Source organism: Oncorhynchus clarkii, chromosome 23, assembly GCF_045791955.1.
Source record: "Oncorhynchus clarkii lewisi isolate Uvic-CL-2024 chromosome 23, UVic_Ocla_1.0, whole genome shotgun sequence".
Taxonomy (NCBI): domain Eukaryota; kingdom Metazoa; phylum Chordata; class Actinopteri; order Salmoniformes; family Salmonidae; genus Oncorhynchus; species Oncorhynchus clarkii.
This window is the reverse complement of record NC_092169.1, coordinates 54,355,942-54,428,030: the sequence shown is the minus strand read 5'-3', so window position 1 is coordinate 54,428,030 and position 72,089 is coordinate 54,355,942. Positions and strand designations below refer to the sequence as shown.

At 44.4% G+C, this 72,089-nt stretch overlaps 2 protein-coding genes and 2 pseudogenes across 3 annotated transcripts; 1 reads left to right on the top strand and 3 right to left on the bottom strand.

Annotated features, from left to right (window-relative positions):
* Window positions 1-6,598: 6,598 nt before the first annotated feature.
* On the bottom strand, window positions 6,599-28,892 carry LOC139382061 (protein transport protein Sec31A-like). Its single transcript, XM_071126026.1, has 26 exons — window positions 28,791-28,892; window positions 27,497-27,612; window positions 27,010-27,133; window positions 26,676-26,871; window positions 26,350-26,445; window positions 25,489-25,629; window positions 23,791-23,933; window positions 23,285-23,384; window positions 22,946-23,107; window positions 22,294-22,446; window positions 21,689-21,922; window positions 20,939-21,106; window positions 20,585-20,723; window positions 20,171-20,349; window positions 19,254-19,380; window positions 18,623-18,768; window positions 18,259-18,432; window positions 17,460-17,633; window positions 16,924-17,167; window positions 16,152-16,559; window positions 15,070-15,114; window positions 12,413-12,468; window positions 11,906-12,067; window positions 11,468-11,587; window positions 11,237-11,308; window positions 6,599-8,135 (listed from the first exon to the last, which is right to left on the bottom strand). The coding sequence occupies exons 2-26, from the start codon at window positions 27,573-27,575 to the stop codon at window positions 7,956-7,958; spliced, it is 3,822 nt and encodes a 1,273-aa protein (XP_070982127.1). The 5' UTR covers window positions 27,576-27,612; window positions 28,791-28,892; the 3' UTR covers window positions 6,599-7,955.
* Window positions 28,893-37,721: 8,829 nt separating this feature from the next.
* LOC139382060 (NADH dehydrogenase [ubiquinone] 1 beta subcomplex subunit 8, mitochondrial-like) lies at window positions 37,722-42,245 on the bottom strand (annotated as a pseudogene).
* Window positions 42,246-43,273: 1,028 nt separating this feature from the next.
* LOC139382059 (glutathione peroxidase 1-like) lies at window positions 43,274-45,243 on the bottom strand (annotated as a pseudogene).
* Window positions 45,244-46,045: 802 nt separating this feature from the next.
* LOC139382057 (F-box/LRR-repeat protein 15) lies at window positions 46,046-51,456 on the top strand. Of its 2 annotated transcripts, none has more exons than XM_071126025.1 (6): window positions 46,046-46,300; window positions 46,594-46,753; window positions 46,876-47,378; window positions 48,754-48,901; window positions 49,173-49,257; window positions 50,590-51,456. In XM_071126025.1, the coding sequence occupies exons 1-5, from the start codon at window positions 46,275-46,277 to the stop codon at window positions 49,212-49,214; spliced, it is 879 nt and encodes a 292-aa protein (XP_070982126.1). In that variant the 5' UTR covers window positions 46,046-46,274; the 3' UTR covers window positions 49,215-49,257; window positions 50,590-51,456. The 2 variants fall into 2 exon arrangements, with proteins under 2 accessions (XP_070982126.1, XP_070982125.1); XM_071126024.1 differs by having other exon boundaries at window positions 46,136-46,300; window positions 50,467-51,456.
* The last annotated feature ends 20,633 nt before the right edge of the window (window positions 51,457-72,089 follow it).

The following is a 72,089-nucleotide window of genomic DNA, read 5'->3' as shown; positions in this document are numbered from 1 at the left end:
GTCCGAAACGGATTTGGCCACGCTGTTTGGACAAGTCAGTAGTCCGAAACGGATTTGGCCATGCTGTTTGGACAAGTCAGTAGTCCGAAACGGATTTGGCCATGCTGTTTGGACAGTCAGTAGTCCGAAACGGATTTGGCCACGCTGTTTGGACAGTCAGTAGTCCGAAACGGATTTGGCCACGCTGATTGGACAGTCAGTAGTCCGAAACGGATTTGGCCACGCTGTTTGGACAGTCAGTAGTCCAAAACGGATTTGGCCATGCTGTTTGGACAAGTCAGTAGTCCAAAACGGATTTGGCCACTCTGTTTGGACAGTCAGTAGTCCGAAACGGATTTGGCCACGCTGTTTGGACAGTCAGTAGTCCAAAACGGATTTGGCCGCGCTGTTTGGACAGTCAGTAGTCCGAAACGGATTTGGCCACGCTGTTTGGACAGTCAGTAGTCCGAAACGGATTTGGCCACGCTGTTTGGACAGTCAGTAGTCCGAAACGGATTTGGCCACGCTGTTTGGACAGTCAGTAGTCCGAAACGGATTTGGCCACGCTGTTTGGACAGTCAGTAGTCCGAAACGGATTTGAAAAACAAAACTGATTTGAGCATTAAGGCTTTAGATACCTTGCTTTGAAGTATCCTACCTTATCCATCTGATCAATGTATCCATCTGATCAATATATCCATCTGCAATATTTTATATGAAGGGTGGCAACCATCCTCCAGGATAGCAGTGGTGAAAAAAGTACTAAATTCTCAAACTGGAGTAAAAGTAAAGATACCTTAATAGAAAATGACTCAAGTAAAAGTGAAAGTCACCCAGTAAAACACTACTTGAGTAAAAGTCTAAAAGTATTTTTAAATATACTTAAGTATCAAAAGTAAATGTAATTGCTAAAATATACTTAAGTGTCAAAAGTAAAAGTACCAATAATACAAAATTCCTTATATAAATTCCTTATATACAGCCAGGGTCACACGCCAACACTCAGACATAATTTAAAACAAAGCATTTGTGTTTAGTGAGTCCTCCAGATCAGAGGCAGTAGGGATGACCAGGGATGTTCTCTGTTTAGTGAGTCCACCAGATCAGAGGCAGTAGGGATGACCAGGGAGGTTCTCTGTTTAGTGAGTCCTCCAGATCAGAGGCAGTAGGGATGACCAGGGAGGTTCTCTGTTTAGTGAGTCCTCCAGATCAGAGGCAGTAGGGATGACCAGGGAAGTTCTCTGTTTAGTGAGTCCACCAGATCAGAGACAGTAGAGACGACCAGGGAGGTTCTCTGTTTAGTGAGTCCTCCAGATCAGAGGCAGTAGGGATGAACAGGGATGTTCTCTGTTTAGTGAGTCCTCCAGATCAGATTCAGTAGGGATGACCAGGGATGTTCTCTGTTTAGTGAGTCCACCAGATCAGAGGCAGTAGGGATGACCAGGGAAGTTCTCTGTTTAGTGAGTCCTCCAGATCAGAGGCAGTAGGGATGACCAGGGATGTTCTCTGTTTAGTGAGTCCACCAGATCAGAGGCAGTAGAGATGACCAGGGATGTTCTCTTGATAAGTGAATTGGATAATTTTCCTGTCCTGCTAAGCATTTAAAATGTAACAAGTACTTTTGGGTGTCAGGGAATATGTATGGAGTAAAAAGTACATACTTTTCTTTAGGAATGTAGTGAAGTAAAAGTAAAAGTTGTTAAAAATATAAATGATAAAGTACCCCAATAAACAACTGAAGTAGTACTTCAAAGTATTTTTTACTTAAGTACTTTGCACCACTGCAGGAGAGCTACTGGGTGTGCAGACTTTTGTTCAAGCCCTGCTCTAACCACATTGTAGCCTAAACATCAGCTGCTCAACAGGACCTCGATAAGCAGACTTGGGTGTTTCAGGGATAGATCAAAAGTCAAGCCTGAACACCCAGAAGCTCTCCAGATGGAGGGTTGACCACGTGTTGACAACATGCGACTAAGAGTGCAGGTCTACTTTGTGGAGGTTAAGTGCCTTGATCAATGGCACAACGGCCTACAGGGGATCAGACACCGTGTCAAACACCGTGACATCAGCTCAGGGATTCGATACAGCAACCTTTTGGTTACTAACACAATGCTCTAACCACTGGGCTAGTTGCTAAGGGCTTGTAAGTAAGCATTTCACGGTAAGGTCTACCTACACCTGTTGTATTCAGCATTTCACGGTAAGGTCTACTACACCTGTTGTATTCAGCATTTCACGGTAAGGTCTACCTACACCTGTTGTGTTCAGCATTTCACGGTAAGGTCTACCTACACCTGTTGTATTCAGCATTTCACGGTAAGGTCTACCTACACCTGTTGTATTCGGCATTTCACGGTAAGGTCTACCGACACCTGTTGTATTCGGCATTTCACGGTAAGGTCTACCTACACCTGTTGTATTCAGCATTTCACTGTAAGGTCTACCTACACCTGTTGTATTCAGCATTTCACTGTAAGGTCTACCTACACCTGTTGTATTCAGCATTTCACTGTAAGGTCTACCTACACCTGTTGTATTCAGCATTTCACTGTAAGGTCTACCTACACCTGTTGTATTCAGCATTTCACTGTAAGGTCTACTACACCTGTTGTATTCAGTATTTCACGGTAAGGTCTACTACACCTGTTGTATTCAGCATTTCACTGTAAGGTCTTCCTACACCTGTTGTATTCAGCATTTCACTGTAAGGTCTACTACACCTGTTGTATTCAGCATTTCACGGTAAGGTCTACCTACACCTGTTGTATTCAGCATTTCACGGTAAGGTCTACCTACACCTGTTGTATTCGGCATTTCACGGTAAGGTCTACCTACACCTGTTGTATTCAGCATTTCACGGTAAGGTCTACATACACCTGTTGTATTCAGCATTTCACGGTAAGGTCTACCTACACCTGTTGTATTCAGCATTTCACGGTAAGGTCTACCTACACCTGTTGTATTCAGCATTTCACGGTAAGGTCTACTACACCTGTTGTATTCAGCATTTCACGGTAAAGTCTACTACACCTGTTGTATTCAGCATTTCACGGTAAGGTCTACTACACCTGTTGTATTCAGCATTTCACTGTAAGGTCTACTATACCTGTTGTATTCAGCATTTCACTGTAAGGTCTACCTACACCTGTTGTATTCAGCATTTCACGGTAAGGTCTACTACACCTGTTGTATTCGGCATTTCACGGTAAGGTCTACTACACCTGTTGTATTCGGCATTTCACTGTAAGGTCTACTACACCTGTTGTATTCAGCATTTCACTGTAAGGTCTACTACACCTGTTGTATTCAGCATTTCACTGTAAGGTCTACCTACACCTGTTGTATTCAGCATTTCACTGTAAGGTCTACCTACACCTGTTGTATTCTGCATTTCACTGTAAGGTCTACCTACACCTGTTGTATTCAGCATTTCACTGTAAGGTCTACTACACCTGTTGTATTCAGCATTTCACTGTAAGGTCTACCTACACCTGTTGTATTCAGCATTTCACTGTAAGGTCTACCTACACCTGTTGTATTCAGCATTTCACGGTAAGGTCTGCAGTACAGCGCCCTTAACCACCGCGCCACCCGGGAGGCCCTGCAAATACATTTTTATATGATTTACTTAACAGATCCATGGCTGTGCTATCGTTGTCTTTGAGGCCTAAGCTCTCAGTAATTTGCAAGTGAAGGGTTCCCTAAAATTCAAAGCTGGCTAGAGCTCTAGGAATCATGTCTGGGTAGGACTATGAATGTAGATATTATCTGCTCCCCAAATGGCACTCTATTGCCGATATAGTGTTTAACTTGACCAGGGCCCTCTTTTCAAAAGTAGTGCACTATATAGGGAATATGGAGCCATTTGGGATATATCCCATATGACTCTGACACACCCCGCCAACACAATAAGACTGTGTTCATTTCCCATTGGTGAATGTAGGATAATTACATATGCATTGTGTTTGATGGAGGTTATGGTTACATCACCTTGTCAAGTAGAGGTTACTTTAGGTCATAATGGCACTAGGGCGGTTCACCTGGTAAAATCACCCGCACAACAGCTTACGTCGTCTGATTCAACACAACCAATCAGCAGCAGTTCTTCAACATGTGTTCCCCTCTGACCAATCCTACGACATGCCTGCAAAGTGAGTGAAAACCTTAGCAAGGCATCACGTCTGAAGTAAATTTAAAAAAAAGAATCCAACCTATAAATTACGGTCATTCCTATATGAGCTCATTGGGACGTTCCTACCCTAAACCCGAACCTTACCTATAATTTACATTCCCCTTAGATGATAGTGGCACAGATGGAACAATGAGCCAGATCTTTCACTGGCTGTATAAATGTGAAGAAACCGGTTGGCGTTTCCACTCACTACCAAATATGGTGATAAGAGGAACCCCAATAGCCGGCTGTGGGAGAAGATGGAGACAGATGGATTTTGGCCTACAATCTGCAAAATTTTCTCATCGATGAAACATTTGATCTCCATACGGTTTTCTGTTTCCAAAACTAGAGTCTGTAACAAACATAGTAGATGTTTTGTAGATTTTACGCTTTGCCAAATGTTTAAAAAAAAATGCGTTGTTTAGGAGTGCAAGAGCGAATTTGGTTATTGTACACGTACTCTTCAGAGTAGGCGTTCCCTTAACAGAAATATGCAAATAAACTCTAGAACACGCCAATAGGATCTCACTAGCTCGTGCTTGGCTCTGCCCACCTCCTTCCTTGTTCTGCCCACTATGATTCATTTGCTCTCATTGGAAAGGACAGGCTCTGGTATATCTTGGGTTAGTTATAGAAATCTTTGATAGTGGGGTGACGTGTTCCCACCTTAAAACCTCCAGCTTTGAAGTATGGCTATAGCTGAGTTTTGGCGCCACCTACCTGGCAAGACAACATGACAAGGCAGAACATTCGTAGTATCACGGTCTCGTAATTGGGTGATTCTGCAACTACGGGCATTTCCATGTCAGGTCAATTTTGGGGATTTTATATATATAAAAAAAGAAGAAGAATATATATATTATATTTTAAGTTGACACTACAAGCGGTTCCATACTAGTTGGTTCCATGCTGTTGGTCCGCTCCATACTCACCACTCAGTTCAGCCTGACCTGCTGTTATTAAGTCTCTCGCGCCATTCATTCATTCATTCGCCTTCTCTCCTGTAGACCCACATGTACATCAGCCTACTCTGCTGAGGAATCAACCTTACACAATCATAAATCCCTTGATACACTTTCTGCACTAAACATGGACACTTCCTTATTTATACAAGTCTGAATTATTATTTTATTTCAAAACAAAAATATATACAGCAAAGGATGGCAAAGTAAGCATCAATGGATTGGATACATATTTTAGTGCAACAAATAATGAGCACTGGGTGAGGTGCTTCAATGCCTTCTGTTGCCACATGATGTTCTCTGTTTGCTCTCTCTGGCCAACCTGTTTAACTGACTGACATCTCTTCAACCAACCTATAGTACAGAACTAAAGTAATACACAACAGGGTGTAACATAGCACATCAGATAGTCAATTACATGACCAAAAGTATGTGGACACCCGCTTGTTGAACATCTCATTCCAAAATAATGGGCATTAATATGGAGTTGGTCCCTCCTTTGCTGCTATAACAGCCTCCACTCTTCTGGGAAGGCTTATCCACTAGATGTTGGAATATCAATACGGGGACATGCTTCCATTCAGCCACAAAAGCATTAGTGAGGTCGGGTACTGATGTTGGGCGATTAGGCCTGGCTCCCAGTCGGCGTTCCAATTTTTCTCAAAGGTGTTTGATGGAGTTGAGGTCAGGGCTCTGTGCAGGCCAGTGAAGTTCTTCCACACCGATCTCGACAAACCATTTCTGTATGGACCTCGCTTTGTGCACAGGGGCATTGTTATCATACTGAAACAGGAAAGGGCCTTCCCCAAACTGCTGCCACAAAGTTGGAAGCACAGAATTGTCTAGAATGTATGCTGTAGCATTAAGATTTCCCTTCACTGGAACTAAGGGGCCTTGCCCGAACCATGAAAAACAGCCCCAGACCATTATACCTCCTCCACCAAACTTTACAGTTGGCACTATGCAGTAGGACAGGTAGCGTTCTCCTGGCATCCACCAAACTCAGATGCGTTCGTCGGACTGCCAGATGGTGAAGCGTGATTCATCACTCTAGAGAACGCATTTCCACTGCTCCAGCTCTCAAACATTTGATTTAGCACATTAGATCTCGACTAATATTAAGTACACACGTAAGCATAGGCCACTCCCAATGAGAACAAAACACTAGAATGGATCAGCTTTGGTGTGATAATTTTTTGTGCACAAACCCCCTCCTGAAAATGAACAAGGTGACGTGGGAAGGTCGTTTCTATGGCTACGCACAATTAGAAACTAAATATAGGATGCAACAGGTCACATAAGAAATGTCTAATTCCTTATTAAAACAGGGGTAATTGTTAATTCCTTATTCAACACAGGGAATTACTAATTCATGATTAAAAATGGGGAAATACTAATTAATTATTAAAAACAGGGAAATGGTCAACAACGACCCCAAAAAAATAGGGGGAGTGTAGCTTACGCACCACTTACAATTCACAAAAATATTTCAAGATATTTATTCATGGGTTTCTTTGCCATAATTCATATTTCAGTCGATAACCGCCACGTTCTTCAATCAGCATGAAATGTCAAGTATAACCACGCCAAAGCTGTTTACACTGGTGTGCTCATTACAGTTTATACACAACAGAAGCCAGCACACTATAAACAGGGGGCAAAGCCAACAACCAGGACACACACTGTTCTCATACAGTATCTCAATCACACAAGCTAGCTGACAGCAGTGGGCCGCTCTATAGTGACTAACGCGGACTGACTATAAAACACATCCAGCAACTCCACAAGAATCATTAAATTACATTCTGTTGTTGCATAGCTCTGGACCAGGGCGTAATGTGCAGGCTCTGACACAGCTCTGAGTCAACAAGCTGCACGTAACACCCTGGATCAGAGCTAGTCGTTGCAGTGCTTTGGCCTGAAAAACGGAACAAAGTAAGAGGTGGCACACTGGTCTGTAGAGCACACTGGTCTGTAGAGCCTACTGGTCTGTCAGTGAAAAGTAAAAATTTCAGCGCTGTGGTACAGTATGCATTACAAAAGTGTATATAACTCATTCACTCTTCCTAACTATTGTAAAAATCGGCTGGACGTTGTGTGGTTTGTTAAGGAAAGATGAGGTAGGAAGGTGGACGAAAACAACCTCGCTCTCCAAAGTCTTCCCTTAGTTGGATGTGTTACCATGTTAAGAACTACTGACAGCCAGAGAATCCAAGCCCACATTGTTCAGAGACATTTGCGTATCTTTCTCCACTCTCAAACATATGACATTAAAATCCTCAGCAATCTACAATCCTCCCACATCAGTAAACCCCCACCTCTTTAATATTTAACATCAGGTATCTTCCCATCGAAAAGCTAAAAGGACTCAACTTCTTTAGTACTATTGGGTGTTTTGCTGTTGATAACCACCACAGTGACTCGTCTTCTCAGAGAGAAGAACACCTCTCGTCATCAGCCAAGTCTGAAACCTTTTCAATGAGTCGGCTTTAGTCAAGCGAAAACCACACATCTGCAATCATGTTCTCTTTATCAAAGCACATTTCAACAGCTGAAAAAGAAATAAATATCTAATCTATAACATTGTGATCCATCCATATGATAACACTGAAGGCTGTTTTTATCTTGGTGTGTTTTTGAGTGTTCCAAATGGCACTCTACTCCCTATTTAGGGCACTACTTTTGACAAAAACCCTCGGGGGCCCTCATAGACCCCTCGGGGCCCTCATAAATCATAGGGCCCACGGGGCCCGTAAAGAGCCCATAGGGTCTGGTCAAAAGTAGAGCATTATAGGAAATAAGGTTTATTCTAGAAGCCTGCCTTGGTGTGGGATCAGTGGTCAGACGCCCAGCTTGTTGGCGATGGTCATGACCACTTTGAGGATGGGCATGAAGGCTTGGATCTCGCTGAAGTTGCTGCTGGTGACCACAGCAGTGTGGACCTCCAGGCCACGCTGGTAGTTCTGGCCCGCCACACAGCGGCTGATCTCATGTAAACCCCCCAGGATGTTGTTAGACAGCTACAGGATGAGGGGAGAATTTAAAGTTACTATAGGCATGTACAGATTTCCTTTGGGTCTGTTATGTAGTGGAGCACCATGACTGGGTCTGTTATGGAGTGGAGCACCATGACTGGGTCTGTTATGGAGTGGAGCACCATGACTGGGTCTGTTATGGAGTGGAGCACCATGACTGGGTCTGTTATGGAGTGGAGCACCATGACTGGGTCTGTTATGGAGTGGAGCACCATGACTGGGTCTGTTATGGAGTGGAGCACCATGACTGGGTCTGTTATGGAGTGGAGCACCATGACTGGGTCTGTTATGGAGTGGAGCACCATGACTGGGTCTGTTATGGAGTGGAGCACCATGACTGGGTCTGATATGTAGTGGAGCACCATGACTGGGTCTGTTATGGAGTGGAGCACCATGACTGGGTCTGTTATGTAGTGGAGCACCATGACTGGGTCTGTTATGGAGTGGAGCACCATGACTGGGTCTGTCATGGAGTGGAGCACCATGACTGGGTCTGTCATGGAGTGGAGCACCATGACTGGGTCTGTCATGGAGTGGAGCACCATGACTGGGTCTGTCATGGAGTGGAGCAACATGACTGGGTCTGATATGTAGTGGAGCACCATGACTGGGTCTGATATGTAGTGGAGCACCATGACTGGGTCTGATATGTAGTGGAGCACCATGACTGGGTCTGATATGTAGTGGAGCACCATGACTGGGTCTGATATGTAGTGGAGCACCATGACTGGGTCTGATATGTAGTGGAGCAACATGACTGGGTCTGTTATGGAGTGGAGCACCATGACTGGGTCTGTTATGGAGTGGAGCACCATGACTGGGTCTGTTATGGAGTGGAGCACCATGACTGGGTCTGTTATGGAGTGGAGCACCATGACTGGGTCTGTTATGGAGTGGAGCACCATGACTGGGTCTGTTATGGAGTGGAGCACCATGACTGGGTCTGTTATGGAGTGGAGCACCATGACTGGGTCTGTTATGGAGTGGAGCACCATGACTGGGTCTGATATGGAGTGGAGCACCATGACTGGGTCTGATATGGAGTGGAGCACCATGACTGGGTCTGATATGGAGTGGAGCACCATGACTGGGTCTGTTATGGAGTGGAGCACCATGACTGGGTCTGTTATGTAGTGGAGCACCATGCCTGGGTCTGTAATGTAGTGGAGCACCATGACTGGGTCTGTTATGGAGTGGAGCACCATGACTGGGTCTGATATGGAGTGGAGCACCATGACTGGGTCTGTTATGGAGTGGAGCACCATGACTGGGTCTGTTATGGAGTGGAGCACCATGACTGGGTCTGATATGGAGTGGAGCACCATGACTGGGTCTGATATGGGGTGGAGCACCATGACTGGGTCTGATATGGAGTGGAGCACCATGACTGGGTCTGTTATGGAGTGGAGCACCATGACTGGGTCTGTTATGGAGTGGAGCACCATGACTGGGTCTGTTATGGAGTGGAGCACCATGACTGGGTCTGTTATGGAGTGGAGCACCATGACTGGGTCTGTTATGGAGTGGAGCACCATGACTGGGTCTGTTATGGAGTGGAGCACCATGACTGGGTCTGTTATGGAGTGGAACACCATGACTGGGTCTGTTATGGAGTGGAGCACCATGACTGGGTCTGTTATGGAGTGGAGCACCATGACTGGGTCTGTTATGGAGTGGAGCACCATGACTGGGTCTGTTATGGAGTGGAGCACCATGACTGGGTCTGTTATGTAGTGGAGCACCATGACTGGGTCTGTTATGGAGTGGAGCACCATGACTGGGCCTGTTATGGAGTGGAGCACCATGACTGGGTCTGTTATGGAGTGGAGCACCATGACTGGGTCTGTTATGGAGTGGAGCACCATGACTGGGTCTGTTTTGGAGTGGAGCACCATGACTGGGTCTGTTATGGAGTGGAGCACCATGACTGGGTCTGATATGGAGTGGAGCACCATGACTGGGTCTGATATGGAGTGGAGCACCATGACTGGGTCTGATATGGAGTGGAGCACCATGACTGGGTCTGATATGGAGTGGAGCACCATGACTGGGTCTGTTATGGAGTGGAGCACCATGACTGGGTCTGTTATGTAGTGGAGCACCATGCCTGGGTCTGTAATGTAGTGGAGCACCATGACTGGGTCTGTTATGGAGTGGAGCACCATGACTGGGTCTGATATGGAGTGGAGCACCATGACTGGGTCTGTTATGGAGTGGAGCACCATGACTGGGTCTGATATGGAGTGGAGCACCATGACTGGGTCTGATATGGAGTGGAGCACCATGACTGGGTCTGATATGGTCCACTCCATATCAGACCCAGTCATGGTGCTCCACTCCATGGTCCACTCCATATCAGACCCAGATGAGAACTAACTGACATCATGGTACAGGAGTTGCGTTAATACAGAATTGTGTGATTTTCACGCAGAAAAAAAAAAAAGATAAAACGAGTAAGAAATATCTTGCTGTGTTTTGTACAGCAAAACTAAAATGCTTCTTATTGTAATTTCTGCTCTGCATCAGACTAATTTTGTGCTTCAGTTGCACTTCTCCACTCGGATGAGACTTCAGGAACGGCATTCTATCAGCAGATAGCGCTCTGACTGATGTGTAGCTACTTTTCCGCGTAGCCAACTTTTCTCTGGTAAAATACAAGATTAACTTCAAGCAAAACATTGGGAAATGTAGCTGGCTACATTGTCTCTATGCTAAACAGAAATATGATGGCCATGCATCGTTTTTGCAAAAAAAAAAAAAGACAGTGCTTTTTAATTGTAAACTCATTTACTTGTGTGGCTGCCAGCCAAATGGCGTTCCACTTCTGTTGTCATCTGATGAAAACGAAGCTATTTTCTGCCAGAATGTGTTGCACTAATGTATTTTCTGTGAAGGAAAACTATAGCTACATGTCCCTGATCACTCTATTGAAGCAAAAAATCTAAAAACAGCCGACTTTCAATATAAAAACACAGGTTTTAAAAAACACAGATTATTTTTTTTGAAGGTGTGTGTGTTTTTAAACAGCAGATTTGTGAACTCTAAGGCTGGGGCCCTGTGGTAGAGTATCTGCTCTGTGTTCTCACCGAATGCTCTCTCAGCTTGTCATACAGGTACCCAAGGCGTTTCGATGCATCGTCAAGTTTCCTCTTTGTCTGCTGAGGAAAATAAATAAATAAATATATTGAATATTAGGATGTCAGACTCGAACAGCAGCACCTTCAGAATGGCTCTGTGTGTCTTATGCAGATAGACGGGTAGAAATTCTGTCTTTTGAATCACTAGAGCCGAAACTACCGTCTTGTGTAAAGACTTACTGGGTCTTGTGCGGCTAGCTGGCAGCGTTGAACCAGGCTGTCGAAGGTCTGCTTGAGGACCATGTGCTCTGCAGGGATCTCTCTCTGCTCCACCCTCTCAGCCGGCAGCGCCTGGAGGAGCTGAAGGGACACACAGGGGTTAGAGATCTGCCTACCTATAAGTAACTGGTATCCTGACTTTAGGGGTTAGAGATCTGCCTACCTATAAGTAAGTGGTAGCCTGACTTTAGGGGTTAGAGGTCAGGCTGCCAGGCCTTTAATAAGAAAGTAAATGGTAGCCTGACTTTAGGGGTTAGAGGTCGGCCTGGCAGGCCTTTAATTCGAAAGTAAATGGTACTGGGTTAGGTTGGCACTAGTCTCATGCTACCAGAAATCCCACTGTATTCTGGCTCCAGAACTGGCATGGAGAAACACAGAAGAGACGAGATTGTCACTGACCTGTACGCTGGGCTCCTGAGGGGCCCCTGGGGGGAACTGCTGCGTGCGGCTGGGGTCGTGGCCCTGCTGTCCTTGGGGCTGATGATGATGGCCCTCCATGGGGAAACCCCCCATAACAGGGGCGGTGATGGGAGCCGGAGGGGTGTAGTTGTCTGGGACAACCTGAGACACGGACAGAACACAGATTCACACACTGGCAGGTTTATTATTACAGACATAAAAGCTTCACCTTATACTGGTTAACATACAGCTAAGATCTTACTGCATGTTTAAACACGTGAAAGTACTGAAATAGCAAAGACCCGTCTACAACATCTGGAGAACATGGATTCACTGAATACTGGTTTACATACAACTAAGATTGTAGCTATTAACATTTCCAAGATGGTCAACTGGTCCTGGATTGGACAAATTGGAACTGGTCCACATTTATCCAGTCTGAGCTAGTCCATGTTATCAGAGAGGATGGGGAATCCGGTATGAAGGTCATTTATCCAGAGGAGATACCTTTTTCTTCCTAGAACCCCCTCGTACTGCTGGTGGGTCATTCCAGCCATCTTGTCCTATAGATAGTGAAAGATGAATAGTCAGCCACAAGACACCTGACGCTTTTTAAGAATCCAGACAGCAGCCAAAGCCAAGAAGCCTAGAGACCTGGAGATCCATGGAAAGTTCTGGGACATTAAGTTGAGCAGGGTAATTTCTCAATCTCTTAGGAGGATAAATTAAGTCTTAAAAATCACTTTCAACTCTGAAAAACAAAAAAAGGTATTTCCACTCGAGTAGCAACAAACAGGCCACTTCAACAGACAGCAGGCCACGGCCAGGCAGCAGGTCACTTCAGACAGCAGGCCAGGCAGCAGGTCACTTCAGACAGCAGGCCAGGCAGTAGGTCACTTCAGCAGACAGCGGGCCACGGCCAGGCAGCATCACAGTGCAGTTAGATTGGACACACTGACTGACAATAATAACACATTGTTGTTGCATTATCTTCACTACATGGCATAGCCTAATACTGTGGTAAATTTACATTTTTTAGTACTCAAATATCATAAACTTAAAACAGATATTTCGGTATTAAATTAGTAAAATGTAAATCACCAACAACAGTGATTTAGCATGGATTATTTCACTACATCGTTACATTGTTTGTTATAAATCAAAGACCGGCTCAACGCGTTCCTGTAAAATCATGTGACGGCACAAGCAAACACCTTTCTACATGTCTGCATTAACACAGTCTTATCCCTCCAAACCTATCCCTGTCTGCATTAACACAGTCTTATCCCTCCATATATAAACCTATCCCTGTCTGCATTAACACAGTCTTATCCCTCCATATCTAAACCTATCTCTGTCTGCATTAACACAGTCGTATCCCACCATATCTAAACCTATCCCTGTCTGCATTAACAGAGTCTTATCCCACCATATCTAAACCTATCCCTGTCTGCATTAACACAGTCTTATCCCACCACATCCAAACCTATACCTGTCTGCATTAACACAGTCGTATCCCACCATATCTAAACCTATCCCTGTCTGCATTAACACAGTCTTATCCCACCACATCCAAACCTATACCTGTCTGCATTAACACAGTCTTATCCCACCACATCTAAACCTATTCCTGTCTGCATTAACACAGTCGTATCCCACCATATCTAAACCTAGCCCTGTCTTATCCCACCAAACCTATCCCTGTCTGCATTAACACAGTCTTATCCCACCATATCTAAACCTAGCCCTGTCTTATCCCACCATATCTAAACCTAGCCCCGTCTTATCCAACCATATCTAAACCTAGCCCTATCTGCATTAACACAGTCTTATCCCACCATATCCAAACCTAGCCCTGTGTACATTAAGTCTTATCCCACCATATCTAAACCTAGCCCTGTCTTATCCCACCATATCTAAACCTAGCCCTGTCTTATCCCACCATATCTAAACCTAGCCCTGTCTTATCCCACCATATCTAAACCTAGCCCTGTCTTATCCCACCATATCTAAACCTAGCCCTGTCTTATCCCACCATATCTAAACCTAGCCCTGTCTTATCCCACCATATTCAAACCTAGCCCTGTCTGCATTAACAGTCTTCTCCCACAATATCCCTCTCTGCATTAACAGTCTTATCCCACCATATCTAAACCTAGTCCAGTCTTATCCCACCATATCTAAACCTACTCCTGTCTGCATTAACAGTCTTATCCAAACCTATCCAAACCTATCCCTGTCTGCATTAACAGTCTTATCCCACCATATCCCTGTCTGCATTAACAGTCTTATCCCACCATAACCCTGTCTGCATTAACAGTCTTATCCAAACCTATCCCTGTCTGCATTAACAGTCTTATCCCACCATATCTAAACCTAGACCTGTCTAATCCCACCACATCCAAACCTATCCCTGTCTGCATTAACACAGTCTTATCCCACCATATCTAAACCTATCCCTGTCTGCATTAACAGTCTTATCCCACCATATCTAAACCTATCCCTGTCTGCATTAACAGTCTTATCCCACCATATCCCTGTCTGCATTAACAGTCTTATCCCACCATAACCCTGTCTGCATTAACAGTCTAATCACACCACATCCAAACCTATACCTGTCTGCATTAACAGTCTTATCCCACCATATCTAAACCTAGCCCTGTCTGCATTAACACAGTCTTATCCCACCATATCTAAACCTATCCCTGTCTGCATTAACAGTCTTATCCCACCATATCTAAACCTATCCCTGTCTGCATTAACAGTCTTATCCCACCATATCTAAACCTTTCCCTGTCTGCATTAACAGTCTTATCCCACCATATCTAAACCTATCCCCGTCTGCATTAAAAGTCTAATCACACCACATCCAAACCTATACCTGTCTGCATTAACAGTCTTATCCCACCATATCTAAACCTAGCCCTGTCTAATCCCACCACATCCAAACCTATCCCTGTCTGCATTAACACAGTCTTATCCCACCATATCTAAACCTATCCCTGTCTGCATTAACACAGTCTTATCCCACCACATCCAAACCTATCCCTGTCTTATCCCACCACATCCAAACCTATCCCTGTCTTATCCCACCACATCCAAACCTATCCCTGTCTTATCCCACCACATCCAAACCTATCCCTGTCTGTCACTCTCACTGTCACCTTCATCATCGTCAACAAGGGGAGTACTCAGCCAAGGGAAGTACCCTGAAAGTTAAACAAGGGGGACAGCTCAATCAGAAGCATTTATAAATTAACATTACGTTATTCACGTCTCAAATCTCACTACACATGATTTAGTATTTATAAAAGAGACAAGTGTTAAAGAAGGAATGGTGGATTCTTGTTTAAGCATAAATGAATAAAGATATGATTAAAGATGACTATCACAACAGATAAACAGTGGTGTTACAGGCCTGTGTCCCAAAATACACCCCATTCCCTTTATAGTACGAGCCCCGGTCAACGGTAGGGTCCTACTGACGGTACGTTCCCCGGTCAACAGTAGGGTCCTACTGACCGTACGTTCCCCGGTCAACGGTAGGGTCCTACTGACCGTACGAGCCCAGGTCAACGGTAGGGTCCTACTTATCGTACGATCCCAGGTCAACGGTAGGGTCCTACTGACGGTACGTTCCCAGGTCAACGGTAGGGTCCTACTGACGGTACGTTCCCCGGTCAACGGTAGGGTCCTACTGACCGTACGAGCCCAGGTCAACGGTAGGGTCCTACTTATCGTACGATCCCAGGTCAACGGTAGGGTCCTATTGACGGTACGTTCCCCGGTCAACGGTAGGGTCCTACTGACGGTACGTTCCCCGGTCAACGGTAGGGTCCTACTGACCGTACGAGCCCAGGTCAACGGTAGGGTCCTACTGACCGTACGATCCCGGGTCAACGTAGGGTCCTACTGACGGTACGATCCCCGGTCAACGGTAGGGTCCTACTGACGGTACGATCCCCGGGCAACGGTAGGGTCCTACTGACGGTACGATCCCAGGTCAACGGTAGGGTCCTACTGACCGTACGATCCCAGGTCAACGGTAGGGTCCTACTGACCGTACGATCCCCGGTCAACAGTAGAGTCCTACTGACCGTACGATCCCAGGTCAACAGTAGAGTCCTACTGACCGTACGATCCCAGGTCAACAGTAGGGTCCTACTGACCGTACGATCCCAGGTAAACAGTAGTGCACTCTACCAGGCATAGGATGGCAACACATGAATTGCATCATGGTCAGTACCTGTAGGAGGAGGAGCAACCGACGGAGCAGAGAAGGACTTGACAGCCGGGGCTCCAGGACCTCCTTGTGGGTACCCAGGTCCCAGGGGTGGGTACGGACCAGAGGGGGGACCTGCAGGTGGGCCCTGGCTGTGAAGGTGAGACCCCCCTGGTGGGTACATGCCGACGGGGGCCCCAGGTTGCTGGTAGCTGAGTGGCATGGGGCCTGAAGGGAGCGAGGTGGGGGTGAAGCCTGACGGAGGTGGCCCTGGGCTGGGCATGGTGGGGAGGCCGCCAGGGGCAGAGAACGGAGGCAGGGGGTGTATAGCAGGTCCTGGAGGTCCTGGAGGAAAGGCAGAGAGGCCGGGGCCACCTAGTCCTGCAGACATGGGCTGCTGTTGTGGCTGGAATGGCTGGAGTGGAGAGAACCCTGAGCAGACAGGAGACAGACATGTTACATCAAGACCAGTCTGGAGTAGTGTCTGGCAGGTGACAGAGTAGTACCTGGTTCAGCAGGGCACAGCTTGTATATTACGTTCAGATTGAAACATGTTTGTTCTACATTATATATTTCTATGTCACATACACAAGTACAATGAAATGCCTTTCTTACAAGCTTCAAACCCAACAATGCAGCAATCAATATCAAATGTAGCACTAAAAATAACAAGGTAGAACAAAAACACAGGATAGAAAACCAACAAGATTAAGTCAGTAAGCATACTACACACACAGGGTCAGTTCCAGACATAACACCTGCTGAACACGGCCCTGGACGGAGGGCGAGTGCCTACCTGGGGCAGTGGCAGGATGTTGAGGGTAGGCTGGCCGTAGTCCTGTACGTGGCAGCCCACTCGGTGGAGGAGCAGGGGAGGAGGGTGGCAGACCGCCATACGAAGGAGGAGGCGGCCCTCTGGAGAGAGCAGCAGCCTGAGGAGTGAAGACTGTCGTCATAGGAGGCTGGCCAACCACTGACATCACAGGAGGAGGAGGCTGGCCACCCACTGACATCACAGGAAGAGGAGGCTGGTAGGGCCCCTGGAGAGGAACATCATTTACACACAGCCGGCGTCCCAAACGGCACCCTTTTCCCTTTATAGTGAACTACTTCAACAGTAGACTGGAACGCAGCCACAGGAACACACACGAGAGAATAACACTATACCAAGCTGATGTTTCACAACATGAACTCTAGGAACTGCTATGATATCTTCAAGTGGAGATTAGATTCATCGATGTATAAATCAATGGAAATACATCTGTTTACTTTGTGTTTTATAATCCTCAGTCATTTGTGTGTGTGTTTATTGTTGCATTCATTCCTAAATACCGTCTGTGTTGGTGGTTGTGTTTGGACGGGGACAGCAGGGGCCTGAGCGGGGGTAGGGTTGCCCCCAGTCACCCTGACTCTGTTGTAAGGGCACGGTGGGGGCTGTTGCCCCCCTGCAGCTCCTCCCTCTCCCTGGGCGTGGAACAGCCGGTCTCTCATCATCATGATGCAAGCCTGCAGGAGGACAAACACCACAGAACAACAACACAGTTATAATAGTACTGGAAATATTTCCAACAGTTTGATGCGTCCGCCTGCAGGAGGACAAACACCACAACACAGTTATAATAGTACTGGAAATATTTCCAACAGTTTGATGCTTCAGCCTGCCCGAGGGGGTAAACTATAAACCAGGGAGTTAGCAGGCTAACTTACCCATTTCAAGCTTCTCAAATAATAATAATAATAATAATAATAATAATAATAAATCATAATATTTAGGCATGGTTTTATTGACTCAACAGCCAAGAACACATGGATGTTTAGCTTTGTTAATGAACCAGAAACTGTGTAGTAATTTCTGGTTGTTGATCAAAGTAAGCTGACTAACTCATTGATCCTGCTCTGCAGTACAGCCCTCTGGAGTAACAGATGGTAGGAAAAAACCCTTTCTGGACGACAACAACATTAGTTCTCTTTCACCAGGCAAGATCAACGAAGCACAACTTACATATTAAAATGCAGGTCTGAACACGATCCAGGAGAGAGAAAACACAGTGTCTTTGAAGCATGAGGACACGTTTAAAACACTTCCTGGTTGATAAGGTATCTGTGAAGAGGAGTGGGAGGTTGTGTTTACCTGGTCTGAGGTGTCTGGCAGGTAGGACAGGGCTGTAGCCAGGCTGCCTTGTGAAGCTAGGAGACCAGCGTAGTGAGTCAGCTTGTCAGCCAGGACAGGACTCTGTACAGCCACCTCGCTGTTCCTCAGACACTCCACAGACTTACGCAGAACCATCATCTTCTCTACCAAGTCCTGGCGGTCAATCACACAGACGACATAATGTAACTAACTACCTGGTTACTACCACGTCAATACAGATGGTATCTGTGGCCAGTTATCACATCACATCATCATAACGCTTGGGTTCACTTGGAAAAGTGACTTCCATGGTTAAATGAAGGACAAATATATAGATAGATATATAAAAAAAACGATTTCTTACCTCTAAAACCAGGGGAGATGAGCAGTCCCTCTGCAGGGCCCAGCATTCCACTAGTTTCTCAATGTTCCCAGAGCAAATGTAACAGAGACATGCCTGCAGACAGCGTTTCTCTGTCCTCTCCCCCTCCAGACGCGACCCCAGGGTCTCTACAGTACCAGGAGAGGGCGGGAGAGCAAGGAAGAGTGGGAGAGAGAGGAGGAGAGGTTAGATAGAAGATGTAACAGAGGTCAGTTATAGTCCAACCAGGAGAAAGGGAGGGAGGGGTTAGGAACAGGAAACAGAAGAGCAACCCAGCACAGAGATCAGTTATAGTCCAACCAGGAGAAAGGGAGGGAGGGGTTAGGAACAGGAAACAGAAGAGCTACACAGCACAGAGATCAGTTATAGTCCAACCAGGAGAAAGGGAGGGAGGGGTTAGATAGGACTAGAACTGACCTCTGTTACATCTTCTACCAGGGGAAAGGGAGGGAGGGGTTAGGAACAGGAAGCAGAAGAGACCATCAGGTACAATCAGGTCTCTCTTCTGAAATAGATTTGTAGTGACTTGCAGAAATAAGTTCTGAACTCAAGGTAAAAGCAAGTCGGGGTTTACTGATGCCTTTGTTTACGATCCTCAACATCTTGTTCTTACCACACAGATGAGCAAACTCTTTGGGGTGAGCGTAGGTTAGGAGTGCAGCGAGAGCCTCCTTCCAGTTATCCAAGGCACAGCTCTGCACGATGTCTCCCCAGTTCTGGGTCACCACGGATGAGATCAGCTGAGGACGGTCGACAGTAAACTTAACCATGTTGTATGTATTCATGTTGACTATGTTGATTATTTTGCCCTGTTGATATAAAATAACTATATTCTGAACTAAACTAACTTTGCTAGCTAGTAATCAAGTCATACAAATATGATATAAATCAAATAGCCGTGAGGGTAAGTCCCAAATGTCCCCCGTCTTACCATAGATGCTGTTCCTCTGCTCGTCCAGGTATGTCCCCTGTCTTACCATAGAGATGCAGTTCCTCTGCTCGTCCAGGTATGTCCCCCCCTGTCTTACCATAGAGATGCAGTTCCTCTGCTCGTCCAGGTATGTCCCCCCCTGTCTTACCATAGAGATGCTGTTCCTCTGCTCGTCCAGGTATGTCCCCCCCTGTCTTACCAGAGATGCTGTTCCTCTGCTCGTCCAGGTATGTCCCCCCCTGTCTTACCATAGAGATGCTGTTCCTCTGCTCGTCCAGGTATGTCCCCCCCCCGTCTTACCATAGAGATGCTGTTCCTCTGCTCGTCCAGGTATGTCCCCCCGTCTTACCATAGAGATGCTGTTCCTCTGCTCGTCCAGGTATGTCCCCTGTCTTACCATAGATGCTGTTCCTCTGCTCGTCCAGGTATGTCCCCCCTGTCTTACCATAGAGATGCTGTTCCTCTGCTCGTCCAGGTATGTCCCCCCCGTCTTACCATAGAGATGCTGTTCCTCTGCTTCTCCAGGTATGTCCCCCCCCGTCTTACCATAGAGATGCTGTTCCTCTGCTCGTCCAGGTATGCCCCCCCCCCCGTCTTACCATAGAGATGCTGTTCCTCTGCTTCTCCAGGTATGTCTGCTGGGTCTTCTGCAGTAGCTCCTGTCCTCCACTGATCGCCAGCAGGATGGCCTCAGCGTAGCGCCCCTCGTTCAGACACAGGTCCACCGCTCCCTCAAAGTTTCCCACCAGCAGAGCCTGGCTGATCAGACCATCTGCATCTAATACAACAGGAGCATAAAGCAACTGAATGAGATACGGGAGAGTTACAGTCATACAAAAGGGCCAGTTACCAGGACAACAGATTCATATTAAGACTAAAAAAAAAAGGTTTTACGTTGAACATTCTATTTGTTATGTGTCCGGGAAACCAGTCCGTACTGTTTAGATTTCACAGGAAGAGAGAGCTGAAGTCACGTCCTACTGCTGGGATACTGAACGGAAGACGAGCAGTACCTGCTGAGACAGGGATTGGGAAGCTGATCTTCTTCTCCTTGTCTTGTGGTTGTGGTGGGATCTGACTGAAAAAGTCAGAGGGCGAGGATGAACCCGGAGTCTTGGTGGAGTCAACCTCATCCCCGGATTCTTCTGACCTCTGGAAACGAAACGAGGACAACGTACTTTTACAGAAGGTTGGCGGTGATAATATAAAAAGGTGACAGGATTCATGTTGTTATGAACAGAGACCACATATCGCTTCTGAAACTCGTCACTGCCTTCTAGTGGACGGTGGAAGAAATGCAGTCTAGACGAGAAGTAGGACTACTATAAAAGAGAATGGGCTATGAAGAGGTTTGTTCCTGGACTGACCTGAGTAGAGAGAAGCTGTATCTTCTCAGCCAGATCGTTGGCATCCACTCCGTGTCCGTTAGGCTGCAGATTCTTCCCCAAGCAGGTGGATATCTTTCTCTCTAAATCCTCTTTGCTGAAACCCAAAAGTCTCAGGAATTTGACCCGGGCTTCATCTTCAAAGTTGACCTGCAAACATCAGGAGGTGGACAACATTAGAAACCTAAACAACCCTTACAGAACTTGTGTTCATCATATGTCGGTCTTGGCTCCCGAGTGCCTTTCTATCCAAATACATTGTACAGAGAAGCCTACTGTTCATGGAAATGCATCATCTCCATAGGTGTTCTGTGAGTCCTACTACTGTCCAGTCGGAAGGACAGACAGGGACACAGATAACTGGACTTTTTAAAAACATTTTGGCAATGAAGCAACTTTTCTACTTAACGAGGGTCAGATGAATTCATGGATACCATTTTAGCATGCTAACAGTTCCAGGAGACTTCCAGTCATTGTGCTAACGCTAGTTAGCAATGGCTCCCGAAACTACCTTCAAAACTGCATACAGAGGCAAAAAATGGTATCCATGAGATCATATGACCCTGGGTGAGGAGAAAAAGGGATTAAATGACAAAAATGTCACACCGTCTCTATAATGTTACATTGTTTGACCCTGGGGTATGTAGAAAAGTTGCTTAATTGCCAAAAATCGTCCATTATTCCTTTAAAAAATGAACCTTTCGTGCCACTGTGCAGTGTCATAACACCTACCAGGAGAAACCTCCATATATCCTGTTCAGAGTCTGTGGGGGCCTTGTGGATCTTGGCCTGGCAGTAGTCTGACAAGGATCCAGATTGCAGAGCAGCCTGCAGCTCTCTGGAACGTTGGAGGAGCTCTGTTTCCGTGGTGACCTGGCTCACAAACACCTGCCTGGGGACAGGGACGGGCTGTGGGCTCTGGACTGGAGCCTTAGGACTCTCAAAGGTGATCAGCTTCCCACCAAACTACAAGGAGAAGAGAATAGGGGGGGGGGGGGGGGGGGTACTATTACTATGATGCAGTTATAATACATTGTAAGACTTGTCATAAGCACGTACTGTCCCTTTAAGATTAGAGCGTGACAAAAGAGTAGCACTTTACGTCATGCCAAAGAATAGACTTTAACCGTGTGTTTCCACCATAATCCACGGGTTGTCATGCCTAAGAATAGACTTTAACCGTGTGTTTCTACCATAATCCACGGGTTGTCATGCCTTACTGCTTAAACATATTGGGGTTCCTCACAATAGGCATTCACTGATGTTATTTACCTTCTGAAATACATTTTTTTTTAATATATATACATTTTTTAAAAGGTCAGGTACATTGCACTTACAGCGAATGAGGCTCCTACGGGCCTACGAACCCACTTGGGGGGCTTCTTCAGCGGAGCGACGAGGGTGGTCTGAGGGGTGGGTTGGGGAACTTGCAGAGGGGGCAGCACCTGGCCTGTCCCAAACGGATCCATGGTGTCAAAGGACGAGGAGATCTGTGGGAAAGCACCACACAAAGACTGCATTCCAATCTAAATATTATATAAAGGAAAGATAAATGAGCAGAGGTCTTTAAATTATTATTATATTTTTACCTTTATTTAACTTGGCAAGTCAGTTAAGAACAAATTCTTATTTTCAATGACAGCCTAGGAACAGTGGGTTAACTGCCTTGTTCAGGGGCAGAACGACAGATTTGTACCATGTCAGCTCGGGGATTTGAACTTGCAACCTTTCAGTTACTAGTCCAACTCTCTAACCACTAGGCTACGCTTCCGCCCAAATGAGGTCTACAACCATACCAGGCTAGACACCTGACTACGCCAAAATGTCCCCTGGTCAAAAGTAGTGCACTACATAGGAAACAGGGAGCTTTTGACGTTTTAGCATTTAGCAGACATTCTTATCCAGAACGACTCCCAGCGGCAACACTGGATTGTGGGTGGTTTCCTTTAGACAGTAAACAGACATGGGTCACAGATGGAGGCTCTCTACCTGATCAGCCCTGCTCTGCTGCTGGGCCTCCAGGCTTCCTCCCATCACGCTGTAAACACTGATCCAGCCGTCAAACGAGGCCGCCGACAGCAGCGCTGGGTTCCTGGGACACCACTGGATGTCAAAGCACCACTGATTGGTCGTTGGTAATTCATAGATCACCTAGAGAGACGGGAGAGAGAGAGATTGGATCACCACGACATTGTAGAAACAGATCACCTAGACAGAGGCATCTGAAGAAGCCCTGAGCAGGGAAAGATGGCGGGGGCTTTGTGATGGGAGGCCATATGCACCACATGACGCCATGAGGCCTTTAGAACAGAGCAGAAAAGCAGGTACCTCTCCAGTGTTTGGGTTCCAGCAGAGGATCCTGTTGTCTTTAGCACTACTGAGCAACAGCTCTGGGTCTGCTTGGCTCCACGCTATGGACAGAAGTCCCCTGAGGAGGAAAAACACCAAGCCTTCATCACCGACGGTCGAAGCTCTCTCTCTTTTAACTTCAACTATGAAACAACAACAGCCGCCGAGCTAGAAGAACTCATTGTACTTTATTAATCCATTTAAAAAAGGAAAATGTGATTGAACCACGTAACACATACAACACCACTAAAAACACAACCAACGACATACAGACAATTAAAGTGGCACAACACCAACGTATAAAAAAATAAAAATAATAATGTTTTATTATGTGAATTACTATGGTTAGATATTACTGCACTGTTGGAGCTAGAAACATGAAGTACTTAGCTCCACCTGCCATAACAGAGACCATATCATCACCATCATCATCACATAACAATTCCAGCTAAAGTGATGTGTGGCACAATGTCCCAGAGGCTCACCTTGTGTGGTTCTCCAGGACTTTGAGAGGGGACGTGGCAAAGCGCAGGTCCCACATCTGAATGACTGGCATGCGGTCATCTTCTGAGGCCAGGACCAACTGTGTGGCCACCTCGGGGTGCCAGAGCATCCCTGAACAGTGCATCTATAACACAACACAACATCAGACCAGAGCATCCCTGAACAGTGCATCTATAACACAACACTACATCAGAAGAGAGCATCCCTGAACAGTGCATCTACAACACAACACTACATCAGACCAGGGCATCCCTGAACAGTGCATCTATAACACAACACTACATCAGACCAGAGCATCCCTGAACAGTGCATCTACAACACTACATCAGACCAGAGCATCCCTGAACAGTGCATCTATAACACAACACTACATCAGACCAGGGCATCCCTAAACAGTGCATCTAAAACACAACACTACATCAGACCAGAGCATCCCTAAACAGTGCATCTACAACACATCAGACCAGGGCATCCCTAAACAGTGCATCTACAACACATCAGACCAGGGCATCCCTAAACAGTGCATCTACAATACTACATCAGACCAGAGCATCCCTGAACAGTGCATCTGTAACACAACATCAGACCAGAGCATCCCCTAAACAGTGCATCTACAATACTACATCAGACCAGAGCATCCCTGAACAGTGCATCTACAATACATCAGACCAGAGCATCCCTGAACAGTGCATCTGTAACACAACATCAGACCAGAGCATCCCCTAAACAGTGCATCTACAATACTACATCAGACCAGAGCATCCCTAAACAGTGCATCTACAACACATCAGACCAGGGCATCCCTAAACAGTGCATCTACAACACATCAGACCAGAGCATCCCTGAACAGTGCATCTACAATACTACATCAGACCATAGCATCCCTAAACAGTGCATCTGTAACACAACATCAGACCAGAGCATCCCTAAACAGTGCATCTACAATACTACATCAGACCAGAGCATCCCTAAACAGTGCATCTACAATACTACATCAGACCAGAGCATCCCTGAACAGTGCATCTACAATACTACATCAGACCAGAGCATCCCTGAACAGTGCATCTACAATACTACATCAGACCAGAGCATCCCTGAACAGTGCATCTATAACACTACATCAGACCAGAGCATCCCTGTTGCTGTGGTCACTAATCTACTGTACTCACCCGGTTACTGTGGTCACCAATCTACTGTACTCACCCTGTTGCTGTGGTCACTAATCTACTGTACTCACCCGGTTGCTGTGGTCACCAATCTACTGTACTCACCCTGTTGCTGTGGTCACTAATCTACTGTACTCACCCTGTTGCTGTGGTCACTAATCTACTGTACTCACTAGTCTACTGTACTCACCCGGTTGCTGTGGTCACTAATCTACTGTACTCACCCTGTTGCTGTGGTCACCAATCTACTGTACTCACCCTGTTGCTGTGGTCACTAATCTACTGTACTCACTAGTCTACTGTACTCACCCTGTTGCTGTGGTCACTAATCTACTGTACTCACTAGTCTACTGTACCCACCCGGTTGCTGTGGTCACCAATCTACTGTACTCACTAGTCTACTGTACTCACCCTGTTGCTGTGGTCACCAATCTACTGTACTCACTAGTCTACTGTACTCAACCGGTTGCTGTGGTCACCAATCTACTGTACTCACTAGTCTACTGTACTCACCCGGTTGCTGTGGTCACTAATCTTGATGATGGGCTCGTTCTTCCTCAGGTCCCAGACCACTGCTTTCCCACTGGGGTTTGCAGAGGCCAGGATGTGTTGCACCTGTCTGTTCCACGACACTACACTGATATCTTCAGGAGGCTAGGTGGATGGGGAGAGAAGGAACAGCACTGTTACAAATATAGATATTCCTCCATTAATTAGTGAGTGGAGAATGTCATGGCACACATTTTAGAGATTAACAAAACAACAACAAAAAATTAGTTATTTCACATCAAAAAGCAAAGCCAAAATTCCCAACACTGCCACACTGTGGAAGACTATCGTCACAGGCTATTTCTCTGAGACTTCAGTAATATCTTGATAGGGGGAAGTGTTAGGTTATTTATTGTTCCCACCAGCCCACACATGTTAAATCCAACACACACCAGACAACCACACACACACACACACACACACACACACTTTCACTCTTACCTCACAAAGCTACAAAGAGGGGAAAACATGGAGAAAACGGTTCAAAATTAAATTAAGACTCACCAGCCCACACATGTTAAAGCCAACACACACCAGACAACCACACACACACACACACACACACACACACACACACACACACACACACACACACACACACACACACACACACACACACACACACACACACACACACACACAGGCTTTCACTCTTACCTCACAAAGCTACAAAGAGGGGAAAACATGGAGAAAACGGTTCAAAATTAAATTAAGACTCATTCCAGGGATTTAAATCACCTGGAATTACCCACCATTTTGATTTAGAGAAGAAGTTGAATGGAAATAGAAGAGAACGGGACAAACTTCCCCCCCAGAGACATTTACCTGTGACTTTGTCCCGGGTGTCATTGGATTGCTGAAATTGTTCAAATCCCAGATGTAGATCTCTGAATCGTTTGCACCTGATGCCAACAGATTACTCTGAGAGAGAGAGGAGAGAGAGAGTGAGAGAGTGAGAGAGTGGAGTACATTCAAATGAGAGAAAAAAAATACATGTGACGAATATGAAAGAGAACATTGGATTGAACATATCCTTTAAGTGTTCATATTAAAAGCTTCATTTAAATGTAATTTAGTAGCCATTTTAAATTGCATGTCAAACTACAAGTGAGAAATGGGCCAAAGCCTTGACTGGCTGCTACCAGTATTACCTGAAAGGGGTTGAAGTCTAGTGCTCTGACAGGCCCAGTGTGTTTGTCAGACTGTCCTATTATTGCCTCTGCCCCTGATGTTACGATGGCTTCTGGGCTATACACCGTTACCATGCCATTATCACTGCCTCCAATCAGTCTCCCTCCCAAACCGTCTTCTCCTGCTCCAAAGTTCACCCACACCAGACTATGGAGCCTAAGGCACAGATATCAAAAATCAAATGTTATAGGTTGAATCGTATGTATTGATACAATAATATTATATATATATATATATATATAAAACTTGATAACTCGTATAGTATTGGGTTAGCAGGTCATTGTTGTTGCTTACCTGTTAGAAGTAGGTAGGGACCCCTTGAGCTTCATTCCCAGGGAAGGATCGGCAAAATCCACCTGGAATATTTCCAAGGCGGCAGTGGTGTTGAATGACGCATCCAGCTGCTGAGCTGACGTGCCTGTTCCTCAACAACAACAACAACAAACAGACCAACAAAGAAATCTAATAAATCACAAGAACTCAAGAAGTATGTTATTCAGAATTAAAAGTGAAGCCTGTTATCATCAGTTACACAACTCCTGATTTTTAGAAGCCTGCTCCCAAGTCTGTTTATGCATGCTTGCCAAGTTAGGCAAGTTGGCTAGATCGCATAAACAGATCTGGGAAGAATGCCTAAACATCTGGAACTATCTACTGTATAAGTGCATGACAGTCCTGATACACAAAACAGTTCTGACCTACCTAAGATTAGGTAGAAGGGTTAGAGTTAGTGTAGGACAGGTATGGACAGGCCTGATACAGGTAACATTTGGTGCCCTACCTAAAGCCAGGCAGATAGGGTGGTGGGGCGCAGGACTCCATGCTGGATGAGCAGTCCTCTGGATCTCTTTCAGCCTCATCTTTCCTCTATTGGGCTAGGATGCCTCTATCAAAGTCCTAAAAAAAATGGAAACAAGCACTTTTAATGACGTTTCAATACGGGGTGCATTCAGTTCAGTTCAACGTGTGCAGCATTCTTCAACAACTTTTGAGGTCTGTTTGCTTCTGTTTGGTGGGTGTACCCTGATCAATATGGGTGTGACACATTGAGATACATAAATCACCAGTGTGACCATTTGTAGCTAATCGCACAATATTGTGCAGCCCACCATACACAATAGCCCTCTGAGCCACCATAATCACACCGTTCTTCTCTTCAGCACCGTTTCCATTGACTAAATCGTTGAACATAGCCAAAACATTTCGAAATGTTTTTGGCTACGTTGAACAAAGTTTTGTCATATTGAATATACCCCTGACGTTATGACCCCTGGAGTGTATTCATTACGCAAATTATGTTGCAAAACGTTTCCTCCAAACTGAAAAAGTTTTGCAACGAAAACGAGAGATTCTATCGGAAAAACTCAGGTAGGTCTGTCTCAGTTGACTTCTTAAACGGTACAAAGTTTCCGTTGCAAGACGTAAGGAATAAACCCAAGGTAAGCGTATTGCATTGGGCAGTAATGGACGTCATATGGGGATAGCCGATTTCTAAACACTATGAACCCACCTACAGCTAACTAGCAAACGTTAATAGTTTCTGAATAATCAAAACAACATATTGTAGGGCGTTACAGTAGCTAGCTAGTTAGCTACGTAACATTCCGGGATGGTTAATAAGATGAAACAATTTACTAAACGTTAGAAGAATCAATTTCAATCACGTGTCATGAATCAACAACACGAGAAGGAAGCGAGCCGTTAGATGGAGAGCTGCTGGGTGATGAGAAAACGTTGAGCTAGCTAACATCCATCATTTGGTTAGCTAGTAATACACGTCTGTCAACGGCTTTTCTTCGTCGTAATGTATATGTTCTATAAATAGATAGGTAGTTAATGCTGGTTGAGCTATTAGCTATAAACCATCCCTGGTTCAACCAATTTATTTAGTTAGCTAACGGTAGCTAGCTAGGCTAGTTACCGATACGTGTCGTTGGCTTCTGCTAGAGCTTGACAGCTAAATCATGCAGACGTGTCGTTCAGTTTATAAATCTAGCAAGCTAGCTAAAAGCTAGAATAAATATATTCTAACACTATATTGTTAGTACCCCCATATCTTCATATAAAATACTTACGTCGGAATTGATGATTATCAATCTTTCTAGCTTACAAATGATGTAGAAAACCACCGGGCACTCCCAACGTAATCCTGGATGTTTATCGTCGTCTACGGTGGCCGACATGGTATCAAATATCACAGCAGTCAGTATCTTGATTTGACCTGTAGCTGTGTTTTGCAATGTTTTCAGTTCAGCAAAGATTGTCTCGCCTCTTCAAATGTCAGTAGTTGAAAGTACTGAATAAATATTTTTCTTTTTTTTTTCAAAATAGTATTACATCTATAACTATACATTTTAATTTCCTGATGGACAATGTTGCAACTAGCTTCAGCCAGACAAACATACAGTGCCTTCAGAAAGTATTCATACCGCTTGATTTTGTCCACATTTGTTTTTTTTAATACACGCAATACCCATAATGAAAACATTTTTTAGACCTTTTTACAAATGTATTGAAAATAAAAAATACAGATATCTAATTTACATAAATATTCACATCCCTGAGTCAATACAAATTAGAATCACATTTGGACGTGATTACAGCTGTGAGTCTTTCTGGGTAAATCTGTAAGAGTTTTGCACACCTGGATTGTACAATATTATGGTAGTGAGAGGAAGCCCGATTGCGGGCAGCGGGAGAAGATGGAACCAGATGGATTTTAGCCGATATTCTACACATTTTCTTATCGATGAAACGTTTGATCTCAATACAGTTTTTTGTTCCCAAAACTATATGTTATGAAAAGAGTGGCCTAAGTTTTGCAGACTTTGCAGTTTGCAAAAGTTTTTTGAAATGTGCGTTTTTTAAAAGGGGCGCAAAGGCGAATTGAGTTATTGCACACGCGCACCTCACAGGGTAGTGGGTCCCTAACGGACATAACGCAGATGTGTGCAAGAACACGCCAATGGGATCTCTCTAGCTCATGCTTGGCTCATTTGTTCCCATTGGAAACGAGAGGGTGTAGTCAGTCTATCTTGGTTTACTTATACAATCTTCGATTCATTGACGTCTTGGTAGGCAACTCTTTCTTCTTATTATTTTGAGATAGGGTTGGCAGATCGTATCCAACTTTTAAGGTGTATCACCGCCACCTACTGTAGTGGAGTGTGAGGCCAGTCACAGCCCTTCTTCTTCTTCTTCTCCTCCTTCTTCTTTTTCTTTGTCTTCTTCTTCTGTGGGGGTTTATCGACAGTTGGCATCCAACATGATGGTGCATTACCGCCACCTACTGTACTGGAGTGTGAGCCAGAGACGGAGAAACTAAATCTTACCTGCCAGCCCCATTACTCTTAAAAAAAAAATCGAAAATATTTGAGACTATATCTAATGATGTTCTACACAATACACTCTTTAAACTAATTTCCTGTATCCCCTCCTCCCTCATACTAGATCTCAGCCTCTCTTTCCCTCTGATACTGCCCACACTAGCAATACATGCTCCACGGTCTCTGTTTCCTGGCAATAATCACACTTTCCTGTTGGATGCTTTCATCCATCACGCTTAAGGTCTTATTCAACCGGCTGTGTCTCACCCTTAATCTTGTAAAAATAGCCTGCTATTTTCTGTCCCTTCCTGCCGTCCTCCCCTCTCCGACTTTCCTCTGTACTTGAAATAAATGCTTGCCCTTAGTATCTCTATTCCACTGCTCCTGTCATCTCTGCACCATCACTGTCCATATCAGGCTTTTAACTTGCTCCTGCCATCTCTGCACCATCACTGTCCATATCAGGCTTTTAACTTGCTCCTGCCATCTCTGCACCATCACTGTCCATATCAGGCTTTTAACTTGCTCCTGCCATCTCTGCACCATCACTGTCCATATCAGGCTTTTAACCTGCTCCTGCTATCTCTACACCATCACTGTCTATATCAGGCTTTTAGCCTGTCATCTCTACACCATCACTGTCCATTTCAGGCTTTAAATCTGTCATCTCTACACCATCACTGTCTATATCAGGCTTTAAACCTGTCATCTCTGCACCATCACTGTCCATATCAGGCTTTTAACCTGCTCCTGTCATCTCTACACCATCACTGTCTATATCAGGCTTTTAGCCTGTCATCTCTACACCATCACTGTCTATATCAGGCTTTTAGCCTGTCATCTCTACACCATTACTGTCCATATCAGGCTTTAACCTGCTCCTGCCATCTCTGCACCATCACTGTCCATATCAGGCTTTTAACCTGCTCCTGCTATCTCTACACCATCACTGTCTATATCAGGCTTTTAGCCTGTCATCTCTACACCATCACTGTCCATTTCAGGCTTTAAATCTGTCATCTCTACACCATCACTGTCTATATCAGGCTTTAAACCTGTCATCTCTGCACCATCACTGTCCATATCAGGCTTTTAACCTGCTCCTGCCATCTCTGCACCATCACTGTCCATATCAGGCTTTTAACCTGTCATCTCTACACCATCACTGTCTATATCAGGCTTTTAACCTGCTCCTGTCATCTCTGCACCATCACTGTCCATATCAGGCTTTTAACCTGCTCCTGCCATCTCTGCACCATCACTGTCCATATCAGGCTTTTAACCTGTCATCTCTACACCATCACTGTCTATATCAGGCTTTTAACCTGCTCCTGTCATCTCTGCACCATCACTGTCCATATCAGGCTTTTAACCTGCTCCTGCCATCTCTGCACCATCACTGTCCATATCAGGCTTTTAACCTGTCATCTCTACACCATCACTGTCTATATCAGGCTTTTAACCTGCTCCTGCCATCTCTGCACCATCACTGTCCATATCAGGCTTTTAACCTGTCATCTCTACACCATCACTGTCTATATCAGGCTTTAACCTGTCATCTCTACACCATCACTATCCATATCAGGCTTTTAACCTGCTCCTGTCATCTCTACACCATCACTGTCTATATCAGGCTTTTAGCCTGTCATCTCTACACCATCACTGTCTATATCAGGCTTTTAGCCTGCTGTCTCTACACCATCACTGTCTATATCAGGCTTTTAGCCTGTCATCTCTACACCATCACTGTCTATATCAGGCTTTTAGCCTGTCATCTCTACACCATCACTGTCCATATCAGGCTTTAACCTGCTCCTGTCATCTCTACACCATCACTGTCCATATCAGGCTTTTAGCCTGTCATCTCTACACCATCACTGTCCATATCAGGCTTTAACCTGCTCCTGTCATCTCTACACCATCACTGTCCATATCAGGCTTTAACCTGCTCCTGTCATCTCTACACCATCACTGTCTATATCAGGCTTTAACCTGCTCCTGTCATCTCTACACCATCACTGTCCATATCAGGCTTTAACCTGCTCCTGTCATCTCTACACCATCACTGTCCATATCAGGCTTTTTGCCTCTGCCTTGCTCATTGAAACTACAACATTAACATCCCCACTACTAAGTGCTTGTTGAGCCAGTACATCAACATCCCCACTACTAAGTGCTTGTTGAGCCAGTACATCAACATCCCCACTACTAAATGCTTGTTTAGCCAGTACATCAACTGCCTCGTTCCCCTCCACCCCCACATGGGCTGGGACCAAGTAAATCTTATCTGTATTCCCATCTGTCTAATCCTGCCATGGGGTTTGTAGCACCTCATACAGCAGGTCTTGTCTTCTACATGACCTAAAGGACTGAATACTCATTAACACTGCACATGAATCAGAGCAAATAACTACTCTGTCTGGCTTGACTTCCTCCACCCACTGAAAGGCCAACAGTATGGCCATCAACTCTGACAGAATATCTGTACTGCGTTTCCTGACTGCCACCCCACATTCCTGCACTACAAATGCTGACCCAGTATGTCCTGTCCTTCCCTGGCTTCCAGATTGGTACCACTAGTGCTCCTTCCAGCTGTCTGGTAGTTTATCCTATTCCCAGATTGGTACCACTAGTGTTCCTTCCAGCTGTCTGGTAGTTTCCCCCTATTCCCGGATTGGTACCACTAGTGCTCCTTCCAGCTGTCTGGTAGTTTCCCCCTATTCCCAGACTGGTACCACTAGTGCTCCTTCCAGCTGTCTGGTAGTTTCCCCTATTCCCAGATTGGTACTACTAGTGCTCCTTCCAGCTGTCTGGTAGTTTCCCCCTATTCCCAGACTGGTACCACTAGTGCTCCTTCCAGCTGTCTGGTAGTTTCCCCTATTCCCAGATTGGTACCACTAGTGCTCCTTCCAGCTGTCTGGTAGTTTATCCTATTCCCAGATTGGTACTACTAGTGCTCCTTCCAGCTGTCTGGTAGTTTATCCTATTCCCACACTCTGTGGTACAACACCAATACCTTATCCAGTGCTTCATCACTAAGATGGGCCAACATGGGGCGGCAGGGTAGCTTAGTGGTTAGAGCGTTGGACTAGTAACCGGAAGGGTGCAAGTTCAAACCCCCGAGCTGACAATGTACAAATCTGTCGTTCTGCCCCTGAACACCCACTGTTCCTAGGCCGTCATTGAAAATAAGAATTTGTTCTTAACTGATTTGCCTGGTTAAATAAAGGTTTAAAAAAATAACATAGCACATCTCATCTTTCCCAGGTGAAGTTAACCCAGCATCACTTATTGCCCTTTTCACCTCTGCCTCGGTAAATGGTGCATTCAACGCATCCTTTACATCCTCCCTCCTATCCAGCACTCTCTTGTTCTCTCTCGCCTCCTCCTCTGACACATTTACAGAGCTTTGCACTTGGACAAATGCTTTGGCCATCGTCTCTGCCTTCTTCTCATCTTTTACTGCCACATCCTTCCCACTCGTCAACACTGGACAATCCCGCTCCCTTCTGGGAAATGTCAGCTGTGAAATCCTGGAGATCTAAGAACCTATTAGCCGCTTTCACAATTTCTTCAATTTTTTTTGTTAGTCTGTCATGTACAAACCTGCTCAATAAACACAACCAAATCCACCTTCTATACGATTAGTATTTCAGGATCTCTCAATTGACTGACATCCACAGACTGTTGGAGATCATCCTCTGCCATAGCTTCATCATCTCTACGCGCTGCTTCAACAATTTTCACTGCCTCTACACAGGACACCTTCTCGACAGCCCTGACCCTTCCTACTCTGACCTCCTTCAGCCTAACAGGGCACTCAGGGAACCCTGGAACGTGATTCCCATCACAATGGCAACACCGTGCATCCTCAGACTTTATTCCGTTTGCAAACACTTGACAAGTGGCCTTTTTTTTTTTTTTTTACATTTACGACATTAAAGTGGATTTTGTACATCAGATCCCACCACACATCTCATATATCCCAGCTTTACATGGGAACTTCTTCATCAAACATCAACAATACAAAGCCCTTTCTTCTTCTTTCCATTCACAGTGTGCGTTAAGAGACTTGAATCAACTATGCCTGGCATGTTCATCTTAAACCATGAAGCCTCAATCTCCATCGACACACCAGATATGACACCTATTATCAAATCACATTTTATTGGTCACATACACATGGGTAGCAGATGTTATTGCGAGTGTAGCAAAATGCTTATGTGGATTTGAAGTGAAGCTGCCATCTCTCTCGGCGCCATCTTGCTTATCAGTGTCCTACTCCAATAATCATAGCATTCACAGTGCTTTCTGCTTTTGACCTTTTCACACAAATGAAATCAACAACACACCACTCCTGGTCATTCTGACTGACTCGACTTCTCCCAATGCATCCTTCATCTACTTTGTGACCATAAATGGGTTTCCCCCCCCCCAAAAAAACATCCTTGTTCATGAATCGCACTCGAACAAGGAATGAGGCATTATCATACCGAGGCTTATATTGATTTACTACTTCAGGCCTTTTATCTCCATTAGATGTTACAGTATTCCGGTGAGTTCCTTTTATCTTCACTCACGCCAAAAGAATTAAGCATCACCTCTGCTTCCATTGTTACTCTCCCACCTTCGGTAAGCAACTCCCGTATATATTTGGCCTTGTGTTTTAGTTTATTTTTTTTACCTTTTATTTACCTAGGCAAGTCAGTTAAAGAACAAATTCTTTATTTTACAATGACAGCCTACCCGGGTCAAACCATCCCCTAACCCGGACGACACTGGGATAATTGTGCACCGCCCTATGGGACTCCATAGGCCGGTTGTGATACAGCTCGGGATCGAACCAGGGTCTAGCACTGAGATGCAGTGCCTTATACCACTGTGCCACCCGGGAGCTTCTGTTTTCCTGCTGAAAGGTGAATTTGTCTCGCAGTGTCTGTTAGAAAGCAGATGTTTTTCTCTAAAATTCTGCCTGCGCTGAACTCTATTCCATTTATTTTTATCCTAAAAAAAGTCCCTAGTACTTGCCAACGACAAGCGTACCCATAACCAATGTTCCCTCTAAACTGCTCGCGTGGGCGGGCGCCCCACTCCCCATGACTGCCATACAGCCTGCGCAGAGATGCATGAGATTGAACTTCACTCAACTTTCGTCAAGTTTTCTCCCTTAGTTAACACTATCAACGTTTCCCTTTACTGTGGGAATTGTGATAGAATCAACGCAATATTAGCCACTTTCAATGCAACATACAGAAACAAAACAAACTAGTCAAGACATTGTTGTAGGCAGAACACATCAGTGTAAGATTCTATTTCATTGACAAGCACCACTCCGCCCATACTCTACACACAGCCCATACTCTACACACAGACCGGTGAGGCCTAACCAATCAGAGCTGCCAATAGGCCTATATGCAAATAGACCATTGCCATATATGGATCTGTGCCATTCACTTTGAACTGGACTGTGTTTACAGCATGAGTGGTCTTGAGTAGATGTGTTTGTTTTCAGATCAAAGCGAGAGCTGCATGTAGCCATGTGTGTACATTTGTTTATATCCTTTGCTAGTTAGTCATTTATTAACCCAGTTATAGAGCATTAGTAGTCAAAAATAGGGGAGTGATTGCTTCCTACAAGAGCACAAAACTTGTGCATTTCTAGACATCTTTGAAAAGCCAGTCTGGTAAAGAGCTTTGTTATGTCTTAAAGGGGCAGTGTTGTATTTTGAGGCAGGCTTAAATAAGCTAAGTAGCCAATAGGCAGAGAGTAGCATAATTTGTTTGATTCTTTGTAATAATGGAATGAGAATAATAATGCATTTCATTTCTTGCATCAAACACATTTTCAGTCCCCTCATCTGAAGAACAAGTGGATTAACAGGTTAATGTCAAGCCCTGTATATTTTTTCAAAAGTCTGATGAAATGTAGGCCTACATTGAACACCACACATTGGCTGGTACTGTAGGCAATTTTCAAACAGCTATTTCCATGTTAAAATGTTATGGGAGGCATTATCTCAAATCGATTTGATGGTAGGCCATTCTGGTAGGCCTACATCATGATCAAATAGCCAGCCACAGTAGCCTACTTTACCACTGTCTGAAACTGTAACTTAAAGTGGGTAAAGCCTCAAGTGTTCACAGTAAACACGTGCTCGAACTTACGCAGAATGTTCACAACATTCAAGTTTGCTCTCAGCAGGCCTGATATTTTTTTCAGTGCCGAAATTGTTTTGAGGGAACATTGCCCATAATAACATGATGCTGCAAGATATGAAGAGTGGTACTCAGTGATGGATTTGCACAAAACAGGATTCAGGACATAAGGTTCATTTCTTTGCTGTTTTACTTCAGTTCCTTGTTGCAAACAGGATGCATGTTTTGGAATATTTTTATTCTGTACAGACTTCCTTCTTTTCAGTCTGTCATTTAGGTTAGTATTGTGGACTAACTACAACGTTGTAGAGCCATCCTCAGTTTTCTAGCAGTCATTAAACTCTGTTTTAAAGTCACCATTGATTGACCTCATGGTGAAATCCCTGAGTGGTTTCCTTCCTCTCCGGCAACAGAGTTAGGAAGGAGACCTGTATCTGTGTAGTGACTGGGTGTATTGATACACCTTCCAAAGTGTCATTAATTACTTCTCCATGCTTAAAAGGAATATTCAAATGTCTGTTTTTATTTTTATTTTACCCATCTACCAATAGGTGACCTTTGCACCTATTGGTAGATGGGTATCTGTTTGAATCTGTGCTTGAAATTCACTGCTCGACTGAGGAAACCTTACAGATAATTGTATGTGTGGGGTACAGAGGTGAAGTAGTCATTACAAAACCATGTTAACCCCTATTACTGCAGACAGAGTGAATCCGTGCAACTTATGACTCTTTATGCATAATTCCTCTCTGGCATTATGGGACATTGCTTGTTGGCTCGTGACACAATCTAAATTCAGTCTAACAAAGTGGGAAAAGTTAAGGGGTGTGAATACTTTCTGAAGGCACTATTTTTTATGTTGGTCAAAGAAGTTTAGAAGTTGAAATTGAGCGTAGTAGTGACTGTATGCACTATGAAAGTGACACAGCATTTAAGGATGTAACCTGGTAATTTTTTGTATGGTCTTCAATAGGGAAAAAACATCTGGCAGAAGTAAATTCATTCACACCAAAAAAAATATAATTTGATATCCTAAACGGCCTCGTTTTCACATTGTATTTTTTAATTGTCAAACCCAATCCAAAAATATTAGGGGACAAGACCCAGGCGTATGACGACTCCACTTGCGCAGCGTTTTACAGTAGTGGGATAGTATCTTTTAATGATAGTCACCCTAAATTAAATATAACGTAGCCCCATAATGCACTATGATATAAAGGACTTCATTTAAAAACACAAACAAGTAATTGACTATTTACCATGTCAATAGGACTATCCACTAATCTCCAGTCCCACTAAGCTCTCTCTCTCTCTCAATTCAATTCAATTCAAGGGCTTTATTGGCATGGGAAACATGAGAGAGAGAGAGCCACGGGAAACAGGCGACGATACAGATAAGTGATATCAAAGTTGTACACAAGCAACCTATTCCAGAGTTGCACGTTTTAAAGTTTGAAAAGCCATTCGATCTTAAAAGTGATTTAGAAGGAGTAGCTTTCCAAAGAATAAGATCTAGGTCAAAGATCAAGGAATGTGACTGAAGTCACACGAATAACTCTTTATTAGACAGAAATATACACATTTAGAGAAGCAGATATTTAAATGTTAAAATGTTTGACTTCTTCAGGTTGTTTCTCGGGATCCTCTCCTCTCTCTAGGTGCAGGTTGCTGTAAGGATATTGTTTGGGTGCCTGGAATAGAGAACAGGGATGACCTAACAGGGGGCATCAGACAGGATGTACCTATTCACCTTTCCTACAGAAGAGGACATTTGAAGACCTTTGTACTTTTTAAAAACATGTGTTTGGTGAGTGTGTGCTCAATAAATACCAGAAATATATCATATGGAAATGAAATAGCAAAATATGTTGGAATATGATAAATGCACTTCAGTTACCAATTACTATTGAATTGGTAGCAGGGCAAGGAAACAAATGTGAACACTAACAGCAGTAGCATCATCTCCGACTCCGTGTACACCCGTCATTAAACTGTATTCAGGGATCAGATCTGTTGCTCCAACTGTAAAATCCAATGTTAGTGTCCACGGGACACATATGAGGGGTAGACCCAAAGGCTGTTATTGGATAAGTCCTTCTCAAATCCAGATTTTTAATATTTTATTTTTTACCTTTATGTAACTTGGCAAGTCAGTTAAGAACAAATTCTTATTTTCAATGACGGCCTAGGAACAGTGGGTTAACTGCCTGTTCAGGGGCAGAACGACAGATTTGTCCACTCGGGGGTTTGAACCTGCAACCTTCCGGTTACTAGTCCAACGCTCTAACCACTAGACTACCCTGCCGTCATAGTAAAAAAGGTCTTGAGATACCAAAATGGGAAAGGGTTTCAATACAACAGGAAAGACATCATTATATTATCTTCTGGTCTGTGACATCTTAGGGGGTTACAACGGGAAAGACATCATTATATTATCTTCTGGTCTGTGACATCTTAGGGGGTTACAACAGGAAAGACATCATTATATTATCTTCTGGTCTGTGACATCTTAGGGGGTTACAACAGCGATTACAACGGAGACAAAGACTGATGCTTTGCTCAATGCAATACTTACCACAGGCTGGTAAGATGGAAACTTCTCCCCAAGGTAGAACATCAGCAGCATGAATCCAACGAAACCAAACAGATGTTTGCACATGGTGTGCCAGGCCACAGGGCTGGGCGACGTGTCCACTCGATTCCTGATGAACATGTCAAAATCCCAGTGGATCTAGAACAAAAACATGCAACAGGCGAGAACCCACTGTCAATGAGTCAGGGGGGAAATACATGAGCAAATAATGAGTCGTAGCTTACACACATTCACTTCCTGCCATTTCAAATGTCTACGTGCATAAATGTACACAATACTTTACAGTAAACAACAAGTGGCGCACTGTGAATAATACACAGTAGGGCTGTAACAATACCAGTATTGTCATATTTTCCCATGGCAAAACATTTACACAAAGCACCTCAAACTCTTTGGCTCTTTATAAAAACCTGCTTTGTGTAAAATGTTGTGCTATAGCTTGGAAAATAAATACAAAATGTGACTCTGGGTAACATGTTTGTTTCCAACATTAGCGCCGTTTTCCTAAATTAGTTAATCTGCTTTGTGTTGTTTTCTTGTTGCGATACTAAACAAGTATCGGGATACTGGTATTGATCCCAGACCTAATATATAGTCTTAGCAGTCAGTTGTGTAGTCACGATACTTGTAGGCAGATGTCTTTTATTTTTAATATACACTGAAAAAGAAATAAATTAAGCCCTGATCTATGGATTTCACATGCCTGGGAATACAGATATACATATGTTGGTCACAAACGCCCTTACCAAAAAAAGGTTGGAGTGTGGATCAGAAAACCAGTCAGTATCTGGTGTGACCACCACTTGCCTCATGCAGCACGACATCTCCTTCACATAGAGTTGATCAGGCTGTCGATTGTGGCCTGTGGAATGTTGTTCCACTCCTCTTCAATGGATATGTGAAGTTGCTGGATATTGGCAGGAACTGGAACACTCTGTCGTACACGTGGATCCAGAGCATCCCAAACATGCTCAACGGGTGACATGTCTGGTGAGTATGCAGGCAATGGAAGAACGGGGACATTTTCAGCCTCCAGGAAGTGTACAGATCCTTGTAACATGGGGCTGTGCATTATCATGCTGGAACATGAGGTGATGGCGGCAGATGAATGGCACGACAATGGACCTCAGGATTGCAGCACGGTATCTCTGTGCATTCAAAATGGCCTTTGATTAAATGCAATTGTGTTCATTGTCCGTAGCTTATGCCTGCCTATACCATAACCACACCATGGGGCACTCTGTTCACAACAAAAAAACGCTCGCCCACACAACGCCATACATCTGCCCGGTACAGTTGAAACCGATATTCACCCGTGAAGAGCACACCTCCCCCTCTTTCCCAGTGGCCATCTGCCCACTGAAGTCAGTTACAACACCAAACTGCAGTCAGGTCAAGGCCCTGTTGAGGACAACAAGCACGAAGATGAGCTTCCCTGAGACGGTTTCTGACAGCTTGTGCAGATATTCTTTGTTTGTGCAAACCCACAGTTTCATCAGCTGTACGGGTGGCTGGTCTCAGACGATCCCACAGGTGAAGAGGCCGGATGTGGAGGTCCTGGGCTTGCGTGGTTAGCGGCTGTGAGCCCAGTTGGAAGTACTGCAAAATTCTCTAAAATGACATTGAAGCGGCTTATGGTAGAGAAATTAACATAACACTGGTGGAGATTCCTGCAGTCAGCATACCAACTGCACACTCCCTCAAAACTTGAGACATCTGTGGCATTGTGTTGTGTGAAAAAACTGTACATTTTAGTGGCCATTTATTGTCCCCAGCACAAGGTGTACCTTTGTAATGCTCATGCTGTTTAATCAGCTTCTTGATATGTCACACCTGTCAGGTGGATGGATTATCTTGGCAAAGAAGAAATGCTCAATAACAGGGATGTAAACAAATGATCAAAATTGGAAATATGCATTTAAAAATAAAAATTTTTTACTACCTTGTGCATATGAAACCAATCTTTTACATGTTGCATTTATATTTTTGTTCAGTGTAAGTAGAGTGAGATCTGATACTGTATCTTGACAACACTATTAGTCTCCCCCCCAGTTCCTCCTCTATCTTACCGCCTCCCCCCAGTTCCTCCTCTATCTTACCGCCTCCCCCCAGTTCCTCCTCTATCTTACCGCCTCCCCCCAGTTCCTCCTCTATCTTACCGCCTCCCCCCAGTTCCTCCTCTATCTTACCGCCTCCCCCCAGTTCCTCCTCTATCTTACCGCCTCCCCCCAGTTCCTCCTCTATCTTACCGCCTCCCCCCAGTTCCTCCTCTATCTTACCGCCTCCCCCCAGTTCCTCCTCTATCTTACCGCCTCCCCCCAGTTCCTCCTCTATCTTACCGCCTCCCCCCAGTTCCTCCTCAGGTCTGGATGGTCCCAGGAATACCAGGGGTCTCTCTCATGCTGGGATCTGTCTGGCAATTGTGGGTAGTCTCCATACCTACAGAAACACAACAGGAACAAAAAAAAGTGTGTAGGTGAATAACCTTAGGTAATGCACATATCCTGAAACGTTAAAACTCCCATTGCTGTCCAATATTGGTTCTCATACCTTATATATAGTGCATCCCATAGGGCTCTGGTCAAAACTAGTGCCCTATGTAGGGAATTGTAAACCGTTTGGGATGCAGAGCCTCAGTCATTTCAGTGAGTTCAACCCACAGGTTGAATTACCAAATCAATTTGCTAGTTGTCTGGCAAAGCAACATAGCTCCTGCTGTAATGGGGTGGTGTATAGATGACATGAAAACAATAGCATGTGTGCCCTTCCTTATCCACGCGACCCCGCTTCCTTACCCCTCGCCATTATCCGGGATTGGTTCATAATCCTCCACTCTCATGTTGTACTTCTTCGCTGCAGCTGCTCTCTCCTCGGGCGTTTGGGGGTATGGCCCTGGCAGCATGCCCTTGGAAGGTCCAGAGGCTATACAACATTTGGAAAGAAGTTAATACAGTACCATTTAGCCCCATGATCAACCAGAGTGGGATTGTTAGCTAACTAGCCGTTTGAGAGTAACGTTAGGAATTGCTTTAAGAAATTTACAGTATATACCTAGCGTAGCTACTTGCACAAGTTATCCAAAGGCAGTAACGTTGGCTGGCCAGGTAACCGTGTATGGGATCTAGCCTAATATTTGATCGTAGACCGTTAGCTACATAATACTGAATGAAGCTTTCACTAACGTTAGTAAACCACTGAACGAGATGCAGCTCTGTTGTAGGCTAGCTCAAGGTTAGCGACACTTTGCCTGGCATGTTCTAACTTCCATTCCAACGTGATGCAGGCATTTTGCATTTGTACAACGATAAAGATCCATGAACCAACCTGCTCTGATTTGGGAGAAAAGCGCCGAGAAGCCTGGCTGTTTCCCCTTGGAAAGAGCTCGAGCCCAATTTCTGAAACCCACGGCAGCCATGTTCAATTGTTGCGGTGACATTGAACAGTGAAATACGCATGCGTTCGGTGACAACTTCGGGAAATCCAATGTTTTTTTCTTTTTTTTTTCTTCGCTTCTTCTTCTTTGGGATTTGGTTGGTGGATTGCATCTAACTTGAAGGTGCATACACCGCCATCTACTGCACAGGAGAGTGAAGCCAGTCACAGCATACCTTCACGGCGGGCGTCACACGGCGGGCGTCACAAACACCAGGAATCGTCAACTTCAATCGCTCCATCTCCACACTTAACGCTACCCGAGAAATCACTCCTTTCAATGGTGTCCTGTTACTAAGAGCAAAGCAAGAAACACATCTTGACTCAAATTGCGTGACACGGAGCGCCTGCTCCCACTGATCAGAAGAGACACACAAAAATATCACAAGTCCAATACTAGTTTCTTTAATCCTTTCTCACCCACCCCGAAAATACAAATGGATCCGCCAAAAGGCAAGCGTCCACTTTCTCCAAAAATGTCAGTCCTACTGGACCAGATTCTACTTTATTCAAACTCGGCGGTCCTCCCCATACTGCATCCTCACTCTCAGGTTCCATCTCTGAGCTACTGGAGGACGTGTCCCTGTTTTTACACGTGACGCCAAGCTCCCTCACCACACCACCTGCCACCGCAGTTAATTCAACCTCACTCTCGTCACGTTCAATTTCCTTCTGTAGCTTTTCCAAAGGTTCTGTGATATCCTCCATTCCATATTCACTCAAAACATATTCCACTTTTCTTCCTTGTCTACCATCATTACCACCTTTAAAAAAGGGGGTATTTTTTACAGAATAGCAGTCTCTTTGATCGTAAAAATGTCAAAGTATAGAAATGTCAAGCATAAAACAATCCAAATAGTGAATTGTATTTTATTCTCAAACATCCACAGTGCTCGGTTAAATTGTGTATATTGTATATCCTTCCATACAAGTAGGCTTGAGTTTCTATGCAGCTGGAGACTTGGGTTTCTCCTACTGTAGCCTACAAATGTTGTTTTAACAATGTTAAACAATTAAATGGACAACACATTTTAAGATTTCAGCCAAAAGATTTATTGACTTCCTCTCTTTTGCAACAATAACAAAAGGGAGTAGTTAGTTATATTGAGACCATAGTGATATGCCTACTGGTCACCAACAGGGGCTGGAGGGATCTGATATTCTGAGTGAATGCACTGAAACTCAGAGTCCTTCTCCCTTCTCCATCAGATCCAGCTCAGCTGCATTTAGTCTGCATTTACTGAGGGATCGTCACTCTGCCTCTGCTGATGAAGGACCCACTTTCTTGACAGCCATAAAGGGAACAGATTACTCCATTTATAGTAGGCCTGCAATGTCTTTTTCCACTTTATCAGTAGGGCCATGAAGTTCATAACTGGGGAAAAGGGGAGGCCATTATAGAATAGGACATTAAGTATTTTCAAATCTTATTTGTTAATTAATTAATTAATTCTATGAATGAATGCATGAATGAGTGATACATTTTATATATACTGTCAAATCATTTTTCATTCATGTGTTTAACTTACCGCCTGAAAGGCGCCCCATCAGAATCGATTAGAAACTTCTCAAAGTTCCAGCGAATGTCGTTGACTTTGATGGGTGACCAGTAGAACTTCTTTATATCTCCTATGACAGGGTTCACATAGGGCAAAGACTCCTGTTGTACAAGACATTAACAAATGCTGTTAGTGAGGTCTAATGTCCATAAGGTATTCAACTTGCCCCCAGAGTGCAGTACATAATAGTGCATAAGGACATGTCAAATATACTACCTTGAGATAGGCGAAAAGAGGACATGTCAAATATACTACCTTGAGATAGGCGAAAAGAGGACATGTCAAATATACTACCTTGAGATAGGCGAAAAGAGGACAGGTCAAATATACTACCTTGAGATAGGCGAAAAGAGGACATGTCAAATATACTACCTTGAGATAGGCGAAAAGAGGACAGGTCAAATATACTACCTTGAGAGGGCGAAAAGAGGACATGTCAAATATACTACCTTGAGATAGGCGAAAAGAGGTTCTTCATTCAACCCATTGACCTCGATCTTGCCAAACACAGGGAACTTGGGGACAAACCCCCCACCTGGCCTTACATACTTGAGAAGGTTGAGGGTTTCATGATTTACCTCTGAAGGAAGAAACAACAACAAATGCAACAGACCAGTGAGCTTATTAGTTCTGAAACAGAGGCATTTATAAAAACAGACTGGTCTCGTCATCACGCATGACAAACAAGCATACTATTTAACTTGGCAAGTCATTTAAGAACAGATTCTTATTTACAATGACGGCCTACCCCTAACCAGGACGACAATGGGCTAATTGTTCGCCACCCTTTGGGACTCCCAATCACAACTGGTTGTGATACAGCCTGGAATTGAACCAGGGTCTGTAGTGAGATGCAGTGCTTTAGACCGATGCGCCACTCGGGAGCCCACACATGAGCGTTTTGACACATAGCATTACTCCTAGAGACAAAGTAGGCCTGTAAGTTACAACAGATCAAAAACCTTTATTGTTATTTCAAAAAGACTCTCTTACCAGGTGCCTGAAGACCAAACTGATTGCAGGGGAATCCCAGGACAGTGAAGTTGAGGTCACCAAACATTTCCATGAGTGCATTCATTCTGTGGTACTGTTAGGATGACACATACAATTAGAACACCACCTCAACATTCCCCTTGGGCTGACTCTAGAATATCTCTAATACTACAACACAATCAAAGGTTTGGCCTATGCCAGCATTAGGCTTTTAGCCTGTATAGGCTAGCACCATGAATCCTCGTTAGCCTACCTCCTCTATCGTTGACCCTCAGAAGGTGGCCAGGTTGACAATGAGGAGCACCTTGCCCCTGTAGATACCGAGAGGAACGCTCTGACCGTTCAAGGTCTCAGCGCTGAAATCATAGATTGATTTAACGCACGCCATTAGAGGTTCTACTTCTTCTTTAGCTTGAGGCCTTTATCCAGAGCAGAGCAGTCAGCGGTGGGTATTCACTAAAGCCACCCGGTTGGTCCTCCTCATTCAGAGAACCATAACTATAGGCTCAGCAGTTGTTCAGCGTGGTTGACTCCATTGTGTCGCTGCATGCTAAGAGATGAATTGACAGGATGGGTATTTGTTCAGCAGTTTGCATGGGCATGCAGATCATGTTAGTGACAGTTAGTCATTGGTTATCTCTCCTTATTCACTTGATGCATATCTTGGAAATACTAATAATATACTAATAAATACTAATATTGGTGCCGTTCCTGGGGTCACTATAGGACATATGATCTATTTTACAATAAAAATAAAGTACTATATCGTCATATTATTGATTATTTTATACATGGTAGAGAATTAAGTATGGTCAACATAACCAAAGCTTAGATGGAATTTAATATTTCATTAATTGAGCCTATTGGTTATTGCTGTGTCAAAGATTGGCCTATACCTTTTGTTTGCCATACATAATACATTGCATTTGTAGAACACTTTTTATTTACTGACATGAATCAAAGCTCTTCACATTGTGAGCAACCATTGGATAATAAAAATAATTCCTTCTGATAAAGAACTGATCAAGTCATTCCTACGATTGCCAATATGACAAAAGAAAAACGATGCTTTTCCTTGTTTGGAGCGGTTACAGCAAAGATATTATTCCTCTCGTGTAACAGACATTGACCGGGGGTGCGTATCGGTAAAATCCACAGGCGTCGAATGTCACTTGGATCCTAACGCTCGGTCGTATATTTTTTTTAACCAAAATATCGCACATACTTGTCAAAGACCATCAATAACTACTCCAATGTATTCTTTTTCTCAGCTTTATTTCTCCCAAAACAAACACATTTACTGAGATATAGATTCCCTATTCCTGCGCAGAGAGGTTGACTCTGCATTCTGGAACGTACCCAGTGTCCGAACCCGGAAGTTTGGGAATACAGACAAAAAAAAGCTGTCGCTGATCCAGAAAGCTTCAACCAAGGCTCACAAGATAGCTAACAAACTGTCGTTGTACATGTAGCTATCTCGCATATTTCTGCGGATTCAAAATGGATGCGGAAACAGAGTGTTGCAAGTATGTATTTTGTAAGCACGTATTTTTGTTTTAACGTTACAATAAAAACGTGTCAGCAGAACTTGCTAACCGTTAGTTACCTATTCTTACTACTGTAGTTTGCTACGGCAGTTGGAGAATGCATGTCCTGCAGAATCATCACATGCTTTACGCTTGAGCTAGCTAGCTACATATCTAGCCATCAATCTTTGTAGAGCTAGTTCGAACGCGAGGCAGACGTTGATGTGTGACTGTGCTAAATTTGTCCATTAACTTGTTCATCAGTTGATCAAGTTTGAAATGTCTGTTGGCAGATGTCACCTCTTGGATTTGCCCTGGGAGGATGTGTTGGTAACGCACATCTTCTGCTACCTGCCATTACGCCAGCTGGTGCGGCTACAGAGAGTGAGCAAGCAGTTCTATGCCCTCATCCAGGTGTACCTGGCCAACTGTCGCACCTTTGACCTCACACAGGTAGGCCACACATGACCCATTCTATTTATTTCAGGATTTCCTTACAGTTTCTTGTACTTAAATGCTCATACACTATTTAGCCTAATACTCAGTTTTAGATCACACTCCTGTAATGTTCACAGATAGGGCCTAGCCTTCCCAAGGAGGCATTCTGCAACATACTAAGGGACAACAAAGTCCTACAGAACTTGTCCGTCCAGAACTGCTCTGATTGGGTGACAGACACGGAGCTGCTGCCTGTGATTGGCCAGAACCAGCACCTGCTGAGAGTAGACATGAGGGGATGTGACCGGCTGACCCGTCACTCCTTAGTAGCGGTGTCGTTGAGCTGCACACACCTGCAGTACCTGGGCCTGGCCCACTGTGAATGGGTGGACAGCCTGTCCATACGCAGCCTGGCTGACCACTGTGGGGGCCTGAGGTCCATCGACCTGACTGCCTGCCGCCAGCTCAAAGACGAGGCCATCTGCTATTTATCCAAGAAGTGTCTGAAGATGAGGTCGCTGTCTGTGGCGGTCAACGCCAACATTACAGACGTGTCTGTGGAGGAAGTGGCCAAGAACTGCAGGGAGCTGGAACAGCTGGACCTGACAGGCTGCCTGAGGGTTAGGAACGACTCCATCAGGTACTGTTGTTTTGATACACTGACTGCTCAAATCATTGGTATCATCTCTCTCTGTCTGTGTGTGTTTGTATTTTGCTAATGTAGGTTATCTATATACTAGTCATATATACTATTTAGGTTCTAGTCAGGTTCATATACTTAGTCAGGTTAATATACTTAGTCAGGTCTGTATACTAGTCAGGTTAATATACTAGTCAGGGTTATATACTATTTAGGCTCTAGTCAGGTTCATATATTTAGTCAGGTTAATATACTAATCAGCTTCTAGTCAGGATCATATACTAGTCAGGTTGATATACCAGTCAGGTTCGTGTACAAGGCAGGTTAATATACTCGTCAGGATCATATGCTAGTCAGGATCATATGCTAGTCAGGTTCATATACTAGTCTGGTTCATGTACTAGTCTGGTTCATGTACTAGTCTGGTTCATGTACTAGTCTGGTTCATATACTAGTCAGGTTCATATACTAGTCAGGTTCATATACTAGTCAGGTTCATATACTAGTCAGGTTCTAGTCTGGTTCATGTACTAGTCAGGTTAATGTACTAACCAGGTTCATGTACTAGCCAGGTTCTAGTCTGGTTCATTACCTAGTTTGGTTCACATGCTAGTCTGGTACAGGTTCTAGTCAGGATCCTATACTAGTCAAGTTGATATACTAGTCAGGTTCTAGTCAGGTTCATATACTAGTCTAGGCTTTATACTGGGGAAGAGAAGGACATGTTTCATCCCTCTCCAGACAGTTGGGCGTGGCCACTGAGTGAGCATAAAATGACTTATGAAAACAATTCTCTCATTTAGAAAGATAAAATTACATTTTAATATTTTCACAAATAGTTTCATATTTAAACATTTCAATTGCATAACAATTTCATGTGAATCTGATAACTAGAATGTGTAGACTTTCCAAGATAGAATTTATGTCATCCTATCATCAGTAATAATGTCCCAGACGACAACTGATCTGACATCATATTCTTTAAGTAACAACGGACACTTTCAACTGGTTGGATTACATAAATATTGTCCCATTCCCCAACCTTTTGATGTTACCATATTATCTCTATGTTAAAAAAAGGCTTTCCAAGAGTCCATTCTGTAGAGTAGAGAGAGAAAAGGTATTTATGGGGGAGGGGAGGGGAGGGGGGGGGTCATAAACCTCACCCAACAGGGTAATGTCATGACACATTTTTTAGATCATCTGCAATGGCACACCTGTAAGAACCCTCTTCGTGCTGTGTCCAGGACGGTCGCAGAGTACATCCTGCTCCAGCTTGCTTTGGATGAAGGGGAGACTGGCACTCCTACTTTGATATCCACTGGGAAACCTGTCCTTACACCTTTTGCTCCTGCTGTGTGTGTGTGCGTGGCAGGACTGTTGCAGAGTACTGCCCCAAGCTGCAGTCTCTGAAGGTGAACCACTGTCACAACGTGACTGAGTCCAGTCTGGACCCCCTGCGGAAGAGGAACGTTGAGATTGACGTGGAGCCACCACTACAGAGGGCCCTTGTGCTGCTGCAGGTATGAGGGCGAAGGACGCACTCATGTACAATTACTACTGTCATTACTACCCCCCCCCCCCCCCCCCCCCACAGTTTTAACACTTAAGAACATCTGGTACCCTATACGTTTTAATGTGAATGGCTGAACACAGTGTCTTGTATTGTTTCACTGAGGCATTGATGAAAGCAATTGTACTGTAAGGACCGTACAAAATTTCCATCTGAAAGGATATGAAGTATCATCTATAATGTATTGTTGTTGTCTGTCTATTTCCCTGGTGATACTGCAGGATGTGGTGGGGTTCGCTCCCTTCATCAACCTCCAGATCTAGGCTAAAGGACATCTGTATTATTCATCCAACCAATTGGAAACAGGTAGGCTAGCTAGGCTAAAGGACATCTGTATTACTCATCAAACCAATTGGAAACAGGTAGGCTAGCTAGGCTAAAGTACATCTGTATTACTCATCCAACCAACTGGAAACAGGTAGGCTAGCTAGGCTAAAGGACATCTATATTACTCATCCAAACAATTGGAAACAGGTAGGCTAGCTAAGCTAAAGGACATCTATTACTCATCCAACCAATTGGAAACAGGTAGGCTAGCTAGGCTAAAGGACATCTATTACTCATCCAACCAATTGGAAACAGGTAGGCTAGCTAGGCTAAAGGACATCTGTATTACTCATCCAACCAACTGAAAACAGGTAGGCTAGCTAAGCTAAAGGACATCTGTATTACTCATCCAACCAACTGAAAACAGGTAGGCTAGCTAGGCTAAAGGACATCTATATTACTCATCCAACCAACTGGAAACAGGTAGGCTAGCTAGGCTAAAGGACATCTATATTACTCATCCAACCAACTGGAAACAGGTAGGCTAGCTAGGCTAAAGGACATCTGTATTACTCATCCAACCAACTGAAAACAGGTAGGCTAGCTAAGCTAAAGGACATCTGTATTACTCATCCAACCAACTGAAAACAGGTAGGCTAGCTAGGCTAAAGGACATCTATATTACTCATCCAACCAACTGGAAACAGGTAGGCTAGCTAGGCTAAAGGACATCTATATTACTCATCCAACCAACTGGAAACAGGTAGGCTAGCTAGGCTAAAGTACATCTGTATTACTCATCCAACCAATTGGAAACAGGTAGGCTAGCTAAACTAAAATACATCTTTATTACTCATCCAACCAACTGGAAACAGGTAGGCTAGCTAGGCTAAAGGACATCTATTACTCATCCAACCAACTGGAAACAGGTAGGCTAGCTAACGCTTCTCAGAATCAGCTAAATATTTGAATCTTTTTGCTCTAAATACCTGTTTAGGTGTGTTCCTATGTATTCATGCAGTATAAATGCTATGTAACTACAAATCTCCTGAAGTGTGCACTTGTTCACTACTCCCCATATATAAAGTATTGGATAGGTGTAGGTACGGGCTAGACAGTTTCCACAATATTTATTATACCAGTAATTACCAGTAAAAGCAGTGCATACTGAGGGACAAAGGACAGAATATTGGGCTCTACTTTAATGTTCTGCAGTCTATGTAACCAGAGGTATTGTTTTTTTTGCAGGTTTTCCTCCACTAGGAGAATGACCTGTTTCAATTGCTGGGACATCAATTAAGCAATTCCAGAAACAAAAACGGATGTATATGGGAAATATATTGTGAAACTTGTCTCTTTTATTTATTACAGTGATATTGCAGATTATAATTATGCACTTAGGAAAAGACTGAAGGAAGCCGTGCACTTTTCAGTAACGCTGTCACGAGTCCAAAAGATTCCTGCAGTATTTAATTTGTATCTCATCACACACTAACAACGCTTTAGATGTTCTTGTGATCTATAGCTTTTAAAAAAGGACCGTTCCAACCAAAGGAGAAGCCGTAACTATGAGAGCATATTGTTGAGTTTTTGTGTGTTTATTGACATGTTACTCTGCTAAATGTACGATACATACACCTCTAAATGTCTCATACAGATTAGCTTGGTAAACTTTTATATATTAGGTAAGTAAATGTTTTATATTCGGTAAATAAACGTTTTATATTGTGTGTTTGCATTGACCTTACATTGACTGAAACTATTCTCTTCGTACAATATTCTTTTTAATGGTTAGTTGAGCTGATCAGTCTTGGCCCAGCCCACCATTTTGTTAAAATGTGTCATTTTAAAATGTTATAAGACTCTGGATACCGTGATCTTGAAATCCTCCTTTTGCCTGTTTACTTCAGGAAATCTGCTTTTCTATGTTGAATGTCTGAAAACATGTAGGTCTAGTTGTAAAACGACATTTTAGTTCCATAAGCTTTCTCATATGCTAGGCTATGAAGAAGGACACGTTTCTGTTTGTTTTTCAATAGTCACATATTACAATCTCAGTTTTACATCTGGGAAGAAACATGAGAGGAACATGCAGTGTAAAGTCTATTTTAATGTGATCACCCCACGTTGTATTGTTCCACTGAGGAGTTGCAGTATTGAAACTAGTTGTATTCAATGTGTAATAAGGGACCATCCAATCATGTCTATCTGAGAATATAAAGCACTATCTATAACCTATGAGCGTTTTTATCTTTGTCTTGCTAGTTATCTTACTACGTTCTCTGGGTGGCAGTTGGAAGGAACAGGACTTCTCTTTGTGTAAACATAACATTACAACCAGAAGGAATGCTCTCTTCCTGTAACAAACAGATGGCTGTACATGTGCACGGTATTGAACTTTAAGTGAAAACGTACTTAAATTCAGGCATGGAAGGTGACACTGTTCTTCTAATTATCCCACAATGCTTCACTGCGAATTGAGAAGTGGGGTATTTTTACTGTCACAGTACTCGGCCTCCTGACTGTTAATGCAACAGGCTAGGAGCAACACAGGGTCAGTTTTACAGCCTTACCCTTGTAACAGTTTAGGGGTTAAATGCCTTGCTCAAGGCCACAATGGCACTAGGGGATGGCACCAACCCTGTGCCTGTTGTCTTTTAGATGCTGTGCTTGATTTAGTTTGCCTGGTGCAATGCAATCAATGGAATAGTCCAAAAAGTGCAAACCCCACTCACCCATCTGGCAAACCCCACTCACCCATCTGGCAAACCCCACTCACCCATCTGGCAAACCCCACTCACCCATCTGGCACTCCCAGACAGGCTCAAGCAAACGCTCAAACAACAAGCTGAATGAAATCAACTTGAACTTTTAACACTGTTGGTCCTACTTCAGGAACCCTCACATGCTGACAGCTCTCTGACTAGCTGGAGGACCCAGTGTTACACCTAAACAGGAATATTATAACCCTCACATGCTGACAGCTCTCTGACTAGCTGGAGGACCCAGTGTTACACCTAAACAGGAATATTATGCCAGTAAATATCTGAAGGAAGATGCACAAACATACAGAGACAGTCCCTGAGGTAACCAAATACTGTATATGAACAATGTTGTGCATTTTGAAGTGTTCTTGTGGGTTAGCTAAGGCTTAATGCCCGAGGAGGCAGAGTAGCCTATAATGCTTTTGAGAATAGAATGTTGATGTCTGGACGATGTAGAAACGATGTAGAATTGCATCATTTAAAATGTAGTATCTGAAAAAAAATATGTCTGCAAGACGTCTTGCCAATTAACAAACTATGTCTAAACTGCATCTTCCCAATTCGTAATGTAATGTTACATTGTGCCTACGTTGGGCAGAAGTTTGTGTGCTATCTGGGATCAGGCATCAAATTAGCACGAAATGACAAGGGGGGGGGATGGGGGGAGAAAATCATAATTGAAAATTTGAATTTGTTCTTAACTGACTTTCCTAGTTAAATAAAGAAAAAATTCTTACTTTCAATGACGACCTAGGAACAGTGGATTAACTGGTCTAGGAACAGTGGATTAACTGGTCTAGGAACAGTGGGTTAACTGGTCTAGGAACAGTGGGTTAACTGGTCTAGGAACAGTGGGTTAACTGGTCTAGGAACAGTGGATTAACTGGTCTAGGAACAGTGGGTTAACTGGTCTAGGAACAGTGGATTAACTGGTCTAGGAACAGTGGATTAACTGGTCTAGGAACAGTGGGTTAACTGGTCTAGGAACAGTGGGTTAACTGGTCTAGGAACAGTGGATTAACTGGTCTAGGAACAGTGGGTTAACTGGTCTAGGAACAGTGGGTTAACTGGTCTAGGAACAGTGGGTTAACTGGTCTAGGAACAGTGGGTTAACTGGTCTAGGAACAGTGGGTTAACTGGTCTAGGAACAGTGGGTTAACTGGTCTAGGAACAGTGGGTTAACTGGTCTAGGAACAGTGGGTTAACTGGTCTAGGAACAGTGGGTTAACTGGTCTAGGAACAGTGGATTAACTGGTCTAGGAACAGTGGATTAACTGGTCTAGGAACAGTGGGTTAACTGGTCCAGGAACAGTGGGTTAACTGGTCTAGGAACAGTGGGTTAACTGGTCTAGGAACAGTGGATTAACTGGTCTAGGAACAGTGGGTTAACTGGTCTAGGAACAGTGGGTTAACTGGTCCAGGAACAGTGGGTTAACTGGTCCAGGAACAGTGGATTAACTGGTCTAGGAACAGTGGATTAACTGGTCTAGGAACAGTGGATTAACTGGTCTAGGAACAGTGGGTTAACTGGTCCAGGAACAGTGGGTTAACTGGTCTAGGAACAGTGGGTTAACTGGTCTAGGAACAGTGGATTAACTGGTCCAGGAACAGTGGGTTAACTGGTCCAGGAACAGTGGGTTAACTGGTCTAGGAACAGTGGGTTAACTGGTCTAGGAACAGTGGGTTAACTGGTCTAGGAACAGTGGGTTAACTGGTCTAGGAACAGTGGGTTAACTGGTCTAGGAACAGTGGGTTAACTGGTCTAGGAACAGTGGGTTAACTGGTCTAGGAACAGTGGGTTAACTGGTCTAGGAACAGTGGGTTAACTGCCTGTTCAGGGGCAGAACGACAGATTTGTACCTTGTCAGCTCGGGGATATGAACTTGCAACCTTTCTGTTACTAGGCCAACGCTCTAACCACTAGGCTACCCTGCCGCCCGAGTTAACCCACTGGTCCTAGGCTGTCATTGTAAATAAGAATTTGTTCTTAACTGACTTGCCTACTAGACTGTGGAGGTTTTCAGGATAAAAAATGAACAGAATGGAACTAAAAGCACAGCCAAAGTCATAGAGGACAACCTGGTTCAGTCTGCTTTCCACCAGACGCTGGGAGATGACTTCACCTTTCAGCTGGACAATACCCTAACACACACACACACACTGGAGTTGTATACCAAGACGACACTGAATCTTCCTGAGGGGCCTAGTTACAGTTTTGACCTCCACACAGCTAGGCTGCTCCCATAACGGGAGAAACAGAGCAGTACCTCGCCAGTTACTTTGCTCTAGTCCTAAACACAGACCACAAGCAGTGGACACTTAAAGGTTCCTTCATACAGTATGACATCCCTATACAATTAGTCAAACATCTTGTGTTCATGAAGACATGTTGTATGCTATATTAAAGCCTTTAAATGTTGTCGTTTGCTTATTTGAACCCCTCCAGGATCAGATCTGGACCTAAAGTCTGGACACCCTGTTGCTCTAATGGCTGTGTGTATAGAGTGATATGTATCCACGTCTACTTCTAATATGGGCAGGAAGGATGCTGCTGGGTAAATGGTCTTATTACAAATGGTTGACAATAACAAATATATATATACTGTATAATTATTTAATACAACATTATATATTGATATGTCCAGTTAGAGACAGATCTGAAGTATGATGACACTTTTATACCTGGCCCTGAGTGTGTTCTCTTCCAAGATCAGCCAATAATATGAGTTTTCTTGTAAGCCAAATATGGTAGCCCTGAAACGACAGTTACACCTGACCTGGTGCTACAGGCCAGAACAAGCCTGTTCGACATGTTGTTCGACACGTCCCTCTAAGGCCCTTCTGCTAGCTTGCTAGCCCCGGCCTGCTAGCTTGCTAGCCCCGGCCTGCTAACTGCTAGCTTGCTAGCCCCGGCCTGCTAGCCTGCTAGCCCCGGCCTGCTAACTGTCTGAATCGCCGTGTCCCCAGCCAGCCCAACCACTCACTGGACCCATATGTTCACTTGGCTATGCATGCCTCTCCCTAATATCAATATGCCTTGTCCATTACTGTCCTGGTTAGTGATTACTGTCTTATTTCACTGCAGAGCCTCTAGCCCTGCTCAATATGCTTTAATGTTCCACCTCCCACATATGCGATGACATCACATGGTTTAAACATCTCTAGAGACTATATCTCTCTCATCATTACTCAATGTCTATGTTTACCTCCAATGTACTCTCTTCCTACCATACCTTTGTCTGTACCTTATGCCTTGAATCTATGCTATCGTGCCCAGAAACCTGCTCCCTTTACTCTCTGTTCCGAACATGCTAGACGGCCAGTTCTTACAGCCTTTAGCCGTACCCTTATCCTACTTCTCCTCTGTTTCTCTGGTGATGTAGAGGTTAAAACTTCTTAGGGCTGCAACGGGACTGATAACGGGATAACGGGCCGTCAACGGGATTGATATGACAACAGCCAGTGAAAGTGCAGGGCGCCAAATTCAAACAACAGAAATCTCATAATTAAAATTCCTCAAACATACATAGCGTATACCATTTTAAAGGTAATCTTGTTGTTAATCCCACCAAAGTGTCCGATTTCAAATAGGCTAATAAACACTGCCATTTTTCCAGCCAAAGAGAGGAGTCACAAAAAGCACAAATAGAGATAAAATGAATGACTAACCTTTGATGATCTTCATCAGATGACACTCATAGGACTTCATGTTACACAATACATGTATGTTTTGTTCGATACAGTGCATATTTATATTAAAATAATCTCAGTATACATTGGCGCGTTATGTTCACTAGTTCCAAAAACATCCAGTGATATTGCAGAGAGCCAGATCATTTTACAGAAATACTCATTATAAATGTCGATGAAAATACAATTGTTAGACATGGAAATATAGATACACTTCTCCTTAATGCAACCGCTGTGTCAGATTTCAAAAAAGCTTTACGGAAAAAGCAAACCATGCAATAATCTGAGTACAGCTTTCAGACAACAAAGCAGCCAAAAAGATATCCGCCATATTGGGTAGTCAACATTAGTCATAAATAGCATTATAAATATTAACTTACCTTTGATGATCTTCATCAGAATGCACTCCCAGGAATCCCAGTTCCACATTAAATGTTTGATTTGTTCGATAATGTCCATCATTTTTGTCCAAAGAGCTACTTTTGTTAGCACAAATCCAAAGTCATGAAGCGCGTTCCCTAGTTGCAGACAAAATGTCAAAAAGTTCAGTTACTGTCCGTAGCAACATGTCAAACGATGTATGGAATCAATCTTTATGATGTTTTTAACATAAAACTTCAATAATATTCCAACCGGAGAATTCCTTTGTCTTCAGAAAAGCAAAGGAACGCAGCTACCTCTCATGTGAAATGCACGTGACCAGTGCATGACTGCTGGCAGACCTCTGACTCATTCCTCTCTCATTCGGTCCCACTTCACAGTAGAGTCCTCAAACACGTTTCTAAAGACGGTTGACATCTAGTGGAAGCCTTAGGAAGTGCAACATATCCCACTGTGTATTCAATAAGGGCTGGATTGAAAATCCACCAACCTCAGATTTTCCACTTCCTGTTTGGATTTCTTCTCAGGTTTTTGCCTGCCATATGAGTTCTGTTATACTCACAGACATCATTCAAACAGTTTTAGAAACTTCAGTGTTTTCTATCCCTAACTAATAATAATATGCATATATTAGGAACTCAGACTGAAGAGCAGGCAGTTTACTTTGAGCACCTCTGGGCACCTTTCATCCCAGCTACTCAATACTGCCCCTGCAGCCATAAGAAGTTAATCCAGGACCTGCAGTGCCTAGCTCCACTGCTACTCCCCAGGTGCTCTCATTTGTTGACTTCTTTAACCGTAATATCCTTGGCTTCATGCATGTTAACATTAGAAGCCTACTCCCTAAGTTTGCTTTATTTACTGCTTTAGCACATTCTGCCAACCCGGATGTCTTAGCCGTGTCTGAATCCTGGCTTAGGAAAACCACCAAAACCCCTGAAATTTCCATCCCTAACTATAACATTTTCCACCACGATAGAACTGCCAAAGGGGGCCGTGTTGCAATCTACTGCAGAGATAGCCTGCAGGGTTCTGTCTTACTATCCAGGTCTGTAAACAAAACAATTCGAGCTTCTACTTCTAAAAATTCACCTTTCCAGAAACAAGTCTCTCACCGTTGTCGCTTGTTGTAGACCACCCTCTGCCCCCAGCTGTGCCCTGGACACCACCCTCTGCCCCCCATCTATCTTCTGAGCTCGTGTTGCTAGGTGACCTAAACTGGGACATGCTTAACACCCCGGCCATCCTACAGTCTAAGCTTGATGCCCTCAATCTCCCACAAATTATCTATGAACCTACCAGGTACAAACCCAAATCCGTAAACATGGGCACCCTCATAGATATTATCCTAACTAACTCGCCCTCCAAATACACCTCTGCTGTTTTCAACCAATATCTCAGCGATCACTGCCTCATTGCCTGCAGCCGTAATGGTTCTGCGGTCAAACGACCACCCCTCATCATTGTCAAATGCTCCCTAAAACACTTCAGTGAACAGGCCTTTCTAATCGACCTGGCACGGGTATCCTGGAATGACATTGACCTCATCCCGTCAGTAGAGGATGCCTGGTTATTCTTTAAAAGTGCTTTCCTCGCCATCTTAAATAAGCGTGCTCCATTCAAAAAATGTAGAACCAGGAGTAAATATAGCCCTTGGTTCACTCCAGACCTGTCTGCCCTTGACCAGCACAAAAACATCCTGTGGTGTTCTGCATTAGCATCGAAAAGCCCCCGTGATATGCAACATTTCAGGGAAGTTAGGAACCAATATACGCAGGCAGTTAGGAAAGCTAAGGCTAGCTTTTTCAAAACAGAAATTTGCATCCTGTACTACAAACTCAAACCAGTTCTGGCACACTGTGAAGTCCATGGAGAATAAGAGCACCTCCTTTCAGCTGCCCACTGCTCTAAGGTTAGGAAACACTGTTACAACCGACAAATCCACTATAATTGAGAATTTCAATAAGCATTTCTCTATGGTTGGCCATGCTTTCCACCTAGCTACCCCTACCCCAGGCAACAGCTCTGCGCTCCCCACAGCAACTCGCCCAAACCTCCCAAGCTTCTCCTTCACCCAAATCCAGATAGCTGATGTTCTGAAAGAGCTGCAAAATCTGGACCCCTACAAATCAGCCGGGCTAGACAATCTGGACCCTCTCGTTCTAAAATTATCAGCCGAAATTGTTGCAACCCCTATTACTAGCCTGTTCAACCTCTCTTTTGTATCATCTGAGATTCCCATAGTTTGTAAAGCTGCCGCGGTCATCCCCCTCTTCAAAGGGGGAGACACTCTAGACCCAAACTGCTACAGATCAATATCTATTCTACCCTGCCTTTCTAAGGTCTTTGAAAGCCAAGTTAACAAACAGATTACCGACCATTTCGAAGCTCACCGTACCTTCTCTGCTATGCAATCTGGTTTCAGAGCTGGTCATCGGTGCACCTCGCCCACGCTCAAGGTCCTAAACGATATCATAACCGCCATCTGTCAATCACAACATTCTTATTGGCAGACTCAACCACCTTGGTTTCTCAAATGATTGCCTCGCTTGGTTCACCAACTCTCCGATAGAGTTCAGTGTGTCAAACCGGAGGGCCTGTTGTCCGGACCTGTGCCAGTCTCTATGGGGGTACCACAGGGTTCAATTCTTGGGCCGACTCTCTTCTCTGTATACATCAATGATGTCGCTCTCGCTGCTGGTGGTTCTTTGATCCACCTCTACGCAGACGACACCATTCTGTATACCTCTGGCCCGCCAGATGAGCTTAAATGCCATACAACTCTCCTTCCGTGGCCTCCAACTGCTCTTAAATGCAAGTAAAACTATATGCATGCTCTTCAACCGATCATGCCCGCACCTGTCTGCCCGTCCAGAATTACAACTCTGGACGGTTCTGACTTAGAATATGTGGACATCTACAAATTACTTGGATGTCTGGTTAGACTGTAAACTCTCCTTCCAGACTCACTTTTAACATCTCCAATCCAAAATTACATCTATAATCGGCTTCCTATTTCGCAACCAAGCATCCTTCATTCATGGTGCCAAACACACCCTCGAAAAACTGACCATCCTACCGATCCTCAACTTCGGCGATGTCATTCACAAAATAGCCTCCAACACTCTACTCAACAAATTGGATGCAGTCTATCACAGTGCCATCCGTTCTGTCACCAAAGCCCTATATACTTCCCACCACTGAGACCTGTATGCTCTCGTTGGCTGGCCCTCGCTTCATACTCGTCGCCAAACCCACTGGCTCCAGGTCATCTACAAGTCTCTGCTAGGTAAAGCCCCACCTTATCTCAGCTCACTGGTCACCATCGCAGCACCCACCCATAGCACGCACTCCAGCAGGTATGTCTCACTGGTCACCCCCAAAACCAATTCTTCCTTTGGCCGCCTCTCCTTCCAGTTCTCTGCTGCCAATGACTGGAACGAACTGCAAAAATCTCTGAAGCTGGAGACTCTTACCTCCCTCACTAGCTTTAAGCACCAGCTGTCAGAGCAGCTCACAGATCACTACACCTGTACATAGCTCATCTGTAAATAGCCCACCCAACTACCTCATCCCCATACTGTATTTATTTATTTATCTTGCGCCTTTGCACCCCAGTATCTCAACTTGCACATTCATCCTCTGCACATCCTACCATTCCAGTGTTTAATTGCTATATTGTAATTACTTTGCCACCACGGCCTATTTATTGCCTAACCTCTCTTATCCTACCTCATTTGCACACATTGTATATCGATTTTCCTACTGTATTATCGATTGTATGTTTGTTTATTCCATGTAAAACTCTGTCGTTGTATGTGTCGAACTGCTTTGCTTTATCTTGGCCAGGTCGCAGTTGCAAATGAGAACTTGTTCTCAACTAGCCTACCTTGTTAAATAAAGGTGTTCTCAACTAGCCTACCTGGTTAAATAAAGGTGTTCTCAACTAGCCTACCTGGTTAAATAAAGGTGAAATATATATATATATTTTAAATATAACAGTCCCACAGGTTGCCTGGACCAGAACACACTGCAGGTCTGGTACAACAGTTACATCAGGTTGTCTGGACCAGAACACACTGCAGGTCTGGTACAACAGTTACATCAGGTGGTCTGGACCAGAACACACTGCAGGTCTGGTACAACAGTTACATCAGGTGGTCTGGACCAGAACACACTGCAGGTCTGGTACAACAGTTACATCAGGTGGTCTGGACCAGAACACACTGCAGGTCTGGTACAACAGTTACATCAGGTGGTCTGGACCAGAACACACTGCAGGTCTGGTACAACAGTTACATCAGGTGGTCTGGACCAGAACACACTGCAGGTCTGGTACAACAGTTACATCAGGTTGTCTGGACCAGAACACACTGCAGGTCTGGTACAACAGTTACATCAGGTTGTCTGGACCAGAACACACTGCAGGTCTGGTACAACAGTTACATCAGGTTGTCTGGACCAGAACACACTGCAGGTCTGGTACAACAGTTACATCAGGTTGTCTGGACCAGAACACACTGCAGGTCTGGTACAACAGTTACATCAGGTTGTCTGGATCAGAACACACTGCAGGTCTGGTACAACAGTTACATCAGGTGGTCTGGACCAGAACACACTGCAGGTCTGGTACAACAGTTACATCAGGTCGTTCTTCTCCACATCTCTTTTGGACTTCCTGGATATCTCTTCCCATCCGGTGTCTAGTGTAAAGGTTAATTGCAGGCTGTGTTTTGGTGATAGTCTGCATACTGTATGTCCCAGCTATTGCCATGTTTTGTTCTTCACCATCAAGGTCAAGGGTGTTGATATTTCTTTTCTAAGAGTATAGTGAGTGACATTGTGTGCATTGAGTGTTGACTTATTTGATGACCTGGAGAGTAGATGGAAGGGTTTCTGAAGAATCAATTTACATCATGTTTTTGTACCAAGATTAGCCAAAATCATTTGTTCTTAGGGAACTTCTTAGGGGGTTGGGGGTGTGGAAATGACCTGGACAGGTAGGATGACAGATGTAACAGCAGAGAGGCAACTCAGTCTCTGGACCTCCTAGCAGACTGTTTCTACCAACTCCACAATCTCCAGGTTAGTTGACCTTTATTATTATTGTTGTCCGAGGAGGAAGGGTTTTCTAGACCATGTGTGTCTGCTTCTGCTTTGCTTGTTCTTTGGAGTCTGGAACGACCGGGTTACTGTACAATGACTTTGTGACAACTGCTGATGTAAAAAAAAAAAAGGATTTAGAAATGAATTTGATTGATTGGTTGGTTAATTGATTGACTTATTGTCCAACCTGGATGGGTTGTTTTTTTGTGTAGGAAATGATGAGGTGACAGGGTGTGTTAGTGCTGGTCACTCTGCTGGGTTTCCTGTTGGCAAACCAGCTCAACCAGGTTAAGGCTAAGGAAGGTATATCAAGTGCGTGTGTGTGTGTACATTTTTTCTGACCTTATCAGGACCACAATCTCCTGACAAGTCTCTAGAATCTCCTGACAAGTCTCTAGAATCTCCTGACAAGCCACTAGAATCTCCTGACAAGCCACTAGAATCTCCTGACAAGTCACTAGAATGTCCTGACAAGTCACTAGAATGTACTGACAAGTCACCAGAATGTCCTGACAAGTCACTAGAATGTCCTGACAAGTCACTAGAATGTCCTGACAAGTCACTAGAATGTCCTGACAAGCCACTAGAATCTCCTGACAAGTCACTAGAATGTCCTGACAAGCCACTAGAATGTCCTGACAAGTCACTAGAATGTCCTGACAAGCCACTAGAATGTCCTGACAAGCCACTAGAATGTCCTGACAAGTCATTAGAATGTCCTGAAAAGCCACTAGAATGTCCTGACAAGTCACTAGAATGTCCTGACAAGCCACTAGAATGTCCTGACAAGCCACTAGAATCTCCTGACAAGTCACTAGAATGTCCTGACAAGCCACTAGAATGTCCTGACAAGCCACTAGAATGTCCTGACAAGCCACTAGAATGTCCTGACAAGCCACTAGAATGTCCTGACAAGCCACTAGAATCTCCTGACAAGCCACTAGAATGTCCTGACAAGTCACTAGAATGTCCTGACAAGCCACTAGAATGTCCTGACAAGCCACTAGAATGTCCTGACAAGTCATTAGAATGTCCTGAAAAGCCACTAGAATGTCCTGACAAGTCACTAGAATGTCCTGACAAGCCACTAGAATGTCCTGACAAGCCACTAGAATCTCCTGACAAGTCACTAGAATGTCCTGACAAGCCACTAGAATGTCCTGACAAGCCACTAGAATGTCCTGACAAGCCACTAGAATGTCCTGACAAGCCACTAGAATGTCCTGACAAGCCACTAGAATGTCCTGACAAGCCACTAGAATCTCCTGACAAGCCACTAGAATGTCCTGACAAGCCACTAGAATGTCCTGACAAGCCACTAGAATGTCCTGACAAGCCACTAGAATGTCCTGACAAGCCATTAGAATGCCCTGACAAGTCACTAGAATGCCCTGACAAGTCACTAGAATGTCCTGACAAGTCATTAGAATGTCCTCTTTCTGGGCCGTCAGTGGGCCCAGAAAACTGGATTCTGCAGAGATGGATCCTATTTCTCTCTCGCTCTCTCTCGCTCTCTCTCGCTCTCTCTTGCTCTCTCTGCTATCTCTCTGCTCTCTGCACTCTCTCTCTCCTCTCTCTCTCTCAATTCAATTCAAGGGCTTTATTGGCATGGGAAACATGTGTTAACATTGCCAAAGCAAGTGAGGTAGATAAAATATAAAGTGAAATAAACAATAAAAATTAACAGTAAACATTACACATACAGAAGTTTCAAAACAATAAAGACTACAAATGTCATATATATATATATATATATATATATATATATATATATATATATATATATATATATATATATAGTGTTTTAACAATGTACAAATGGTTAAAGGACACAAGATAAAATAAATAAGCATAAATATGGGTTGTATTTACAATGGTGTGTGTTTTTCACTCGTTGCCCTTTTCTCGTGGCAACAGGTCACAAATCTTGCTGCTGTGATGGCACACTGTGGAATTTCACCCAGTAGATATGGGAGTTTATCAAAATTGGATTTGTTTTCGAATTCTTTGTGGATCTGTGTAATCTGAGGGAAATATAACTCTCTAATATGGTCATACATTGGGCAGGAGGTTAGGAAGTGCAGCTCAGTTTCCACCTCATTTTGTGGGCAGTGAGCACATAGCCTGTCTTCTCTTGAGAGCCATGTCTGCCTACGGCGACCTTTCTCAAAAGCAAGGCTATGCTCACTGAGTCTGTACATAGTCAAAGCTTTCATTAATTTTGGGTCAGTCACAGTGCTCAGGTATTCTGCCGCTGTGTACTCTCTGTGTAGGGCCAAATAGCATTCTAGTTCTCTCTCTCTCTCTCTCTCTCTCTCTCTCTCTCTCTCTCAATGACAATAGACACTTGTGTTTCATTTTTAATAACTTTGACAGATCAGTAGTTGTCATCATGTTGCTAGGTAGAGTAGGGTGATATGCTAGTTTACACACTCTGTATGTATGGCACTCTATTCTGTCCAGAACCCTGTGGTGTCTGGTCTAAAGTAGTGCACTGCATAGAGAATGTAGACCCTGTGGTACCATTTGGAATGCAGTCTATCATGTACTTCCTGCTGACTTTATAGATCAAAGGTCACGTTAGGGGATCTAGACACAGAGCAACAAGAAGATCAAAGGTCACGTTAGGGGATCTAGACATTGGGCAACAGGAAGATCAAAGGTCACATTGGGGGAATAAGACACTGGGTAACAGATAACATTTCACTATCTCTGCTCTGACTCTACCTTGTGGACATGAATTGTAGTTACGTCTTTGGTTTCTGGGATTCATCTGATTACTTAATTAATAAACTTTCACTTTAAAGTTAAAATCCTTAGTTGCCACATTCAGTTTTGGACTTATAAATGAATGTTATATCCATTCACTCTCCAAGAAAATAACTTACAAATGCATAATGAGCAGTCTGAGAACCTGAGCCCTCTGGAGCAGGTTTTCATCAAGGATCTCTCTATACTTAGCTCTGTTCACCTTTCTCTCGATCCTGACTAGTCTCCCAGTCCCTGTCACTGAAAAACATCCCCACAGCATGATGCTGCCACCACCATGCTTCATCATAGGGATGGTGCATGTTTCCTCCAGAGCGCTCAGGACCTCAGACTGGGGTGAAGGTTCACCTTCCAACAGGACAACGACCCTAAACACTCAGCCAAGACAACGCAGGTGTGGCTTTGGGACAAGTCTCTGAATGTCCTTGAGTGGCCCAGCCAGAGACCAGACTTTAACCCGATTGAACATCTCTGGAGAGACCGGAAATAGCTGTGCCACAACGCTCCCCATCCAACCTGACAGAGCTGAGAGAATCTGCAGAGAAGATTGGGACAAACTCCCCCAATACAGGTGTGCCAAGCTTGTAGCGTCATACCCAAGAAAACACAAGGCTGTAATCGCTGCCAAAGGTGCTTCAACAAAGTACAGAGTAAAGGGTCTGAATACTTATGTAAATGTGATATTTATGTTTTTGTATTTTTTAAAATAAATGTTCAACAATTTCCTGTTTTTGCTTTGTCATTATGGGGTATTGTGATGTCATTATGGGGTATTGTGATGTCATTATGGGGTATTGTGATGTCATTATGGGGTATTGTGTGTAGATTGATGAGGCAACAAAAACAATTAACTCCATTTTAGAATAAGGCTGTAACTTAAACAAAATGTGGGAAAAGTCAAGGTGTCTGAATACTTGCTGAATGCACCGTATGGGCCACAGGAAGATTGATGTGGAGCGTGTCCACAGGACTTGAAAACCCACCACCGACCCAGGTGATAGGCCCAGGCCGATAGTGGTCAAGTTCCTGAGGTTCAAGGACAAGGTAGCTGTTCTGGAAAGAGCCAAGATCTTGAGAGGAACGTATATCTTCCTCAACGAGGACTATCCTGAAGCCAGAAGAGGAAAGATCTTATCCCAGCCATGAAAGCTGCCCGAGTGCGCGTGGGGACATTGCTTACATCCGCTATGACAGGCTCATTGTCCATCCTCCCTCCCAGAAGCCTGGAAGGGATGAGCGAGTCAAGCCTATGGGTTCGTAGCTTCAACCCCGAAGCACACACACACACACACACACCAATTGATTAATGGACTGCTGAATGTCAATTTTTTTCTCTTGCTTTGTTTGCTCTTTTCAGTATTATGTCTATCGCTGATAAGATACCCAGGAAAGGGCTGAAAATAGCCCATATTATTATATGAGGCCTTAGAAATAAGGTTCATGAAATCAATAACTTGCTAACATCAGATAACATTCATAAATGAGCCATTTCTGAGACTCACTTATATAGTTCATGTGATGATATAACAGTAGCAATACAAGGATATAACATCGATAGAAGGGACAGAAATTCTTATGGGGGAGGTGTTTCTGCATTCAGAGCCATGTTCCTGTAATGCTTAGAGAAGATCTTATGGGGGAGGTGTTGCTGTATTCAGAGTCATGTTCCTGTAATGCCTAGAGAAGATCTTATGGGGGAGGTGTTGCTGTATTCAGAGTCATGTTCCTGTAATGCTTAGAGACGATCTTATGGGGGAGGTGTTGCTGTATTCAGAGCCATGTTCCTGTAATGCTTAGAGAAGATCTTATGTCAAGTGTTATTGAAGTGTTTGCAAGTTCACTTGGCAGATCTAAAGACTTTTCTTTAGGTGTGTTGCTATCGGCCACCAAGTACTAACAGTCAGTATCTAAATAATATGTGTGAACTGCTTGATAGTGTATGTGATGTAAACAGAGAGCTCTACTTTCTGAATATTGACTGGTTTTCATCAAGGTGTCCACTCGAGAGGAAGCTTCTCACTGTAATCAGTGCCTGTAATCTGGTTCAGGTTATTAATCAACCTACCAGGGTGTTTACAAACACTACAGGAACAAGATCATCCACATGTATCAATCAATTTTTTACTAATACTGTATAACTTTGTTCTGAAGCTGTATCCGAACCCATTGGATGGAGTGATCACAATATAGTGGCTATATCCAGAGAAGCCAAAGTTCCAACAGCTGGGCCTAAAATAGTGCATAAGAGATCATACAAAAGATGTGGATAATGTTGAAAATATTTGATGTGATTAATGAGGAGCATCCAGACACTGCACTTGATGAATTTATAAAATCAATTATTGATAAATATGCACCTGTTAAGAAACTGACTGTTAGAACTGTTTAAGGCTCGATGAGATGGATTGATGAGGAATTAAAAAACTGTATGGTTGAAAGTGATGGTGCTAAATGAGTGGCTAATAAGTCTGGCTGCACATCTGACTGGCTGATTTACTGCAAATTGAAAAATGCTGTGACTAAACTCTACAAGAAGAAGAAGAAACTATATTGTGAATTGTTTTATTGTTTTTATTTAAGTCAGTTAAAAGCAAATTGTTATTTACAATGACGGCCTACCCCGGGCAAACCCGGACGACCCTGGACAAATTTTGCGCCGCCCTGTAGGACACTCAATCAGGGCCGGATGTGATACAGCCTGGATTCGAACCAGGGACTGTAGTGAAGCCAAGAACAATGATATAAAGAATTATGGGGAAAAAAACTTTGTGCTTTAAGTTCTTTAAATTAAATAATGGGCAGAAAGACACATTGAACTCCATCTTTCATCGAATCAGTTGGCTTATTCATCACAAAAACATTTGATGTTGCCAATTATTTTAATGATTACTTCATTGGCAAAGTGGTCAAACTTAGGCAGGAAATGCCGATAATGAACAGTGAGCAATTGTATTCATGCATAAAAAAAACTAATAATGAAAGAAAAGCATTTTGTAAAGGTAGTGTCGGAGAGGTGGAAAGATTATTGTTATCGATCAAACCTCCTGACATTACCATGATGGAAAGCTATTGAGGATGGTAGCTGACTCTATAGCCACTCCTATCTGTCATATCTTTAATCTGAGCCTAGACGAAAGTCATTGTCTTCAGGCCTGGAGGGAAGCCATAGTATATCTGCTTTTGTCATCGGCAAACTTAATGATGGTGTTGCAGTCGTGCCTGGCCGTGCAGTCATGAGTGAACAGGGAGTACAAGAGGGGACTGAATACGCACCCCTGAGGGGCCCCTGTGTTGAGGATCAGCTCAGAGTTCAACACCATAGTGCCCTCAAAGCTCATTGCTAAACTAAGGACCCTGGGACTAAACACCTCCCTCTGCAACTGGATCCTGGACTTACTGACTGGCTGCCCCCAGGTGGTAAGGTTAGGTAACAACACATAGGCTGTCTCGTCGTTGTCGGTGATCAGCCAACCACTGTTTTGTCATCGGCAAACTTAATGATGGTGTTGCAACACAGGGGCCCCTCAGGGGTGCGTATTCAGTCCCCTCTTGTACTCCCTGTTCACTCATGACTGCACGGCCAGGCACGACTGCAACACCATCATTAAGTTTGCCGATGACAAAACAGTGGTTGGCTGATCACCGACAACGACGAGACAGCCTATAGGGAGGAGGTCAGAGACCTGGCCATGTGGTGCCAGGACAACATCATCTCCTTCAACGTGATCAAGACAAAGGAGATGATAGTGGACTATAAGAAAAAGAGCACTGAGCACACCCCCATTCTCATTGACTGGGCTGCAGTGGAGCAGGTTTAATGAAATTAAATCACATGTATTTATATAGCCCTTCGTACATCAGCTGATATTTTAAAGTGCTGTACAGAAACCCAGCCTAAAACCCCAAACAGCAAGCAATGCATGTGTGGCTAGGAAAAACTCCCTAGAAAGTCCAAAACCTAGGAAGAAACCTAGAGAGGAACCAGGCTATGTGGGGTGGCCAGTCCTCTTCTGGCTGTGCCGGGTGGAGATTATAACAGGATGCTTGTCCAAGATGTTCAAATGTTCATAAATGACCAGCATGGTCAAATAATAATAATCACAGTAGTTGTCGAGGGTGCAGCAAGTCAGCACCTCAGGAGTAAATATCAGTTGGCTTTTCATAGCCGATCATTAGGAGTATCTCTACCACTCCTGCTGTCTCTAGATAGTTGAAAACAGCAGGTCTGGGACAGGTAGCACGTCCGGTGAACAGGTCAGGATTCCATAGCCGTAGGCAGAACAGTTTAAACTGGAGCAGCAGCACGGCCAGGTGGACTGGGGAAAGCAAGGAGTCATCATGCCAGGTAGTCCTGAGGCATGGTCCTAGGGCTCAGGTCCTACGAGAGAGAGAAAGAGAGAATTAGAGAGAGCATACTTAAATTCACACAGGACACCGGATAAGACAGGAGAAGTACTCCAGATATAACAAACTGACCCTAGCCCCCCGACACATAAACTACTACAGCATAAATACTGGAGGCTGAGACAGGAGGGGTCAGGAGACACTGTGGCCCCATCCGATGATACCCCCGGACAGGGCCAAACAGGAAGGATATAACCCCACCCACTTTGCCAAAGCACAGCCCCCACACCACTAGAGGGATATCTTCAACCACCAACTTACTATCCTGAAACAGGGCCGAGTATAGCCCACAAAGATCTCCGCCACGGCACAACCCGGGGGGGGGGGGGGGGGGGGGGGGCGCCAACCCAGACAGGAAGATCACATCAGTGACCCACTCAAGTTTAGAGCTTCAAGTTCCTTGGTGTCCACATCACCAACAAACTAACATGGTCCAAGCACACCAAGACTGTCGTGAAGAGGGCACGACAAAACCTATTCCCCCTCAGGAGACTGAAAATATTTGATATGGGTCCTCAGATCCTCAAAAGGTTCTACAGCTGCACCATCGAGAGCATCCTGACTGGTTGCATCACTGCCTGGTATGGCAACTGCTCGGCCTCCGACTGCAAGGCACTACAGAGGGCAGAGGTGTGGACTCGAGTCACATGACTTGGACTCGGGTCAGACTCGAGTCACAAATATGATGACTTGCAACTCGACTTTGACTTGAACACCAATGACTCGTGACTTGACTTGGACTTGAGCCTTATGACACGACCTGACTTGATACCCTCCCCAAGCCCAAATATTAAAAATGATGCTATTAAAAAATGTGTGCAGCACATCAACTCTTCATTTAACGGATTACAGTTTGAATCGGACAGCAGCCAATCAAATTGTGCTAGCTGAGAAAAAGTTGTGCATGGCAGTGCAGAGGAACGCCGGCGGGTGAATTCAGATGGAGCCCTTGGAAAGATGATACCCCAAATTATTATTTTCATAAATAAATACAATGCTGTATCAACAAAAACTGGATTGCAACTTACAAAACATACGGAAAGAAAATTACAGACGGAGGTGCAACAATTTACAACTTTGTTCGACATTTGAAAATGCACAAAGAACGGTAAGTCGTGGCTAATATAGCCGGCAGCTACAGTGCCTTGCGAAAGTATTCGGCCCCCTTGAACTTTGCGACCTTTTGCCACATTTCAGGCTTCAAACATAAAGATATAAAACTGTATTTTTTTGTGAAGAATCAACAACAAGTGGGACACAATCATGAAGTGGAACGACATTTATTGGATATTTCAAACTTTTTTAACAAATCAAAAACTGAAAAATTAGGCGTGCAAAATTATTCAGCCCTCTTAAGTTAATACTTTGTAGCGCCACCTTTTGCTGCGATTACAGCTGTAAGTCGCTTGGGGTATGTCTCTATCAGTTTTGCACATCGAGAGGCTGAAATGTTTTCCCATTCCTCCTTGCAAAACAGCTCGAGCTCAGTGAGGTTGGATGGAGAGCATTTGTGAACAGCAGTTTTCAGTTCTTTCCACAGATTCTCGATTGGATTCAGGTCTGGACTTTGACTTGGCCATTCTAACACCTGGATATGTTTATTTTTGAACCATTCCATTGTAGATTTTGCTTTATGTTTTGGATCATTGTCTTGTTGGAAGACAAATCTCCGTCCCAGTCTCAGGTCTTTTGCAGACTCCATCAGGTTTTCTTCCAGAATGGTCCTGTATTTGGCTCCATCCATCTTCCCATCAATTTTAACCATCTTCCCTGTCCCTGCTGAAGAAAAGCAGGCCCAAACCATGATGCTGCGACCACCATGTTTGACAGGGTGGATGGTGTGTTCAGGGTGATGCGCTGTGTTGCTTTTACGCCAAACATAACGTTTTGCATTGTTGCCAAAAAGTTCAATTTTGGTTTCATCTGACCAGAGCACCTTCTTCCACATGTTTGGTGTGTCTCCCGGGTGGCTTGTGGCAAACTTTAAACTACACTTTTTCTGGATATCTTTAAGAAAATACTTTCTTCTTGCCACTCTTCCATAAAGGCCAGATTTGTGCAATATACGACTGATTGTTGTCCTATGGACAGAGTCTCCCACCTCAGCTGTAGATCTCTGCAGTTCATCCAGAGTGATCATGTGCCTCTTGGCTGCATCTCTGATCAGTCTTCTCCTTGTATGAGCTGAAAGTTTAGAGGGACGGCCAGGTCTTGGTAGATTTGCAGTGGTCTGAAACTCCTTCCATTTCAATATTATCGCTTGCACAGTGCTCCTTGGGATGTTGCCAGTCTCTCTTGGCCAGTCTCTCTTGGCCAGTCTCTCTTGGCCAGTCTCTCTTGGCCAGTCTCTCATGGCCAGTCTCTCTTGGCCAGTCTCTCTTGGCCAGTCTCTCTTGGCCAGTCTCTCTTGGCCAGTCTCTCTTGGCCAGTCTCTCGTGGCCAGTCTCTCTTGGCCAGTCTCTCTTGGCCAGTCTCTCGTGGCCAGTCTCTCTTGGCCAGTCTCTCGTGGCCAGTCTCTCTTGGCCAGTCTCTCTTGGCCAGTCTCTCTTGGCCAGTCTCTCGTGGCCAGTCTCTCATGGCCAGTCTCTCTTGGCCAGTCTCTCTTGGCCAGTCTCTCATGGCCAGTCTCTCTTGGCCAGTCTCTCTTGGCCAGTCTCTCTTGGCCAGTCTCTCGTGGCCAGTCTCTCTTGGCCAGTCTCTCTTGGCCAGTCTCTCATGGCCAGTCTCTCTTGGCCAGTCTCTCTTGGCCAGTCTCTCATGGCCAGTCTCTCTTGGCCAGTCTCTCTTGGCCAGTCTCTCTTGGCCAGTCTCTCTTGGCCAGTCTCTCTTGGCCAGTCTCTCTTGGCCAGTCTCTCTTGGCCAGTCTCTCTTGGCCAGTCTCTCGTGGCCAGTCTCTCTTGGCCAGTCTCTCTTGGCCAGTCTCTCGTGGCCAGTCTCTCTTGGCCAGTCTCTCGTGGCCAGTCTCTCTTGGCCAGTCTCTCTTGGCCAGTCTCTCTTGGCCAGTCTCTCATGGCCAGTCTCTCATGGCCAGTCTCTCTTGGCCAGTCTCTCTTGGCCAGTCTCTCTTGGCCAGTCTCTCGTGGCCAGTCTCTCTTGGCCAGTCTCTCTTGGCCAGTCTCTCTTGGCCAGTCTCTCTTGGCCAGTCTCTCTTGGCCAGTCTCTCTTGGCCAGTCTCTCTTGGCCAGTCTCTCTTGGCCAGTCTCTCTTGGCCAGTCTCTCTTGGCCAGTCTCTCAGTCTCTCTTGGCCAGTCTCTCTTGGCCAGTCTCTCTTGGCCAGTCTCTCTTGGCCAGTCTCTCTTGGCCAGTCTCTCTTGGCCAGTCTCTCTTGGCCAGTCTCTCTTGGCCAGTCTCTCTTGGCCAGTCTCTCGTGGCCAGTCTCTCTTGGCCAGTCTCTCATGGCCAGTCTCTCTTGGCCAGTCTCTCTTGGCCAGTCTCTCTTGGCCAGTCTCTCGTGGCCAGTCTCTCTTGGCCAGTCTCTCTTGGCCAGTCTCTCTTGGCCAGTCTCTCTTGGCCAGTCTCTCTTGGCCAGTCTCTCTTGGCCAGTCTCTCATGGCCAGTCTCTCTTGGCCAGTCTCTCTTGGCCAGTCTCTCTTGGCCAGTCTCTCTTGGCCAGTCTCTCTTGGCCAGTCTCTCGTGGCCAGTCTCTCTTGGCCAGTCTCTCGTGGCCAGTCTCTCTTGGCCAGTCTCTCGTGGCCAGTCTCTCTTGGCCAGTCTCTCGTGGCCAGTCTCTCTTGGCCAGTCTCTCTTGGCCAGTCT

What these genes read in the sequence shown, in the direction of transcription:
- LOC139382061 (XM_071126026.1), bottom strand. Translation starts at nt 27,575, where the DNA reads ATGAGGCTGAAAGAGATCCAGAGGACTGCTCATCCAGCATGGAGTCCT. An exon ending in TACAGCTTCTCTCTACTCAG is followed by an intron (nt 20,724 to 20,938) that starts GTCAGTCCAGGA and finishes TTTCGTTTCCAG; the next exon opens with AGGTCAGAAGAATCCGGGGA. An exon ending in GGTTGCTCCTCCTCCTACAG is followed by an intron (nt 15,115 to 16,151) that starts GTACTGACCATG and finishes TTTAACTTTCAG; the next exon opens with GGTACTTCCCTTGGCTGAGT.
- LOC139382057 (XM_071126025.1), top strand. Translation starts at nt 46,275, where the DNA reads ATGGATGCGGAAACAGAGTGTTGCAA. An exon ending in GCGGAAACAGAGTGTTGCAA is followed by an intron (nt 46,301 to 46,593) that starts GTATGTATTTTG and finishes GTCTGTTGGCAG; the next exon opens with ATGTCACCTCTTGGATTTGC. An exon ending in GTTAGGAACGACTCCATCAG is followed by an intron (nt 47,379 to 48,753) that starts GTACTGTTGTTT and finishes TGTGCGTGGCAG; the next exon opens with GACTGTTGCAGAGTACTGCC.